At 45.4% G+C, this 70,886-nt stretch overlaps 2 protein-coding genes across 4 annotated transcripts; one reads left to right on the forward strand and one right to left on the reverse strand.

The window, feature by feature from the left end:
* Positions 1-7,179: 7,179 nt before the first annotated feature.
* On the reverse strand, positions 7,180-28,280 carry ADAMTS8 (ADAM metallopeptidase with thrombospondin type 1 motif 8). The gene is made up of 9 exons (XM_079105515.1): positions 27,282-28,280; positions 19,107-19,346; positions 17,348-17,483; positions 16,632-16,799; positions 15,423-15,724; positions 13,340-13,523; positions 10,801-10,973; positions 10,514-10,689; positions 7,180-8,408 (listed from the first exon to the last, which is right to left on the reverse strand). The coding sequence occupies exons 1-9, from the start codon at positions 28,050-28,052 to the stop codon at positions 7,838-7,840; spliced, it is 2,721 nt and encodes a 906-aa protein (XP_078961641.1). The 5' UTR covers positions 28,053-28,280; the 3' UTR covers positions 7,180-7,837.
* A 16,160-nt stretch (positions 28,281-44,440) lies between these two features.
* On the forward strand, positions 44,441-70,712 carry ADAMTS15 (ADAM metallopeptidase with thrombospondin type 1 motif 15). 3 transcript variants are annotated; one of them, XM_079102852.1, is made up of 8 exons: positions 44,441-46,358; positions 57,662-57,794; positions 58,282-58,449; positions 58,697-58,980; positions 64,547-64,724; positions 65,603-65,784; positions 65,887-66,062; positions 67,875-70,712. In XM_079102852.1, the coding sequence occupies exons 1-8, from the start codon at positions 45,402-45,404 to the stop codon at positions 68,647-68,649; spliced, it is 2,853 nt and encodes a 950-aa protein (XP_078958978.1). In that variant the 5' UTR covers positions 44,441-45,401; the 3' UTR covers positions 68,650-70,712. The 3 variants fall into 3 exon arrangements, with proteins under 3 accessions (XP_078958978.1, XP_078958979.1, XP_078958980.1); XM_079102853.1 differs by lacking the exon at positions 44,441-46,358 and adding an exon at positions 46,373-48,447; XM_079102854.1 differs by lacking the exon at positions 44,441-46,358 and adding an exon at positions 48,464-48,911.
* The last annotated feature ends 174 nt before the right edge of the window (positions 70,713-70,886 follow it).

The following is a 70,886-nucleotide window of genomic DNA, read 5'->3' on the forward strand; positions in this document are numbered from 1 at the left end:
AGCTCATATGTTGAAATCCTAACACCCAGTATCATGGTACAGCTGTCTCTTTGTATCTGCCAGAGATTGGATCCAGCACCTTCTCTTCCCCTGTGGATACCAAAATCCCTGAATGCTCAGTCTCCTATGAAATGGTAAAGTATTTGCATATAACCTAAAGATGTCCCCCTATATACTTTCAATCATCTCTGGGGAAGACTTCCTGAGGCTGTGACCATCAACCTGAGACTAAAAGGGTAAGTTGGGTTAAGACAGAAAACCAGGAGGGACTAGAGGATCCCAGGCTTAGGACAGCATGTATGAAGCCCATAGGTAAGAAATGGCTTGGCAAGAAGCTGACAAGAGAAAAATGTCACCAGAGGGAGAGAGAGATGTAAAATAAGACTTGTAGCTGGCAGGCAACAGTTCACATAGGAACTTGTTAAGAGATTGGATTTTTATTCTTAGTGTATTAGGAAGCCATTAAAGGGTTTAAGTAGAGAAGTGAAATGATCCAATTTTCATGTTTAAAAGATCACTCTGAATAATGTGAGGATGGAATCAGTGCAGTGTCAAGTGAAGCAGAAGAGGGCTGTTGAAGCCATGCTGGGAGTAAGAAGATCCAGAACTTCCACAATGGTGGCAGTGGTGGGAACGGAGAGCAGTGTGACATCTGAGGAAGAATGGGGAAAGATCTGGGAGGCAGAGGGTAGTTTGATTGAATCCATTGAATCTGGTGGGAAGTTGGAAAGGAGTTAACACGGCAGGAAAGGCTCTGCTGTTCTCAGAGTCACCTGCCAGCAAATGTTGTCCTTGGCTGCTGTCTGGGAACTTGGTTCTCAGTGTGTTCCCAGTCCATAGTTGATGATAAAATGGAGGGCCCTATGGTGGGGTGTGCAAACAATATGCTGAATGCCTGCTTTTCTTCTGGGAGTCTGAAATTTTGGTAGTACTAAGCAGAAAGGCCAACATGTATAGCCACCAGGTAAGAACTTAGGCACCTAGTCTGTAATAGGTTTACATAATGTGTGAAAGTAAGAAACATCACACACATATTGCTGTGTTTTTGTGGCTGGGGAAGAGTGAGCCTGTGTGGCATTTCATGGGAAGGAGGTAGCACAGGGAAGACTGCACTTGGATTCCTCCCAACTCTGCTTGTTTCTCTGCCTCTTATAATTCAGCTGTATACCGGGACCCTACCACTATAACAGATCTAGAGTACAATTACATGCCAGGTTCCATGAATCTTTCTGGAGACTCTCCAGGTAATGGGATGTTCTTAGGAGCCCCTGAAGCCTCGGGATTTAAATTTGGGAGTGATCAGCATACAGAAAAAAACATAAACCATAGGAGCAAGTGAGATCAGCCAGGAAGGGTATGTAGAACCCCAAGGAACACCACAACTGAGGGATAATGAGAGGGAGACAATGTAAAAGGAGGACCAGAACTTAGGTGATAGGGTTGAAGAATGTCTGCTGAATTTAGCTGACCTTGGCAAGACAGTCCCCCTGGGCAGTTGTGGGGAGGACTTGCTCAATAGGGGTCATGAGGAGGGGAGAGATTCCCTCAAGTGTGATTGTGGAGGGAGCAGAGAGGTAGCAGAGGTATGTGGGGGATGTGTACACATATTTTTTAAGATGGAAGAAAAGGTGACAATTTGTTTTCTCTGCTCTTTGACAGGCTCTAAGTTAGACTCAGTAATGCAAATGAACATGAGATGCAGACCGCTACTCCTGGAGTGTTTGGTCCTGCAACAAAGACAGGAAGGAATTGAATATGCTGTATGTTTGAAAAGTGAAATGCCCAGCACCATTGGGGTGTTTAACCTAAGCTGAGAGTTTGTTTGAAGATGATAGTGACCTTTAATCTGGGACTTGAAGAATAAGCCGGAGTGTGTTGAAGTGGGGAGAGGAGAAAGAGGAAAAGGAACATTTTAGGGGGAGGGAGAATTTATGTGAATGTCTGGGAAGAGAAAAGAGTGTGTAGTTTGGAGGGGCATGAGGGATAGTGGAGAGAGATGTGTGCAAAATGACAGGAGTGAGCAGATGCAGCACCTGCAGATGCTGATGAGAGGAGTCAGTGGAGAGGGAGAGGCTAAGTCCTTAGGGGAGAAAGGGTCATTGGTGGGCTGAGGATCTTGAGAAGGTGGAGGACTGTGGTATCTAGAAGGCAGTAGTTTTGATAGTAAGGAAATACCTCACTATGTAACAGAAAGAGGAGGGAAAAGGATCGATTTTTAAAAGGATGGATATAATTACAGGTAAGACTTTTAGGGTTGGCGGCAAGAAATGGACAAAGTTCTTGTGTGATTTTCATCACCTCATGGGGCAGGTATTTTTCTTTTTCTTCCTTATCCTGATTCCTGAGATCAGCACATTCATAGGCTAGGAAAACAGAAGGGGGTCTTTAGAAATACAACTGAAGATGGAGAAGAGGGAGGTATCCTTTCAGAATTCCAATGTGCCAGAGATAGACTAGCAGGAGGCCAAGGTCAGCACTGCAGAAAGTCTATCCTTCAAGATATGTTGTCCTTGGTCCTGTCCCTGTGAAGTCTTTCTGCATTCCCTCCTTCACCCCTGGGATCTGAATAGCCAGCTCCATCTAGCAATAAATCTACAGAGGACTGAATGTCTGGTAAATGTCAGAGTCCAAGTGTAGACTCAGAGCAAATGATGAAGAACAGAGGGGTCAATGAAGATGATGGTGGAGGAGCTGAACCATGGGGGAGGCCTGGAGGTTGAGACCCCATGAACTGTGCTCATCAGCGTACCTAAGGCATTAATTGAATAGGGTAGAGGAATAATCTTTTGGAACTTCACCCTTTTGTAGACTTGACAGGATTGGAATATGCTTCTTGAATCCAAAATAAGGTAGAATTATGTTCTGGATTAGTATCTACACTGGATCTATTAGCAGTGAAACTGTGTCCCTTCTGTCTTCTATGATTAAAAATATGCTATTGGGTTCTACTGAGTATTTGAGGTGAAGTCATATAGCCTCAGTTTAATGTGGCAGTATCATGAACTTAAGGAGAGTGGAGAAAGCAGAAAACGATCTATGTGAGAGTTAGAGGTAGAGCGCCTTGCTTGGGTTGCTGCATGGAGTTTCCACTGGACACCATAACTTAGTAGTGACACATCTGTGCTCCATGGTGTGATTCTCTCAGTGGTATGCATTCTGCTCATTAGCATAATGAATATGAGGAGAGAGTGGAATGTGCTCAGAGTGGGGCTCTGCCATTGAGTGAGAGAGAAAGTCAATGGGGTGGGTGCCCTGGAATGGGTTTGTCCTAAGAGAGGGGCAAATGCCTTGGAAAATGTTGGGGTTTTAGTGGTATCTGAATAGTTCTTCCTAGCCCCTGAAAATCCAGGGAGGAGGCTGTAAATCTTGTGCTGGGTTGTATGCATATATGCAACAGGTCTCCAAGGAGAATAGTCTGGCATGTTGGAACCCTGTAGGTATGGGAAGTCAACAACCCTGGGAAAAGGATCAGTTCTAAAGACTGGACCCATCAAGTTGGGGCTGAGGTTTGGGGGAGGAAGTCATTGGAGCAAGGTATTAGCAATGTTCAGGTTGCTGGAACGAGGGGACTAAGAAGTCCAGGGAAAGAGGTAGAGACAGAAGAGAAGTAAAGGTGAAAGGTAAAAGTACATACATGGAGGTGGTCAAGGATCTGGGGCCCTGATGATGAGGAAGGATGTTTAGTGGGAGCTAATGAACAATCTGGAAGGATGGGAACTTGTGGTTGGGGAGTAGACTATTTGAATTTATGACATCAGAGGTGGAGAAGTTCTGAGTAATCAGTAAGCCAGGAAGTGGTCTTGGGAGGGGCACTGTTGACCCTTGTCATCACTGAGACCCTCTCTTTGATCCAATATTCACATGGCTTTTCTCCTTCAGCATCTGATGTACCTCCCTTCTGAGCCCCCCTTTTCTCACTTTCTGGTCCAGCAAGAGGAACTCACAGCATCTTTTCTTACTTCCGGAGAAATTTATTCCACATGTATCTGATTCATTTGCGTTTACAGAAACTTGAAATCTCCAGTGTCCAAAAATCCTTTCAACTATTTTTTTCTTCCCTTTCTTAGAAGCAGGAAGGTGTGTTTGGCTGAGGACAAACTCTTTCAGTGCCCTTGGGACTTACAAGATGCTTGGAATGAGGAAGGTGAGGTCTGGGGAAGGCTACTTTGCTTTCTTCTTTCCTGGGGGCAATTGCTCATCTGCCAGGGTAGGTTGGACAGCTCATGGGAATAGAAACCAGCCAGAAATTTCTTGTCTCTCCTTGCTGAGCCCAAGGCCTCAGGGAAAGTATGTTCTGAAACAGACAGGTGGCTCTCTCTCTCCTTGCTTTAGCATTGCAGTTTGGAATGTATTTGTACATTGGGTGTCATCCCTCTTTTCCCAATAGTTGAGCAGTGACAATGAGAAGTTCCTTCATTTTTTTTTCTGAGGGGTGTGGGTTGGCCAACTTTCACTTTTGAGCAAGGTCAGATGCTTCCCAAGTGGAATGCTAGTGAATCTCCCTATCTGAAGAAGAATGAACCAGGGAAACATGGTACAAGTTATAAGGGAGCACACCTATTTTGATAAACCTGGTTAGGCCATTCTGAAGTATTGACCTATAAAGTAGATAGGTGCCTTGGAGGAACCAACATGATACAGATAAAACATGGAGTATCAATTCAACCATTGTGCTCACTCAACATTCCTACTTGTAGTTCCCTTTGTTGATAACTTGTATTGTTTAGAAATTTCCTTTCTTTCTTCCTCTCCCTCTCCCTCCCTGCCTCTTTCCTTCCTCTTCCTCCACTCCTTCTTGAACTCTTCTTCACCCTCCTTCTTGTCCATGCAGTGCTGGGGACTGGACCCATGGCCTTCACTCTACCACTGAGCTACACTCACAGTCTCCTAAAATGTTGTCCTACATAAGGTAAATATGACCATGGTATTTATTCCTTGAATGCTCACCCAAAATGAACCAGCAAAAATGTCAGCTTAAGCTGCGGACTTCTTTCTCTTTCATGTCCTACATGCAGCTTTCCCAAAGCTGCAGGCTCAGCTGGAGGACCGCAGATGGGAAACGTGCTGTGCTAGAGGAGAACTTTCATCATGAAGACATACTGTCCTCCAGCCACAGGCCACCAAAGGAGAGCAAACCCCTGTTTATATTTCTCAAGGGTAGGAGTGATGTCTTGCTTTCTCTGCTTTCTGTCCTAACACCCTGGATCGTGTGTGCCTCAGGGCTTTGGGGTGGCTGACCATCAGACCAATGGTGGAAAAAGGGGTGGGGATTGCTGGGCTGGGATATGCTTCTCATCTCTTGGGGAATTCTCTTCCGAAATTCTCAAAATTCTCTGGTCAGCTATAGGAGGGTAAAAGGCAGAGAACAAATCCCAGACAAGGATTCACTTATCTTAAGTTTGAAAAGTTGGAAATGAACTTTGATGTAATGTTTCACCTTTGAAATATTTATGGCAGCTGCTTGGAGGATCCAGATTAATGACCAAGTTACCTGCTGAGTCAGGGCCTTAGGGGTTTCCATCAGAAGGCATCAGTACCATTTTCCATCAGGAGCAATAGTTGGAGAATGCAACTATTGGAGGAAATACAGTCTTTCCTTCTGTGGGCTAAAGGGATGGTTGTGGTTGGCCAGGGCAAACAATGGTGTGGTCTCCCTCTGCAACTCTATTTTCTGAGTCCCTGAGCTGCAGCTGTTGAATTTCCAGACACAAACAAGTATGTATTCTGTGAGCCTTGCCGAGCCCACACAGCAAGGGAGAGCCAAGCTGGATTCCATTCTGCTTTGCACATCAGCAGCTCTGCTGCCAGCTGAACTTCAGGGCAAAAGCTGTGCCTGGTAATAATGCAGGCAGTAGGGATGGCACAGCTGGCTTGACATGAGCAGTTAATAGGGGACACACTTGCCCTTGATTATTTGGGGGAGAATGAGAAACGGAAGGAGATAAAGACTTGCAGAAACATCCATCATCCTCAACAAAACTGGTGCACAGCAAGGAAAAATCTGCTTTTACTAGTCATCAACAACATGCCTCTCTGTGTGTGCTTGTTTATGTTTAGGTAAACCTGGCCTCCCACTCACTAAACAGACTGGGCAGACAGGGAAAAGCAATCAGCTCTGTCAACTGCCACCATGTAGAGACTAGCTAAGGGGAAGAGTTGGGGCTGAAACTGCATTGGCCTGTTTTGTGCCCCAAGGATCTGAGAACTCATTCATGGTGGGGCTCCATCTAGCATCCTTTTTGCGTATATCCCACGTATTGAGAGAAACCCAAAGGGAAGGACAAAGGGGTCAAAGGAAAATGCAAATTTTGGTTTTCTTTCTTTTCTTAGAATGTAATTTCTCAATGTCCATTTCTTCTCACCCTTTTATGACCAAGGATTAAGTTCCCTATATGGAAGACTGAGCCAGAGCGCTCTTCTGAGCCATGAGAGAGCAGGGGAAATATGGGCAGGATAGGAGATATTGGAGGCTCTTAGTAGATTTGGGGTTCCTGGTGGGGAATGCCATTCTGGGTAAAGGTCTCATGGGAAGAGCTGTGAGTTTCTTGGGTCAGGAATTGTGAGATGTGGATGAAATTTTGCATATCATCTGAATAGTGGGTGCTGAAGTCCTGGGGATGTTACCTAGGTACAGGTTTAGAATTCCTGAGATCCTAGGAGGATCACGTGTTTTGGGCTTAAATAAAACAAGGCAGGATAGCAACGGGGCAGCTTGAAGAGTGAAATGGAATACTCTTTCTCAAGAATAATGAACCCAAGAGGCACCACATAACCATGGTGATCTCTCAAATGGAATTTGCTCTAGCACAGGCGTTCTCAAAGTGTGGTCCTCAAGCTAGTTGCTTCCACATTGCCTGGGAACTTGGATGAAACACAGATCCTCAGGCTACTCCTCTGACCCACTATATTAAAAACCCTGGGGATAAGGCTCAGAAATCTGTATTTGAGCCTTCCAGATGGTCTGATGCCCACTGAAGCTTGAGAACTACTGGTCTAGATCATGTAAATGAATTGTTGCCTAAATGAGCCAGATTCTGCAGGCTCATTAGAATTCAGTTGCCTTCTTACTAAAGGTCAGAAGAGACAGGCCAGATGCCAGATGCCCTGTGTGTGCTTCAGGTGAGCTGACCTAGTTTTACTTTTGTCTTGCAGCTCTGGGTCTCCTGCCCTTTCCCAAGAATGAACCAGACCACATCACTTCATTGGCACAAGATCACACTTTAGTTCAGAGACACATTTGCATAAATACTTGAAATGGGTCCACCCCGGCAGGTGGCAGCCTGAGAACATGTGGCTCTCCACAACCCTGTGACCAACACTGTGGCCCTTCAGATGGTGACTTTTAACACTGAAGACAGTCATTTCCAAAGACAGCTTGGGTCACAGCTACAGAGCTTGCTTTGACATTTGCCACTGACTCCCTGCGCTACACCTCTCTTGTACTAATGTTTTTTCCCCTCTGAGGTAGATTATTTATCGGGGAAACCAAATAGAAAAAAACACTTTTCTTTTTTTAAATTTAACTTTGCTAGTCCTTTTGCAAACAGTCTGGCTCTGAGTCTCCCATTGAAGTCAATAAGTGCACTTTTGCCTTTTAACCTATGCCCTCTATTTGAACCTGAGCAAGGTCCAGTCCACTAGACAGTTGACTTAGGATCTGTCATCCCCATCCCCTCTTCTCCTCCCCCTTATGAATTCAGGCAGTACCCAAGGGGCTGCGGCAAAAGAAGGCCTGGGCAGACCATGCCACCTTGATATGCAGGGTCACCAGAGGGGACCCCTGTCCACACCCCAGGACCCCAAGTCCATGAGCACAAGACCCTTTCCCACCGCATGATCACAGGGGACACGGCTGACTTCCACAGGGCTTGGCATCCTCGGGTTTCAGGGCCTTGCTACAGGTGGTGGAGGCCTGGCCTGAGGGGTCCCTGCATTCCACAGTTCGCCGCTGCCAACCACCTCCACAGGTACTGGAGCACTCAGACCAGTCCCCTAGCACCCACTGCACATGGAGCAGTGGTTGGATGATGTTGGTGGTTGCTCTCTCTTTGTTGTTTTGTATGCTGAAGTCCACATCATTTGGAACAAAGAAGGTGTATTTGACTTTGGGGGGGAAGACCTCACCAGGGACAGTCAGGAGCTGTACTGTAAGGGGCTCAGGTAGGGGCCGGAAGCTCTGTAGCCGCTCCAGGGTGGCAATGGAACCACTGTACTTCAGGATGGTCCCCTTCACCAAGATGTCCTGCTCTATGGCAGAGATGGACAGATTGCCATTGAGCAGGTACCGCCCGTCAGTGGTCTTTAATGCTAGGTAGCTGCCATCATTCTGGACCCCTGGGTGGCTCCGTTGTTTCACATCAATGTTTGTGGCACCAGCTGGGATGGTAACGATGTCATTGTAGCCATAACTAGAATAAGAACAGAGAGACACTGTTAGGACTGGTGGCAGTCTAGGTCCTTAGGTTGTCCTTGAAGTGGACACCCCAGGTGCTGGGAATGGGCAGATAAAAACAATTATGCAATAATAAAGCAGTTGCCCCATAGTTCTAAATAAATTAGCTGTTAAAACAGACAAAAATGTCTTGTACATTAGGATTTTCAAGGGTTTTGCTTCATCTGGCAACTCTATTGTAGGTGTTTGAGTTAAGGAGTTGGGATGGATGGATCTTAACAACATAGAGGGGGAACCCAAAGGGGTTTGAAAATCTGCATTGGTACAGACAAATCTGGTACTTCATGACTCAAATGAGATCTCAAATATTTCTAGTTCCTTGTGTTGGCGTAAAACTAGGCTTGGCCACATACACACCCAGACTTCAAACCCATGTGGAAAAATTGGATCTTGCAACCTGCTCCAGGACTGACCTGGGCGGAAGTCCCACATCACCTCTTTGAGTCAGTCAGCATCTATGGTTACATGGACTCAGGACAGGATCTCAGGATGTGGGGGCAGGTAAAGCTTGCTTCTTTAGAGCCACCTTTTGAGTATACGAAGCCATGAATACCAAGCTTCTGCAGTGAGAGGAAGCTATTTAGGGAAAAGTGTTCATCCATTATAGGCATAGGGTTTTATGTAGAATGAAGAAAACTTAGTTCTTTTTTTCTCCTTTGGGGATCTGGGTTATAGAGGCTGGGGAGAAAGTGAAGAGTATTGAGGAGGATAGTCAGTCTAGTTCTTTGCTATTCTTGTCATGTGCCCAGCCAGGACTAGCTGTTTAGCCTAGGGCTATAACAGTATTCAAGGCCCATAGTCTAGTGCCTAAGAGGAAGTTGCTAAAGGAGCAACAATCTGAAGAGCTCATAGTTTCCCACCCTATATCCTTTGAGCTTAAATTTGAAGACTCCCAAGTTGGCTACTATGAGACACACATGTATACATATATATATATATATATATATATGACATATACATATGTATATATGCATATATGTATATATTATACTATATACACATATATATGTGTGTGTGTGTGTATATATATATATATATATAGAGAGAGAGAGAGAGAGAGAGAGAGAGGGAGAGAAAGAGAGAGAGAAAGGTAAATGAATATAGGCAGGGTAGAGCAAGCATAACTAGGAAAGTGAACACTTACCTAGTAAGTGAACACTTTTCAAAGACTCTGAGGAATTACAGATGGAGTAGGGGGAGGAGGCTTGGATGATTACCTAGCTGCCAGAAAAATATATATGTACTAGTGCCAGAATGGCAGAGTGTAGCCTCTACCATGTGGCCATGCCCTTATTCTCCAGGAAGTGCATGAAATGGCAGGAAAAAATAATCCTCAAGGACTTAAGAAATCCAGGTTTTCCTTCTGGCAGTCATTAACTATCAGTGTGATCTTAGAAGAGTCACTTAATCATTTTTTGTGTTAGTTTCTTTGTCTGAAACATGGAGAACAGTAGTATTGGTCTTGCCCACCTCATAAACTTATTTTAGGAATCAGATGAGGCCATAGAAGTAAAGGACTTTGAAAAATTCTAGGAGCTATATGAATGTGGGGCATATGGATGTTAGAAAAGTATTCTGAGTTCTCAGATTTGTGAGAATGCCAAGCCACTGTTTTGTACCCTCTTCTCTGAAGATTCATCTAGGAGAGGACAGGGCTCACCAGGCTTAGGGTGAGATGTCTTTCCCAAAACAGAGGCCTGAAGGAACTGTTTTTTGGCAAAGAGCCAGATTACTCAGCCGAGCCCTCCTGCAGATTGACTCAGAGCTGATACATCATATCCAGGTGGCCTCCCTCTAATAAAATAACAGCTGCCCTGAGCTCCATTCTTTCTACACACTTGACCCTGTGCCAAGTGCTCCACACATTCCATTGCATGAAATCCTTACAATGACTCTCAGATGAAGGTTGATGTTCTACAGAGAAGCTGTAGCTCAGAGCATTTAAATAACTTGCCCAGTCTACAGAGCTATTAAGTAGCAGCTGCAGTTCAAACTTGGGCTGATTGTAGTACAATGTCTGATATGCTCTTCTGCCAAGGTACAATTTCTGGGGAGGCTCACCTGGAAGGGGTGAAGGAACTGGAGACCTTCCTGCATGAGTTGCCTTTGCCTCCACACACCCCACATTTATCCAGCTTCCTAGGGGAGTCCACCACATGGTCACAGCCAGCCTTGACACACTGGCCTCGGACACAGATGGCCAGAGTCTCTGGACCACATAGAGTACCATCGATTACCTGGGAAAGGAAAGGATGATAGGGTATATGGAGCAAAGCAGCAGCCTGCAGGAGGGGTGTGCATAGGTGCCTTCTTCCCCCTCTCTGATCTGAGTCCAGTAGGATTCTCACCTTGGCTTCAAACACTTTGAACTCACTCCTCCCCCGGGCTCTGCAGAACAACTTACAGCGGTCCCGGGGGGACACCCCCGAATATTTGGGGACCCACTGCAGGAGATTCCCATCGATGTCAGTGTAATTGTAGGCATTATATTTCTCACACTGCTGCTCTCTGAAGCTTTTCCCTAAAAAGAGTAAGAAATGGTGTGAACAAAACACCGCTGTTGAAGTCAGGAGGAGCTAGGTGGAGAAATACCATGATTCCATTTCCCTTTCTTGCTCTAGATTTTGGACTTAACCCAAGGAGACAGGCCCAGTGTCATGAGGGCCCAATGTTCCTAGACACAGACTGATCTAGATGCACATGTGATCCTTACTCAAAGGGATAAGAAAGGGAATCCAGCTTCCTGCTGGCCTTTCTGGGACAAATATCCTTTCCATTTGGAAAGATATTGATTCTATTTTACAGATGAATAAACTTAAGTGGGAATAGGGAGCATTCCCTATTCTGGAAGGTACAGAATGATGCATGGGACTTTATTTTTGGGACTCTGCTAATTGTACTCTATTTTGATTTCCTCAGTGACACTGGGCATGGGGCCAATGGCTCTTTAACCTGTATGTCTAGCTCAGATCTTGCTGCTATACCCCACTTTCTGTAATTCTGGGTGTTTATGGGGGAGCTCCATTTGCATGTACTACTGTTTCCTCCAGCTCAGCACTGCCAAGCACCATCTGGTCCTTCCACTAACTGGTTTGGTTTTCACTTGATGATACTACCATATTTCAGTCTTGAGACTAGCGAGCATTCTCAACTCTCCTGAACATTTGAGCATCTCTATCCACTATTTCCAATCCATCATGAAGTCCTTCCGTATATTTAGGAAAATTTGTGATCTAAAATGCTTGCATGTTACTCTCACCATCCCCATCAGATCTCATGGCTTCCCATGGCATCCAGTATCTAGCCTCCTACATGCACCTGTCTCCCTCCTCTCTGCTCCTCATCACTTGCAGATTAATCCATATGAAATAAGATATGGGTGTTTCCCCTGACACATCCTGAAATTAGACCTGGTCTTCCTACCATGATTTTCCACCCTAGCTGTGAATTTGAATGGCCTGTGGAAACTTCTAGACACAGATGTGGTGCTCCACCCCTGAGGTTCTAAGTCACTACAGTGGAGGGGGTCTGGACTGTGTCTGGGGAAGCTTCCAAGTTACCTAAGGGGACAGCCATCACAATCTGATTCAGACTTCAAGGGCCTTTGCAGTTTGGCCCTGATATGCTAGCAAATTCTACAAATGATGGTGCTTCTCATACCTTTTCCTTATCTTGAAATGTTCCCTCACAACTTGCCACCATCTCAGTTCTCTGGGCCTGCCTTGGTCCAAACTCCCCTCGAAGCATCTGCCTTGCCCAGTCTTTTCCTTTCTCTGACTTCCTTCCGTACCTAGGGTCTGTGCCTCATAGATTAAGCCTTAATTGCTAGATGAATTGGTTTGGTTCTCTAATCAGAATGCATTTTTATATCATTTATAACATCTATTATAGTTCTAGACACACAAGAGTACTAAAAAATACTTGATTGAAATGACAGACCTTGGTATATCTGAAATCATGTTACCTATTGCCTGTGTCTACCATGTACCTTATATTTATTCCTTTCCTTTCCCAGGAACATCTTAGCCTGTATGTCAGGCAAACTCTCACAATTCCAGAGCAAAGTTTCTACAGTCTCATGCCATTGCTGATTCTTGCAAAATTGCAGAGCCTATTAGACATCAAATCAATGCCAGGGTGTCTTGGCATTTGGACGAGCCGGTCCTAAACCTCTGCTTGTCTTTATGTCTGCCAACACTTCCTGGAGCTGTCCAAAGAGAAGCTGGATGGGCTGATTGGGTGAAAAACTTCTAATGATTCCCTTTCATAAGTTTCCTGAGGCCCCTTACTGCCTCTAAGTTAGTGGGTGTGCTTCTAGCACATCCCAGAGGAGAGGAATATGCCAGGGAGAGGTGGAGGTAGTATTGCTTCCTGGGACAGTTCTATCAGGTAGTTGCCATGCCCCCAAGGGAAGACGGGCAACTCTTCTCAGCAGGAATGTACACAGGAATCAGATTCAGAAATCCTCTCTTTTCCCCAGGCTGAGTGCTGGCTGGAGAGACCTTGGAGGTTTGGCTCTGACACTTGCTTTGGAAAACACTTCCATTCTGTGCATAGATGAGGGTTCAGATGCCTCCAGGAGGATTATTGTCCTAGACATTAGCCCCTGAGCAAAAGCCCTTCCTCAGTAAGTTTGGTCGGGAGTGATACACTCTGTCTCCACATCTTGGAAGATCAGGGCAGTTTCTCTTTTTGACTTTGCCAGCATTTCTCAACATAGTAAGAATTGTCCTGGGTTCCCAAGAGCAACCCCCAAGTTTGCAGAACCCATTTAAGTCTGGATCACAGGTTCAACTCTGTATCCTGGGACCCTTCTCCTCCCCTGGGGATCTGGTTGCAGCAAAAACAACAGCTGCTGTAGCAGGTGTGGCCCTAAGTGGCTATTACCATCAGGTGGGCATTCCTCCGTGTGGCATGACTGGTACTTGGATCTCCGACCCAGGCAGTATCTTCCTCCATTCTGAGGCTCTGGATCTTTACACTCACGATGTGAAAACTGTACTCCTCCTCCACAGGTCCGGGAACATTCTCCCCAGGGTCCCCATGAGGACCAGCCTCCATCCACAACGACCTGCAATATACAGTGCCACTGGATCAGAAGCAAAGGTTGGGGCGCTGGGTCTGACTTTGTCATCTAGCTATTCTCATCTTGGTGCATGAAGTTCTGTAAACTGCTTAAGTTATTTGTTTAATGGCTGTGTGGCCTGCCTAGCTGCAGCTTTGTGGACACCAAGGCTATGCTGGTCCCATTCACAGTTGACTGCCTGGTGTATAAGACAGTACCTTACCTTCAGTCAGGTGCAACAGAATAACTGCTGAATAAATGGAAGAAAGCCTTTTATAGAGAAACAACTGGATTTGACACCATGGTTCTTTACGACGGCACATTTTGTTCTCCATGGGATACTTGGCAGTGTGCACAGACACTGTGGTTGTCCCAGTTGAGGAGGGTGTCTACTGGCTTCTAGAAGGCTGAGCCCAAGGATGCTGCTAAATTATCAAGAGTGCACAGGCCCCACAGTAAGGATTTATCCCAAATGTCACTAGCACCAAGGTTGAGAAATCCAGGTCTCAAGGAAGAGTCACTTAATGGTGCTGCCACTAGTCTACCAGCTACTGATTCCAATGCTAGGATAATGCCTGGGACATACACAATTACACCCAAGTGTATAACCGCTTTATGGGGAGAAAGCTTTGCCTCTTGGTTCAAAGCATTATAAAACACATGTACATATAAAAAACAAAAAATACAGAAGAGTGTGAGAAAGGAAAGGCATACTCTTTAAAAACACCACTTCTCACCTAAAACCATTGACATGATCTTCATCAATTCCTTTCATATTTTTGCTCCAGATATATAATCATGAATATGTGGTGTTTTCATTTTACAGAGACAATTCTGTATATATAAATTATTTTTGATCTGCCTTTTCTCCATAAAAATAGAGGATAAATATCATCACTTCACTCTCTCCCTGCATTTAGCTTGGTTCTGCTTCTGGAGGTGGGTGGACTGACCTCTCTCCTCTCCCTTCAATAATGTGGAAAGAGAATGAATGGGGGATTGGGAGGTTGCTGAGTTGAATCTGTGAATCCTGCACTGGTGCAGGTTTAGGATGAGGGTATGTGGCTTATTATGAGGCCCAAAAGGCTGCTGAAACTCAGTACAGAAGACAGGCCATGGAGGGCAGCCCCATGGAGTGAGTTCGGGCCACCCTGGCGATTATGCGCTGGGTGGGGACCAAGCTGTGAAACAAAGCGGATGCTGTTTCATAGTGATGGCTCCGTGACTCGCAGTAAGGGAAATGTGATCGGCCTTGCAGTTTGGATGTATTAAGAGCAGTGCAAAGAAGTGAATCATTTAAAAACCCTCACTGGCATTGCCTTGGTTTTTCATGCAAGTTTCCTCTGTACTGGGCCAAGTTTTCTCTGCCTGGTCAGAGCAGCTCCAATTCCTTCTCTCTTCCTCCTCTTGAAGTATGGAATTCCACAATGACTCTCATTTCCCTGATCTCTAATTAGGAATTCAGCTCAAATATGGGTAGGCTATGAACACTTGTCACTCAATCCTTAATGAAATGTTCCTGTCTATGTCACTCTTTTCATTTACAATGGAATTTCGAAAGGCTCTCTTTTATTCAGTGCCCATCTGGCCTTCATACCACTCACCAATCTGCACAAGCTCTCGATTCAGCCCCAAAGCAGTTCTAAGGGTGAGTTGTTGGAACCCCGGAGCAACGGCAGCATCCCGTAGACCACGAGTACAGTCTCTAAGGGCTCCTTGCTTGGAGGGATAAATATGCTTGGGTTTGTTATAAGATGAGTGATTTTACTTAGAAGTCAGAAGTTGCAGCCTAGCCTGAGGTCTCATAGTTCCAACTTTCATGTAAAGTTCCACCCTTGAAAATAGCCCTCACCCTCCTCCTCCTCCTCCTTTGTCCCCCTTATATTCTCCCTCCTCCTTCCTCACCTTGGGCCTATCCACTTCTTCCTCTGGCAGGCAGCTGCCATCCAAGCAGATGTGCCCAGGTCCACAGGAAGTGCCATCAGCCCAGGGCAGGCTGCCATTCTTTGTGTGACAAAGGGGCTCAGAGTCATCTGTGTGGCACCAGAGCTGGGTGCAGATATCCTGCACAGAGGTGTTGGGGCAGTGGCGAAAGCCAGCCCCAAAGATCTGCTTGCACTGTTGGTCCAGCTGATAGAGGGCTCTGCGGCCCGGGAGGTCTGTGGGGAGGGGCAGGGCTGAGGTGGGGGCATCGAGGAGACAGTCCCCTGAGAAAAGAAGAAGCAGAGGAGTAAGAACAAGGGGCAGGGCCTCTTTCTCAGTTTCTGTGACCCCACATTACATTCAAGTTCCATATGATGCAGTTTAAGGTCTCATCGTGGTTTCCTTGACCTCGATCTAAACATTGTCAACACCCAGTCATCTAAGAGTGTGTCTTATTTTGACTAATGGTAGCAGGAAGTTTTGTAGGACTGACTTTCTTTCATTACCAGAACATCTAGGATGCATTCCACGTAACTCCCAGTGTGGACATAGTCATCTAACCATACCCTTAAGCCACATCACGATAACTGGGGGTATAATTATCCTCTTAAAAGTCACAACATGCAAATAAAGCCCAAGTATTGCTGTTGATAATCTATATTTATACCACTTACCTCCCTGCCTCCCTCAAAGAGAAGACTATATTGTGTCACTGCTTTATTCAACAATTCAAGCTGTTTTAACCAGGCATCCCTGGCCTCCCACCTTTTGCTCTCACACAACCTGATAACTGCCTCTGCCATTTCTGAGCTATCGTAGGAGCAACCACTCCAGCCTGGAACATTCTTTCTCCTCTTCACTATAGACATTTTTCCATTCCTTTAAGCTCTGCTCAAACTCAACTCTTTCAGACAAACTTCTTAGGCTGACTCCACCTGCTTTGATGAATAAATCTAAATTAGCTCAAAGCTCAGGCTACGGGAAGATGGTGCAAGGAGGAGCACTCTTGGGGGATTCTTAGAATGCCTTTCTAGAATGACACACTCCTGATGTCTCTCCCCACCCTAAGAGCATTCTGAGAAAGCACAGGTCTTGGGATTCCCCAAGTTGGTGCAGGTGCCAAGAGCTGTCCCGGAGGCCCTCTGGGCAGGTGGGCAGGGAGAAGCAGAGAGGAAGCCAAGTGGGGCCTACCGTGGCCATCATCCAGGAGCTCTGTGAGGTACATGGCACTGCAGGGAGACCAGGGCAGAGTCTTGTTCAGGTGGACGAAGAGTGGTGCCATCATGTGGTGCTTTCCCATGGGCCCAAAAAGCCGTGCGCAGGTCTTAGAGTCGTCGTGGGGCATGCTGAGAACGTGCCCTGGGGGAGCAGAGAGACCACTGTTAACTCTACCCTTTCCCATGCTCCCCACATGACCAGCTGGTGATGGTTTTGGCAGTGCTACCAATGAACAGCTCCTTGTGGGAAGAGCCACACATCGACTACCTGGAGATTTTTGTTTCGAGTCTTATCTATTCCAGGAAGCATTCTCAGATGACTAAGGAACATTAGTACCCTTTATTTTTTGTCTGTGCCTGTCTGAAATTCACTTTCATCTCTACTAGTTGCTGTCCAACATTATACCCCAAACCCTTACTGCTCAGTTATAAAGAGCATCATGGCTCTACCTGGACTCTTCAGGTGACCTTTGATGATGCCCCAGGACACTTCTAGTGTTTTGTTCTTTGGTAGGAGTGGAGTTTATAAGAGTATGCACCATGTCTATGGTATATAGCCCACTCTGTCAGAATCATGAGATATGATGGGCAAGGGCGAGGGCTATTTCTTAGAATCTGGGCAACTTTGAACCCAGAAGAGGTGGTTTCCTCCTATATGTGGTCATGTGGCTTTGACATGGCAAATCTTACCTAGCTCATGGGCCAGGGTGTAGGCTGCCTGGAGACCTTCATCCTCGATCACAGAGCAGCTCTTGTTAGGGTCGCATATTGTGCCGATGTCCGCCACGCCCAGGGTGTCACACGACCCTTCCTTTCCACAGAAGTTCTGCTTGGTGAAGAGAGCCATTGGAGATTGCAGCATGTGGGCAGCAGGTATGGGACCACAGGAAGGCCCCAGGTACACAGTAATCTCCCCACTGGGCATTACATGGGATACCCAACTACTGGCCTAAGCACCCCCCCCCCCTTTTTTTTTTTTTTAGGGTGCTGGGGATTGAACCCAGGGCCTTGTGCTTACAAGGCAAGCACTCTACCAACTGAGCTATCTCCCCAGCCCCGCATCCCCTGTTTTAACTGAGCTTTTTAAAGGTGTAGGTAGCAGTAGTAGAGCTCTATTTTTTCCGGATATCTCACTTCATGGGCCTGCATGATTGGGTTTTTCTACCTCAGTTATGGTCAAGCTAGTTCACCCATCCTTGTCTTTCTAACTTGGAGAGTGATCCATGAAAAATTTCTTTCATTAAAAAACAAAGCAGGGCATAGTGGTACATGCCTATTAATGTCAGCTACTCAGAAGCCTGAGGCAGGAGGATCCCAAGTTTGAGGCTGGCCTGGGCAACTTAGCAAGACCCTGTCTCAGAAATAAATTAAATAAATGAATAAATAAATAAATAAATAAACAAACAAACAAAAAGGGAATGTAGCTCAGTGGTGCTTGCTTAGCATGTGTGAGGCACTGGGTTCCATCCTCAGGATACTGCAAAGAACAACATCAATAACACACACAAAGCTGTCAAAAGAGCCCTGTGTTCTCTCATGGGCCACTCATATAAGAAAGCCTGTTCCCTGTTTCATCATGACAGCATCTTAGGGCTGACTAGGACTTCATAGGCTTATTTTGAGAGGCAGAACAGCACAGTCGTTCTGAGAAAGACTCTACAGAAGTTCTGCTTGATGAAGAGAGCCATCAGAGATTACAGCATGTAGGCAGCAGGTTTGGGACCACAGAAAGGCACCAGGTACACAGGAATCTCCCCACTGGGCATTACATGGGATACCCAACTACTGGCCTAAGCATCCCCTGTTTTAACTCAGTTTTTTAAAGGTGTAGGTAGCAGCAGTTGAACTGAGTGGGTTCAACTATGGGCATTGCCACTGTGTGGCAAGAGAGCCTTGTAGCCTCCCTGTGCCCGTTTCCTCCGTTGTAAAATGGGATAGCACCATACTTGGCCCTGGGACTGTTGTGAGTCCTGAAGGAGTTGACAGGGCCTGGCACGCATTATCACATTCCCTTGTCTTCAGGAAGTTGTATGTTTAAATCATGCCTAATGGGTAAGCAGCTCTCCTGCCACGGGAAATCTTGAGGGACCCCCCTGGTTACCTGCCCCTATGTTTAACAACCACTGAAGACAGAACCCTTGCTCCACTTCCAACCCCAGATCACTCACTGAGCGGCTTGAGCTCGTTTCCTCTTGTTATGACCTCAGCAGACAGCTGGTCATGAACTTTTGGAAAAGAGCCCTTACAAGATTCTTCTCCTTCCCTTGCAAATACCTCACACTTGTCCTCATGACCTCCTCCTCTTCCATTCCAAGCATGAGGCTTCTGGCATCCAGCTGAGGCCAGCAGGGAGACAGTTCCCATGTTTGGGCAGGCCTAGTGGCCCTCCCTTTGATCCACCCAGCCTGTCTCCCTTCAGGCCCAGGACTTTTGGAGCCAGCCCACACACCTGTCTGGTGAGCAGGATGGCCGTGTCGTAGTGCTCAGGGTGGCGGTCACTGAGATGGTTGAAACGCCGCTGCCAGTTGCAGAAGTTGCGCAGGGTAAGCCCACCATTGTCTGACACCTCTGGGCCCCATTTCTCATCTTCCACTATCAGCACTTTGACCACCATGAGGTTGATGGAGTTCCTGATGCTGGGGTGCTTGTAGATGCGGGCTGCCACTGACATCAGGGTCAGCATGTGGTTCTGTCAGGAAGGAGGAACAAAGGGAAGAGGGAGATATTCAATCTCAAGGCCTTTGGCCTGCCCTCTGCCATCATGGCTTGTAACAGGGCACTGACCTTGTTCCTGCCAGGCTCTGGGTTGAGAATTTGGTATATTATGTCTTGCTGTGATTCACAAAACTCTTGTGGGCTTGGTATTATTTCCCTTCATTTTCCATGGTAGAAAACTGAGGCTCAGCGATCATAAAGTGAATGAGTGGACAGCCAGCATTTGAACCCAGATGCTGGCTCCAAAGCTTGTGCATTTAACATCCAGACAAGCCACATGTGGAATTAAAATTTAATAAAATTAGAAGACAATTCTTCTATCACACTGGCAATATTTTAAGTACATAAATAGCCATATATAGCTCCTGGCTATTGTTTTGGAGCTGCAGATAGAATGTTCTTTTGGGCTGCATGGTTTATTCTGCCTTAATCTGGACACCAACTGTCTTCCTGCCAACCTCCTCCCCTTCCCTGGCCTCAGCCTGGAAGCAATGATCTGAGGGCTGAAGGTTAGAGTTTCTCTTTTGGAATTCAGCCAGGCATTTTCCTAATGTCTGTTGGGGTAATTTCTACTCCTCAGAATGGGAATTGTTAACCTCAAACTTTGCTCATTATAATAACTACTCCTAGCAATAGCTACTCTGCATCAGCCACTGGCTCATTAAATTCTCACAATAACTCTATGAAGCAGACAGAGAAAGTGGAGAGTCACACAAGTTCAGTAACTTGTTGAAGGTCATACCACTCTTAAAGCCAGGATGCCAGCCCAGGTATGTCTGTCTCTGACATTCATACTTTTCTCATTAAGTTTCTCAGAGCTTGGCTTGTTGGTGTTTGCTTGGATATCCCCGAAGGATTTATTCCTTTCTGCCTGGGACTTGAGAGAATCCAGAGGGCCTAATGAGACCCATGTGCTTAGGATCCCACCTGCTCTCAGTTCCACCCAGGCAGCTGAAGGAACCTACATCATTGCTTGGCCTCTATTCTGTCCTTGGGCTGCCAACTGCTCCCTTGATGAATTCCAAGGCTTTGAGTGGAAGCCATATGGGAGCTGATTCTCCTGCCACAGGGACTTCTTGAAGTCACCCTCTTGGATTATTTTGCAGAGGTAGAGACAAAGGGACAGAGGCAGGCATGCCTTCAGTTTGTAGTTTGGTCAGCTGGGCTGCTGTTCATGTGCTCTGCTTCTCTGTTCTCTGGAGCACCACCTCCTATCAGCCTCTCTTTCTGTTCTTCTGTGGTCTGGAAAATGGGAATGGAAGGAGGGGAAAGGCTAGAGAGGGAAATTCCAACAGGGCAGGCTGCGTGTGGGAGTTCCAGATGAGTCTCATTTTTTTGTGAATGGGACCTGTCTGTTCACCTCAAAGGCAACAAGCCAGGTATTTTGTTAGTCCTACCAAAAGGAGTTGGCAGGTTACTAAGTGCAGGTTATTTAGCATGTCAAGCACTCTAGTTAGGTTTAGGCTGAGGTAAATATCTTATCAGTGAAGCTGAAACTTGGCATTTGCTCCTGGAGTTAGATTCCTAAAAGAAAAAAAGCGATCACATATTATGCAACTGGGGGTGAGCACTGAGGAATGATAGCTTGCTGAGGCTGATTCCTGGCCACGTCTTCACTGCTTCTGGGGTTCAGAAAGATTCTCCTAGTCTCTCTAGGAAGGAGCAGGGCCTGACAGGCAGGGACCACAATGTTGGAATTTCTTCCAAGGCAACCTACCATTGTCCTCACAAGATTTCTTCTTATCGAGTCTCCTCCATTGCACATTCAGAAAATTGGGGAAGATGAGATCTTTCAAATATGGTGTGAAGCCAAGAGATGCCAGTTGTTTAGCATTGGGCCATAGCAGGTCAGCACAAGGAACCAAGACTTGAGATCTGAGAAGAGTCTGTCTGCTCCAAGCTGACCAGATCAGACTGAGTGAAAGATGATGCATTGGTCATGTCCTCAGTGAAGATAAAGGAAAACAGTATAAATTGTTGCATGAAAGTAGGGGTAAGACAAAGGAAGTTTCCCAGAATTAAGATTTGCAGGGAGCCTCTTCTCTGTAGTTTAGGGAGCTCATATGATTATCTTCTCCAGACACTGCACAGCTGTCAGGCCAGGGAGCTGGCTGAGGAGCCATTTTGCCTCAAGGTGATGGGTTGGACTTGAAGACATATGAGATTCCTCCTGATCACTCACCATCTCAGAAGATAATTTGTATTGCCAGGATTCCACGGTCCAATGTTCCTCTCAGAATCCCAAGCCCTGTCCTGTTGACCTCTTCTTATCTATTGTGTTACTGAGCAGCTCTGTCATCCCTACCATTGCCTACTCCCAGTTGGCATCTCAGAAACACTGAAAGGAGATTTGCATTTTCAGGGTATCTGGGAAAGACCACTGAGCCTGGGCCAGGTGTGTCTTGGGTCTGTGAACCTCTGATTCCCAACTAACCCACTGGGTTCGCAGGGCAAGCCTAACTTCCAGTTGTACAGGGAGCAGGCCTAGTAACTGATCAAGAGAAAGGTCAGATGGCTTGTTCTACCACCTGGAGTCTATTTATACCTCTCACACCTCCTTACTCACCACAGAAGTGCAGGCAGCGTGCCCAAGAATGTGAATAAGATCCTTCCCCACCTCATACCCAGGATTACAGGGTCCATGGTTTGCAGGCAACCTCCAAAAATCCCAATAAGTGAATTGGGATCATGATCAACCTGGCCAAGAATGGTCAAACAAACCTGCTCTTGAGTGACCTGGAAATCTTACGCCCTCAACTCTTGTTAGTGAAAGAAAGCATTTTGTGGGGAGCGTTCTTCACTGGTATCTACAGGAATAGAAAAAAAAAAAAAATGGCCCATTCAGATGGCAAAGATATAGACCTCTGAATCTTTGAGATACAACAAGGTGATTTCTCCCCTAGAGATCCTGTGGCAGCCAAAGTTGGGTGGGAGTCTAGGGAAGGATGAGCCTGGGTCAAACAAACTTTCAGCTGTTCTTTTTCTAATCAGAATGTCACCTTTTATTCTTTGTCCATTTGCTTATCCCATGGCAGGCCCTAAAGATTTCCCTCATGGCACAATGGCAGAGATAGAGTAGCAAGATGGGAATGTCAGTTTTCATGCTAGGGGCCATTATTCTTCCTGGCATTTCTTTAGGGCCCAAGACAATACTGGGGAAGAGATGGGGGAGAAGCAAAGGAAGAGGAAAGAAGTTAGAGGAGGAAAGAGAGGTACCTGCATGGATATCCTTTATCTTGTTTTGTTCTCCAAATAGCAAAGAGCAACGTCACCTCTTTAAAGCTTACAATGAGGTAGGACTACAAGTTGTCAGCCTTAAACACTTGGGAGTTTGGGCAAGCTGAAAAAGAAGGCCTCTCTGCTCTGTGGGAGAGCAAAGATGAAAGCAGTGGCTGGCACTCCAACAGAATGTGGCTACACCATTGTCCCATTGTGACAAATGGTTTCCTTCACTGAAGGCAACTCTAGTAAATAGCTATGCTTTGCTGAGCACCTACTTTGTACCAGGCACTGGGTGAAGTGCTTTCCATCTTTAGTTCTATCTTCAATTCAATGCTTCTGTTTTTCTGGTGAAGAAATCAAGGTACAGAGAAATAGGTAACTTGCTCAAGGACACACAGTTATTTCTCCCTAAACTCTAGGATCCTGGTTGCCGCACTACCACCCATTATTGCTGCTGCAAGAAAAACTGTAGTCTGGCCAAAACAAACCCAAAGCATGCCAGCAAGCAAGGCTGTCCCTGTCATTGTCTATGCACACCTAGTTTTTGGATATTAAGATGTTTTCTTTGGGAAATACTTCATATCTTTAGTCATTCTGACTGTAGCAAACAAAAGGGATGGAGAAGACTAATACTTTTGCCTGTGGAAAGAACATAATTCATGTATATACAACACTTGTCTTTCACCCATGAAAACTGGGATAGCTACAGAACAGGTGGGGCCCTCTGTTTCTGTTATCTTCTAAAGCAGGACACTCTTGACATTGAAAGATGATGCTATTAATAATTATGCCACAACAGGCATAAACTGGGACTGTGCTGGATGAGCTAGGCTATGTGATTACTTCAGTATGAGGACCTGTGGGAGACATTTGCCCTAGAGGACATAGGTAAGGAGATGAGATAGCTGTGACAGGAGACTGACATCCAGGGATGCTCTGGTTGGCTTTGGGGAAAGTTCACACCACTTCCAGACCATTTCTGTTAAAAAGAAAATTCAGAAGCTCAGCTTTCTGCATGAACATTGGCAGAAACTTCCCAGACAGAGCCTGGGGCACTGCTCAGCCCACCACTCACTCTGTTCTGGCCCAGGTTCATCCAGGGGGCAATAAAGCAAAGGCTGAATGCAGACAGAGCTAATGGTCTCTTTCAAGGTGGTCCTTCCTTTCAGCAAGCCTTCTTTGTCCAAGCTCTCTAACTCTGAAACCAGATAAGAAGGTGGGAGGCAGGGGCCGCTTTTGTCAAGGGATTAAGTGAACTCAGTGGTACAGAGTTCTGGAAAACTTCATTGTCGCTTAGCAGTGGGACCAGACTGGAGCATGGCTAACTCTCACAGCTTTGAAGGTGAAGGTGGTTTCTTCTCAGGATAGAGTTTCACACTTTAGCTGGATATCTTTGGATGGCTGGATTTAAGGATCTACCCCATAACATAGACAAGAGCCAGAGGGTGAACAGAGTTACACATCTCCTTATGCTAAAGAGGCAGCATGGTACAATCACAAAGAGGGCTGGACTCAGGTCTGGGAGACTTGGTTTGCAGATCTGGGCAATACTCACTAGTTGTGTGACCTTGAGAAAGTTCATGTCCTCTGTGAGCTCTCTGATACCTCACAGGTATTTCCATGAGATCATACATGTAAAACCACTCTGTAAATTGAACATACTCAGAAAATGGTGGAACCTTCCAGAAGATGGGCTCATCATGGAGCAGCCTCATAGGCACTTAGACTAGAATTGATTACATCCAGGTGTCTTCTACTCCCTAAAGGGCAGAGATGCTCTTTTCAACCCCCCCAATTACTCTAAGACACCCCAAAGTGCCTTCCATCTATGTGAATGGAGTCTATAGTGGACTTCTTGGAGAGTTATGTGTAAAGAACTCGTTTCCAGCTAGAAAGGAAAAAGGAAAAGGTTGTGGGGGTGGGGATCTCATGAAAGTCAAAGGGGGATCTGTAGAGGAAAGAGACCAGGTGGTAAGAGAGGGGGAAGGAGGGGGAAGGTGTTAGGGAGTGATATTGGCCAAATTATATTGCTGAATTGAAAGCATGTATGAATAGTAACAATAAATCCCTTCATTATGTACAACTATAATGTACCAATAAAAATATGAAAATTAAAAAAAAAAAACAAAAAACCTAACTTCCAGCTGGGGGTAAAGGGTTTGAACAGGTCAGGTGTTGGAGTGCCAAGCCTTGATTTTCATTCGTCTCTCAGTTGAGCTTATGAACCTGTTTTATAAAGCCCAAGGCATTAAGCTGAAAATCTCAGTGGCTGCAGAGAAGCCAGTGGTTGTCATAGAGACAGATGTGCCCCAGTCCCTCTCTCACCCTAACAGACGGAAACAAGGGTGCAGGTGGGCTGCCACATGATAAGACCAAGGTGCAGGGGGCAGGGCTGGTCCAGCTCAGTAAAAGACTTCTTTTCTGTATGAGACTCAGAAGCAGACTCCCCAGGGAGAAGACTGTAGCCTTCATAGGTGGTGACACTATTTTGATGCTCTATACGTGGTGCTAGGAGGGTGCAGAGGTACCTGTGTGTAGCTGTAAAAGGTCCAGAAACCTGTGTATGTGGAGAGGGAGGGTATGGGGCAGCCATCAACCAGGTCAATCCAGCTAGGATCCCAAGAGAATAGACATTCTCTGATAGCTCTGTGACAGAGAAAGCAACATGTCTCGGGTAGCAGACCTGGATTTCAAGCAGTATGAACAAAACCTGATGTAGAACTCAGTAGAGCCTTCTGCTACAGTGGCCAGGGAATCCTGAATCCCAGTGCCAAAGCATGGCTGCCTCTGGGCAGCTGTGATGTCTGCAGATGCCAAATACGTCCTTGAGGGAAATACTTGGCATCTCCAGTGTCTAGGAGAGAAGCTGAGAGAGCGAGACCCAGGAAGGTGTTTGGGAGGACATTTTGGCACAGAAGACTGAAAAAAAACAGACCTTTTTTGCTATTTCCCCATGTTCTTGTTTGGCTTTCCTATATGGTGGTTTTCAGGCAGATGTCAGAAACTGGTCTGCTCAAGAGTACGGGCACAGACTCTTCTTTCTAGATTTGTGACAAACATATCTCAGTTTCTTTCTAGTGGAGTCCTCTGGAGCTGAGCATGGTGGTGCTAATGAGATAGGAGAGACCCTCTCGTTTTCTTCTTCTGACACCTTCTTTATTACTTGCTTGGAGAAAGGAGTTGGAGGAGGCTAGTGCCTCTCTCCTGCTCTCAGTGTCAGCAGAGAAGCAAATATTTAATCGGCATCAACCAAGAGCTCATAGGTTAGAATACCCTGAGGGCTCAGAGCTGCCTTACGGTGCTCGGGACAAGCTAATGCCACAAGTGTGCAGTAGCCAGAAGAGCAGCCACATGGACCTCTCATCAGCAGTTCTTCCTGTCCCATCAATTTTTCACTGAATCTTTCTCACTCTGCACTTCCTGGTGATAGCAGAGTGGGTAAGAGCATGTGAGAAACAGAGGGCTAACTGCCTCCTTTTCTGGACTATTCTGCAAAGGTGATGCCAATACCCGTAGTGCCCCCAACAGTCGGGCACAGGTTGAACTAGAATTGGGTTTCCAGCCAAGAATGCCATCACTACAAAAGTGTTAACTGAGCTGCTATGGTGTCAGGATCCCTATTTCAGGGAACTGTGACCTCTGGGCAGATCATTTCTTTTCCAACTGGCATATCTCTGGTCCTATGCTCCCCAGGTGAAGAGAAAGATAGCTCTCTGCTTTTTTTCACTGAAAAGACCTCTTTTTCCTACTGGAAAGACCTCTTCTTTGGAGGCAGATATCAAGGCGTAGGGTGACACAAACATCTCTTGCTAAATCAGCTCTATCTTTATATCTACTTAGAAATGCCCTGGCTACAGCAGCCATTCCCTGGCCTCAGTGTTTTTTTTTGTCCCAGCTCATTTGAAAGTTAGTTGCATCTGGGCAGAGGACAGCTGGATGGGCCAAGCACAGCTCTGGCTCCTCCAAAGACATTAACTGCAAGAGTTCATTCCCACTCCCCACTCCCTCTTTTTTTCACTGAAATGTCAGTTGCCGCAGCTAAACCCCCAGGCAGAAATTTTGTTCCCCTCCCTCCTTGTGCTGGATGCTGGCACTGCCAAGTTCTGCTGGGGTTGAGCGCCAGGTTGGCAAGATAGTTCATGCCCCTTGATTAGAACCAGCTGGGCACACAGAAGTTGGGAGCCCCTTTCCAGGTTCAACTCCCTCCAGACAATGTCTTTTACTTATGGCAACCCCAGTTCTGTACCCAAAGGGCGTCAAATAGCTACCTCTTTCCAGTTCAGCTGCCTTCATTGGGAACCTCTCAAGAGACAGTAGAGAGCTGAGGACATACGGGTGGGGTGGGTGTTCTTTCAAAATGTTCAATTTTCATCTCTCTTGGGAGAAGCAGGTGCCTGGGGGATGCGTTCAAACCCACTTTCTGTTCATATCACCATGTGCTGCTGGAGACGAAGGATGAGAGGGCTGGGAGTGGGAAGACTACACTAGTACCTCCTCTCTAAATTGGGAGATGGAGTGGAGAAGCCAGGATGGCAGAAGTTAAAAATTTTGAGTTACTGCTCTTCCTGGTTTGGGGTCGGGTTTGGGAGGGTGAAGGGGGATTGGGAAGGGAAAAATTGACAGACGCTGGGAGATGTACTGGGGGCATCCAGGCAGAGCAACTTGGGAAGGCTCTCAAGAGTCCTACCTGCAGATCGGCCCCATAGAAGGCAGCCATGGACGCATCGGCCACCAGCAGTGTTTCCACGAAGCGAGCCTCAGACACAAACCGCTTGGTCCTGGCCCTCAAGGGTAGTGGCAGTTCACTGGCGTCTTCTGCCTCTTCTTTGTGCTCCTCCTCCTGGTCGTCCTCCTCGTCCTCCTCCTCGTCATCCTCTCCTCTTTCCTGCTCCTGACCCTCTTCGGTCTCCACCTCCCACTCGGGTCCGCGAGGGAGGGGGCGGGCTTCGGCTGCGGCTAACCCCGGATCCCCGCGGCGCGCCCCAAGTTTCCAGCGCTGCAGGAGGTGCGGCTGGTTCAGAGAGTCCCCAGTGCCCTGCGGTTGGATGGTGAACTCCTCGTTGGCCAGCAGGAAGGAGCCGCTCAGCCCGCGACACAGGCTGACGGCCGCCAGCGACTCCGGCTCCCCATTCACCGTGCCGGAGAAGAAGCAGCCGCGCAGTTCCCGCTCTCCCCCGGCGGCCCGACCCGAGCCCCCAAGACGCTCGATCCTGAACTCAGGCGCCAGAAAGCTGGCGTCGGGCTCCAAGCGCAGCACGAAGCCTTTGCCGAAGGCGGACAGGTGGAACGCGAGTTCGCCGGCGCTGCCCGGCAACAGTTTGGGCACCACCAGCTCCGAGGTCGGCTCCGGGGTTCCCCTCCCAGCCGGGGCGCCGCGGGCAAGCGGCGGCAACGGCAGCAGCAGCAGTAGCAGCAGCAGGAGCGGCTGCCACCGGGAGGCGGCAGGATCGGGGAGCATGGGGGCTTTGGCTGCGGCGCACGGTAGTTTGCAAGAAGTCCGCCCGATGCGGGCAGGTGTTGGTAGCCGGAGAGTGGCCCAGCCGCTCTCTCCAGGAAAAAGATCAATCAGATGCAAGGCCCACTCGGCCAGTGGCAGCTGGCGGCCACAGCGCGCGGCGGCGGCGGTCCCCTGGCGGCCCCTCTGGCTTGCGCAGCCCGCTCCTCCCGCGCTGAGCTGAGCGCTAGCAGCTGGCGCCCCGGCCCGCGTGCGCCGGTCTTCCGCCCCTGCCCCGCGTCGGCCCCGCGCAGCCGCCTCCTGCCTCCTCCACTCTCCGGGAAGCACCGAGTGGGCTGCTGAGCCCTTCGTATTTATACTTCCTTCCCGGCTTTGACATAAGAGGTTTATTTTTGATCTCTCACTATTCCCGTTTCCCCTCCCCTGGGGTCAGAGAGGGAAGCTGAAAAGAGGGAGAGAGAGCGAGAGAGAGAGGAGGAGAAAAAAAAAAAAAAAAATTGGATGAAATGTAAAACCAATCAGGAGTCAGCGAGACCCGCCCCCTCTCGCCCCCGAGAAGTGTCAATTCCAACTTCTTCCCCTTCCATTTACGTGCGGACCCACGTTAACTCCTACAATGCTGGACAGGCCCTTCAGGCAAAGCCCTTGGAGAGATCCTAGCCTCTCTATCCAGTGAGGTCAGGTGTCCAGGACAGAACCTCGGAAGATCTGTCGGAAGACCGTATTCAGATCCCTATAATCACTCCGGAGATCCCATTTTGACAGAAGAGAGGTCATAGGAGAGGTTCCAGAGCTTTTAATTGTAACGCACAAGTCGAAGGTGGAAAGGTCATACTTAAACCGTGCTCTCCACTAAAACCACTGCAAAGCCTAAAAGGACCCTATCTGTTTAAGTAACCCACTACTCTTACTACTGTGTTCCTGGGGTTCTGGGGCAGATTCCAGCACAGTGGAAGTTAACAGGGGTAAAGTCAGTAGCAAAGAGGAATCACCCCAGAGGGAAAGTTAGCACTTCCCTAAGAAGGGAAGCAGGTCTCCAACCACTATTCCAACTTTTCTTCTGCCATACAACCCTGCTGGTTATCTGAGGGACTTCAGGAAAAGTGGCAGGTCCCCTTTTACTGCTTTGCCCACAGCATCAGGTATGAGTATAAGGTTAATTCATTCTGCCTCACACCACCACTTCTTCCTGGAGAAGAGAGTGGAACCCAGTAAGAGGGATGATATGGTCTCAGGACCACAAAATTCAGCATTGGTGTCCCTCTCCAATCCTAATGGTAGAGGTCTAGATTTGGATTATGAAACCTGTTCTCTAAATACTGACTCTAGCAGCCCCTCTGTGTCCTTTCTCTCAGTTGACAGCATGGAGGATCATTTGGGATCTCCAGACCAATTGGTCCTTTAAGTCTGTGGCCAGGTCACCTACCCCAGCTACCCAACTCTCTGCTTATGCTGGGGATACTGACAGTTGAGGTCATCCCTGCTTCTTTTAGCCTGCCTCATCCCTTTCTGTGGTTGTAAAAGCCCAGCATGCATGTGAGACTCTCAGGCTTGTTACCTCCAAAGGAGAGCCCCTTATAGCAACAAAAATACTTTTGCAACTATGATATATGGGGAGAAGCCCTTCAAAATATGCCTCCCCCAAGTGTCCCTTCTCTGCTTTCTCATCAACATGAAGAAATGGCTGTGAATTAGACAAAAGGGTGAATCTACTATGCCTCCCAATGCAGTATAGTCCAGAATCTCCTTCCCTGCATAGCTTACAGGATAGGATTAAGCTGAATCTAGAATGCTTTGGGGAAACACTTCTAGAGACAGGGGGATAGAAAGAGTCACCTCTTCAATCATTTTTAAAAAATGAGCAAAACACTTCATTTCAACACAACAGTGTGATAACCCTGGGACAATCTGACCTGCCTAGACAATGAGTAATCCATTTTGCCTCAGGGCTGTTGTGACATTTCAATCACAGGTCTTTTTCATCTTGAAACCCCTTATTCATCATTTCTCAGAGTAAAATTTATTTCCAATAGTAATTAGTTCCTTGAAAATTATTTTCTTTCCTCTTTGTGAGCATCAAGAGAAGAGTGGGAAGGAGACTTGTGGCCAGTTTCCCCATCTGTCCGCTTGGATGTATAGTAATGGCTGAAAATGGGAGACTTAACCATATCAGGGAAAATCTTGAAGATCTCTGGAGCCTCCAGTTGGGAAGGGGGCTTTGGACGTTGTTGATTCTTTTCTTAGATAGAAAGAAATGCCCCCATTTGGAAATTCTTTTTGGAAGGAGAAGTTAGAACTTTGGACTTGAATTTGCTTCTTTTAATCAACAGGTACCCACAATCAACCAACACCATCACCACCACCACATCACCACCATCACTACCATGAGAGTGAGCCACTGTACCATGAACCTGCAGGATCTCTCTCCCTGAATTTATCCTTCCCCAAAACTTGTCTTGCTGGCAACTTCCAAAGTAGTGCCTGCCATTTGCAATCTAACCACAAGGTGTCAGGCTTACCTTAGTTATGTTAACCCCAGGCCTTGCTGCTGCGTTAGGGACAAGTTTGTAGTGGAAGGCCTTAGAAGAATGGCAGATGAAACTTGTACAGCAAAACAAACACCAACACATTGACCAATGGAAACTCCAGTTGGGCATTCTGCCAATTATGTTTCCTGCATTACCACTTTCTTTCCTAAAATATATAATTATAGAAAGGATTGGCAAACTGGCCCATGTGCTAAATTCTGCACATACTGCCTGTTTTTGTACAACCCACAAATGAAAAATGGTTATTACATTTTAAAGTGGTAAATTTAAAAAATTAGAAAGAATATTAATATTTCATGACACTTTAAAATGGTATGAAGAAAAGTTATTGGAATGTGGAGCCATTCATTGATGCTTTGGTTGCTTTTAGCCGCAAGGGTAGTGACCCTAAAATATTTGCTGTTTGGCTCTTTCAAAAAAGTTTGTTGAGTCCTCAGCGTAAAACAGTATTAACTTGTATTCTTCAAATTTAGAATATGGGATTATTTAGACTCACCGTACTATGAGATTCTTATGGAATAAGAAACTCAAAATAATTCCTTGTTCTGAATACGAAACAGAAACCATATAAAAATAAAATGTCCTTGTTTTATCTTAAGTTATCTAGTAGTTGTTTGTTCTTTAATACTTAAATAGTTGAAGAACTTTTATGTTTGTGATGCTTATACTGTAGATCTATTGTGAATTTTAAGCTTTTAATAAATGTATACCATTACTGATTATTTCTTAGTTTATAACTAGAGTTGTATATAGTGCATATTACAAATTTTTAGTATGTACTAAATTCTTGTATTCTCTAGAATTCAAAACTCTTAAGATTGGAGGCAACATAAGTGGTTATCTAATTCATATCTACTTATGTTTTATAGATAAGGAGAAAAGCAGGGTTTCAGTGACTTACCTGAAGTCATGTAACAAATGGAGTTTCATTTATTTTTTTCTAAAATGCTATGGCACTCCTACACAAGGATAAAGAAACTGTTTTGTTTTAAAGTTTCCTTTGCAACTCGTACCTTGACATTAACACTGAATGCTAACTGTGGACCAAACATTTTAATTTGATTTAATTTTCATTTATTCTTCAGTAATAATTTCCATTTTTGGGTGCTTGCTGTGAACTGGGCACCGTACTATGTAGCTCACAAATGTTTTCTCATTTAATTATGATGAAATCTTTGAAAAAAGCATCTTGCAGATAAAGAATTAGGTTTAGAGAGGTTAGGTAAGTTATTTAGGGCCACCTAGCTAGTGAGTGATAGATGGGTTGCTTAACTACTGCTAACTAAACAAGATGTTTTTTCCTAGAGAGAATGTTCTACACAGAATTAGGGTCCCTTTGAGTAAAACCAAGTATTAAATCACAGTATTACATATCCCAATCCTAGAAGTTCACTGGGGCAATCTCTTTCTCTGGCCTTTTTTAAAGGTCCCAAAGAAGAAAATAGATAACTTCTCTCAGAAATCTGTTATGGCACTTAAATGTAAAAAGAACTCTTTCAAAACAAAATAATACCCTTTTGTGTCATGATTTATGCCCATTTTCTATAATGTTTGCTGTTTTGCCATGACCAAAGCTCTGCATTGCCTACAATAGAAAAAGGATTTCTTGGTCTTTATTAACATATGACACATCCTGAACAGGCAAAGTCTGATTTTGGGTATCACTTTTGTGCTGACATTCATCTTGTATTCTGTTTGGCATGCATGTTTTTGTTATAGCCCACCCGTGTGTATGCAAACACACGGGTATGTGTGCATCTTGAGTTACTAGACTCTTTCTTAGTCCTAAACATTCTATCTTCTGGAACCTTTGGAACTCCATAAGTATTTGAAAAAACAATAATTCATATTCTTTTTTCTACCATTTTTGAAATATAATTGAACATAATGGTGGAACTTACTGCTACATATTTGTACATGCATACAATATAACAATATAATTTTGCCAATATTAATTCATATTCTTAGGCTATTTTCAGTTCAAACCCCTGCAAGATGCCAGCTACGGATTCATATTTTTACCTTCATTTGGCTGCTGTTTGCAAAAGCAGTCTCAATGGGCACACTCCCAATCCTGTTATCGGTATCACTGAGAAGCAGATCTAGTACAGACTTTATTGAAATATTGACATTGACTTGCTTGCTAACAAGAGTTTTTGATTTTAATATACCGAAAAACAGTATATTAAAACAAACAAAACTTTTGTTCTTGTCACTTATATTTTTGGTGACTGTCAAGTATTGTGTGCCCAAATTTGCATGAGATGGTCCCTGCTCAAGTTACAGTTTAAATTCTGCCTAGGATTCCATGTGGAACACAGCCATGATTATAATCTGTGATTATTACTGTAAATGGCCAGTAAGAGTTACATGCACATTTGGGTGTTACATGCTGTAACAGTTGACCACAGTTGAGAGCAGTTGAAGGTCATGTATGCCTCACCACTTGTGGCCAGAAGGTGGCACTGTTGGAATTTGTTATTTCTCCCCTCTCCTTTTCCCTTCCCTCCTTATCTCAGCAACTTTCTCAAAAAGCAACCATCTCTTTCAGTCAGTGAAGACTAAGAATGCAGTCCTCCAAAATTGTACAAATAAGCCAGGCATGGGGACCATGCCTGTAATCCCAGTCACTCAGTTCAAAGTCAGCCTCAGCAAGGCCCTAAGCAACTTAGCGAGATCCTGTTTCAAAATAAAGAAATAAAGAAGGCTAGAGATGTAGCTCAGGGGATAAGCACCCCTGGGTTCAACCCCTGGTACAAGAAAAATTATACAAATAAAAACTGAGTTATTTTAAGTAACTTGCACTCTTTCCTACTGTCCTTTCTTTACCTTGATTTCTGGTCTTCATCAGATCAGTGTCTCTCAATTGAAATTATCAGGCAGTCTAGGAGAGCTGACCAAATTGAGACATCTCCAGCAACAGGTGGGACCACTTCCATCTGAGAGGGCTTGGTTTTCATACACCTGGTCAATCATTAGTAGGAGCAGTGTATTTCTTCCAAACTGTCACTATTAATTTTAACCACCAGATGGGAGTCTCATCACATTTTCTTTTTAGAGCTGCTATGAGAAGTTGAAAAATCTCCTTGAACAATGGGTTTCATTAACCGCTGAATCATTTCTGGTTTTATGTAAAAGTGGATATATATATATATATATGGATAAATGGGTATATATATATATCCATTTAACCATATATATATATATCCATATATATGTTTTTGTTATAGCCACCCATGTGTATGCAAACACACATGGGTTTATATATGGTTAAATGGATATATATATATATATACACACATATATATATTTATATCTATATAGTGGATACATATATATATCTCCACTTAACCACAAACACACAAAACACACACACATGTGTATAGTCATTGCAACTAACTTACAAAATTGCACTTATTTATCCTCTTTTAGAAGGAAAGAAAAGAGAGATGAAGGAAAGGAGCTGGGATCCTAAGGATGGAGAGTGTTTATTCAAGGTCAAGGAAATTGCTGTAAAAACTACCTAGTTTTTATAAAAGTACTTACAATGAGTTAGAATGTAAAGTGCTAAGCAGAATTCTTGGCAACGTAAGCATATATAGATGATATTTTTCTATCATCAGCATCACCACTACCATCATTATCACCACCACCACCATAATCACCACCACTACCACGTTACTGCTACCATGATCACTGCCACCATCACCATCATCACCACCACTACCACCATCACCACCATCATCTTGATTATCGTTGTCATCACATATACCTGGAGTTAATCTTGTTGCCTTTCCTCTCATCCTCAAAATCTCTCTTCTTTTAGAGCTACCCAAGTCTCTTTAAATCTAGCTTTCTGCTCTCATGAACAGAATAGTTTGATAGCAACAACTACCTACTAGGAATGTTTGAATTTTAAGAGATCCAAAGAAGGAGAACCAATAGAAATAGACAACTAAGAGTAGGATTTCAAATTCTGTGAGTCTAAGACTTTAAAGTTCCCATCTATTCTATTTTTCAGGTATTCTGGAGTAGTGGAAGATTATTTTGATTTCTGGCTAAGAAACCCAATTTTTTCATTTTGCATTTAGGCATCTATACTTAGTGCAAATTGTTCAACTCTCCATTGATTTTACTTCCTTAGATTATAGTGGTTGTTCTTTTTTTTCAGAACAGTCTTCCTGGCAGTTCACTCTTCCTGGAGTCTCATCCTGCTTGTTGGCATCAGAGACTTTAAAAAAGGAACACAGACATTAGAAGGGAAAGAGAGTTAAGAGATGCCTTTTTGAGACCCCTCAATTTACAGATGGGGAATTGAGACCTATGAAGATGTAATTTAACCAGAATCACACAGTTGGTTGGCATGAGATTCAGGGCTAGATCTGGGGTTCTCAGTCCAGGGTTTTCTTGACATTGCATTTAATTCCACTGTCTCCTGAAGAGTGGGATCTAAGAATGACATGTCCAAGGACCAGAACTATCTGGAGTCAGGGCTAGTAGTAGAATCTGGGTCTACGGAGTGCAGTGGGATATGCTGATATATTTCAGCTTCCTCATTAGCCTATATATCATGTCATCTCCATTCTGACCTCTTTCTTTTAGTGTTTGTTTTTCTTCAGCAAAAGAATCTTCCATGATGGAAGAATTCGAAATATTTAGAATTTAGTTCTGTTTAGTGGCTTGCATAGTAGTGTTTCACCTTGTGTGAACTTATGTAAACATGTGAAGGTGTCTTCTAATAGCCTCACAAGGTGATAGAGAAGGACGACACTACACCAAGGATTTAGAAAGAGAGTGACCATGTGGCAGGAGAGGAAGGAGGAGGAAGGATGAGTGTGGCCTGGTGTGCCTGCCTGGGAAAGCATTTTCATTAGTTTTGAAGCTTCTGATGGTGAAGGCAGATTCTAATTCTTTGCCTTATGTGTGTGTGGGGACACCCAAACCTACTTATGCACACACACACACACACACACACACACACACACACACACACACACATATTTTGGTGGTGATAGAAGTGGTCATGTACACCTTTCTACTTTCCTCTTTCTCATTTTTCTTCTCCTTCTCCTTCTCCCATCTCTTTGACTTCCACCTGTCCATTGTTTTCTTGAACTTGATTCAATTTTCTTGCACTAGGGGTAAATAAATGCAAAAGATAATTCCTGTATTCTAATCAATCCTTTTATCAAGGTAGCTCCTAGTCTGGCAAAAGAGAAAGTGAAATAGCCAAATAGCTATCATCTGAGGTCACAAGTGTAAGAACAAGGATGTATGGGAAAAGCCTGGCATGTGGAGTAGGAGTTCAGTAAACGATTGTTGTTGGAATTAATTAATAAGTTATGAGTGCCCAGGGAAAGTAGTGATAGCTGTGATTTGATGGGCAGGTAGCAGGTTGGGAAAGATTTCATTCAAGTGGTATTTTTGTTGGACTTTAATGAATGAGTAGGAGTTTGCTAGGCACTGGAGGGAGAAAATTCCGGAAGGTGGACACACACACACACACACACACACACACACACACACACCCACACACACACATGAAGGAGGGCCTGGCATGTCTGAGAAGAAGACAGAATTCAATGAGTCTTGCAGGTCTGCCATGTAAGGGACAGCAGAGGAGTGGCAAGTGACCAAGCTGGAAAAGCCAGCTGGGGCCAGTGTGCAAAAGGATGTATTCTTTGTGTTGGGGACTGTGAACTTTCCAGATGTCAATGCAGATAGAGTTAAGATTTTTAAGCAGGGAAGGGAATGACTGTGTTTGTCTTTTAGAAAAACAACTCTAGCAACTATGTGGAATACAGATGGCAGGAGGCAGAGGTTGAATGATGGAGTCCTGTTAGGATAGGTTGCAGGAGGGTTTGGAGGCGGCAATGAAGAAGGAGAGGATTTGGGAGTCCCTCTGAATTAGCACTATCAGGACCTGGTGATGGGTTCAGGGGGTCAGAGAAGAGAGATGAGGGATGAGGTGAAGAGAGTCGCCTTTGGCCTCATGAAGAGGGGAGATGAGGTATTATACCTGTGTGGTGTTAGGCTGTTAAGGACCATCTGGAATGTCTAGGTAGAGATAGGTACATGGAATGAAACTCAGGCAGTGATGGGGGCTAGAGGTACAGATCTGGGAGTCAAATGTAGACGTGAGGAGAGTCGAAGTGCAATTAGGGCTTGTTTTTAAAACTCTACCCATGTTTTCAACTTTCTCTATTTGCTCTACCTCCTTTTCATATTTTCAAGAACAGAGGTGACATTTGCTCATCCAATCACCATTATTGCTGTCTCCCCTTGCTCACACTTGGGCTCCTTCCAGAAGCAGCAGGTACCCTTAGCCTTTCCTTATGGATACACTGACTTTCACCCAGATGGGTTCTGTGATCTACATGGGTCCTCCTGTTTGTCTCCTGGCAGATTCAAAAACCAGGGCGGGATGTCCTGATATGGAGGAAGAGATTCTTGGTTAGTTCAGGGAGAAAATGGGAGGAAGGGAGGACTCTTAGAGTGACTTGACTTTTGGATCCTCACCGACCACAGTTTGGAAGCATTGGACAAACTTGGGATAATCCTGCCAGGTTGGCTAAGAAGTGACATTACTGGATCCTGTCACCATTTGGCTTTCTACAGGGACAAAAATGGCTGCATGGAGGGACAGGAAAGAGGAAGTGAGGGAAGGAAGAATGTCGGAACATTCGTAAAAGGAGATAGCATCTGACTTCAGCAGAGCATGGGAGAACCTATAGTGGGAAAGCAGGGGTGTAGGGGCTACCTAGGTCTCTGCTCTGGGACCTCATGCAGAGAGAGGATGAGCTAGAGACAGCACTGTCAGAAGCAGCTCTTCTTCCCTGATTGGCCTGGTGCAAATGCTCGTTTAAATATCCTTCTTTTTAAGAAATTGATGCATTATAATCATACATAATAGTGGAATTCAATATTCCACATTTGTACATGTACATAACATAACTCGATCAATCTCATTCTCTGGTACCTTCCCCTGCCCTCCCCTCTCCCCTCCCTTGTTCTGCTTGCTCTGCTCTACTCCCTTCCATCATCATTATTATTAATTTAATTAGTGCATTGTAATCATACATAAAAACAGGATTCATTTGCATCGTGGTATATTCGTACTTGGACATAGCGTAATTTAGTGCACTTCATTCTACAATACTTCTCCATGCCTTCCCTCCTTCCTTCCTGTCAATCACATTTCTCTACTCCATTGGTCTCTCTTCTATTTTTGTGAGATCCTTTTTCCCCATACATTTTTTAATTGGTGTATTATATTTGTACATAATGATGGGATTTGTTGTTACATGTCTGTATAGGCACACGATATAGCAATATAATTTGGCCAATATCACTCCCCAGCACTTCCCCCTCCCCACTTCCCACCCTCTTGGTTCTTTTCCTCTACTGATCTCTTTTTTATTTTTATTCCCTCTCCCTCTCTTTCTCTCTTTCTTCCATATAGGCAAGAAAACAGTTGACTCCTGACTTTTTTGAGTATGGCTTATTTCACTTAGTATGATGTTCTCCATCAAGTTCCATCCATTTACCAGCAAATGACATAATTTCATTCTTATTTATGACTGAGTAGAAATCCCTTGTGTATATATGCCACATTTTATATTCTCCTTTATTATAGAGTTGTTGCCCCTTTAACTTCCAATGTCTTTGAGGATGAGAGAGAACTCACATCTATAAGACTAATGCATATTGGGTTGTCAGTGCTCAGTTGTAAATTTTATCTGCTACTTTGGATTCATGATCTCACCTCGGCCATCTATGAAGCTCATTCTCATGCCTGTTTGCTTCCTCACTTCCAGAGAGGAACAAAGCTTTAAGTGAAGCAATGAGCATTAACTTGGTTAGTAAAAGAGAAGGTCAGAGAGGTAGTGTTCGACCCAACATTTCTGAATGAGATTCCAGGCAAAAAAAGATTGAGGGCAGAAGCTCACTAAGCGAAAGTCCTTCCATTATGGTCTTGTTGGGTTCAAAAAAGCCTGATGAATGAGAGCAGGGTTAGTAGCTGTTGCATGTGCTTTATTTCTGGGGGTCCTTGTACGTGAGGACTGTGCCCCTAAGAGCTGTGCTATGCACAACCTGTGTAACTATTAATGGCCATCTTGCCTGGAAGGGTCTTTTTAGCATTCCCTTTCTGGAAGCTTTTAACGTGTGAATATATATGAGTGGAAAACATTTTAGAGCTGTTATCAGTTATTTTCACCTTAGTGTAAATGAGATGCTGGCAGAAATTTTTGAGAAAAGGGAGTGAGGATGTTTGAGAAGATTTAGAACAACATAAAGCATGGTGGTGATGGGGCCAAGCATGGAGTGTGGAGTGGCATGCTGCTAGATAAGAATGGAGCAGCCAGGTACAGACAAGGCTTGCTCCCTCTGGGTTTGCACAGGCAACATGCCTACCTGCTAATTTTACTGAAATGAAGAGAGCAAGAACCTGCAACTCACCTAATTTTTTTTTCTTGGCAGAACAAATCAAATAAATTTCAAACTCCAGAAGTGAAAACTGTATTATACTTTCTAATTATAAGAGTCCCAAACAACACTATTTACTCTGTGAGCTCAATATGTTGTTACTCATGATATTAAGAACTTTCTTCCTCTTTCATGAATAAGGAATTCAAAATCCCAGGAGGCTGGGTCATTTAACGAGCACCCCCAAATGAAACAACTTCAGATTAGCGTTGGAGCTGGGTCCTAGCTTGCTGACCTGCAGCTTGGGCATTGAACTAGACTATTTGCTGCTCCTGATCTTTCCATCATTTAAGAACTGGAGCACTGGACTGGGGTCTGGAAAACCCTTTTTGATTTACAAGTACTAGCAACTTGCACTCTGTGGGAGAGGAGACTTCTCTTTGGGCACAGGCAGTTCTGGCTAAAATTCTGGAAGTTGAAGAATGGGTTTTTGAGAAGCTACAAATCTCCAAGAGTTATGGCAAAAATTTGTGTGTGTGTGTGTGTCTGGGTGTTTCTTCAGGCATAAGGTTCCACAGTGTTTATGACATTCTCCACAGTCCCCAAATGACTAAGACTCATTGCATTGGAGCCCAGGAGATCCAGGCTGATCTTCAGTGAGTTGGTGTCTCCCCTTAGATGTCACAGTACACAGGACAGAAGTGAAAATGAATACAATAGAAAAATACGTTCTTACAATACACATTAAATACTACCCTTTATTTTGAGTTTTCTCTGTGGATGCTCAATAGACCAAGTCACTTTAGGACCATCATGTTAATTGTTGATCCAAAGAAAGTCCAGCTGAAAGGCAATTCACTGGATTCTTATAAATTACATTAAAATGAGCTCTTGAGTATGTGTTCAAGGAGGGTAAGAAGGGAATGTGTTGAAATTGGGAAGAGCACTGTATAACTAGGAGGATGTAATAGGATGGATGGGGTGTACCCATGGTGTGAGCAAGGATGGGCAAATGAAGATGGAAATGGGGTGGTCTGTGCCAGAAGAAAGGCAGCTGAGGTCTGAGAAGTCTCCAGGGATGGAACTTAAAACAAGATGAGATTTTCAGTTGGAATCTTGCTCCTTACTGTCAATCTCTTTCCAGTCATTCAAACTCTTTGGGCCTTAGGTTTTCTTTCTTTCTTTCTCTTTTTTTATTTGTAGATGAACAGGATGCCTTTGTTTTAGTCTTTGTTTTTATTTTTATGTGGTGCTGAGGATTGAACCCAGTGCCTTACATGTGCTAGGCAAGCTCCCTACCACTGAGCTACAAACCCCAGCCCAGGTCTTAGGTTTTCTTAGCCAAGTGGAGATGTTAGTTTCTGTCCCACCATTCCTGCCCCCAAAAGTATTTGTGAGGATAAAATGAGAGGATAAATGAACTCATTAACAAATCATATGATATTTCATATGTGTCAAGTGCTTATTAGGAAGAAGAATGGGTCGATGGATACTTATGGGGAATGGATGAGTTTTGTCTTGGAGCCTCTTCTAATGTGAAGGAATCTAGAGGTGATCCATAATCACTGACTAGGGTGGAGCCTGAGGCTCAAGGTCAAGCTCGATCTTGAAAGTACTATTAGGATGCTGATGGGATGGGGAAAGGGACATTTGGGATGAGTAGAGGATATAGAAGTTTGTTTGGCAGAAAAAACTAGTTGTTTTCTAAATCCTTAGATAAGAGTGGAGGATTTAGCATTAATAATGTCTCAGTTCTAGGCATTCACCCTCAACTAGCCCTAAGGTCAAAGGCGCAGTTGTATCCTGAATGGCCAAAAGCCCCAAAGTAATTTACATCAGGGTGTGTTTGTGAAAAGCTATAAAATAAATGACTGAATTGAGAAGTCTGAAATGTGAGAGTGGGGACTTTTGTTTAAAACTGTGTAAGGGGGATTCAGGATGGAAGAAGGAGATAGCTTGGACTTATTTGTTGAGTTGGCCTAAGTTAAATGAGGACCCTTTGTTTTGACCCTCCAGTATTCAAGAGAACAAGCACAGGAGTTAAATGTCAGAGGGACTTCTACCTGCCTACTTAGCCCCAGAGGGCAGGAAAAACAGAGTGGGAGACTGAGAGGGAAAAGACAGAGTTAAATGTTTCCTCTAAGAAATGAATGGACTCAAGCCCAGGACTATAATTCATGGGGCCTTCAATGAATCTCCAGATGCTTCAGCCATCTCCACATCTAGAAAAAGATTGGCCAAAGGTTCCAGCAGTTGTGGTTGCCAGTGAATGATGGCAGCTATGTAGGTTAACATTTGCTAAGAATCCTAAGAGGCTCCCCAAGGCCCGTGCCTGCTAGGTGCTTTCTGCTTTACCCATCTCTGTACGATAAGTTCCATAAAGAGTAAATGAAACATATCTGGGACTTTTAGGGATCTTTAACATATAATGATAAAGACAGAAAGCAAAAAAAAAATTTGATAATGAATAAATTCATAAATCTGTCTTCATGTTGCTGTGTAAAATCTGATTTAAATCCCAACATGGTAAGCCAATGATTTACAATATCTGATGTGAGGAATTGGGAGACTTCTTATCACTTTCCTTTCCATTACAATCTTGCCTAGATTATAATGCTTGCCCCTGTAGTCTCTACTTCTTTTCTCCTTGATTCTTTTCTTTCATTTTGGGAGATCCTCCCAGATGCTCGATGTTACAGATTGGCAGAGGGCATCTTGGCTTCAATAATGACCTGAAAAAAGTGAAATCGGCCTCCTTCTGACCTTACCCTTTTGGAGTTGATCTTCTGACTGGAACCTCTTGAACCTACCTGGTCAGCTGAGCAGTCAATACCTGTTCGGGGACAGTCATGAAAACTGACCTACAAGGAGATGGAGATCTATTTTTGATGAGTTTCAGACCAGCCAGTGTTAAGGAAAAGGGTTCAACACTAAATTATTAACAAAGGGCAAGTAAATTTAAACTGAACATGCCCGTATTGGAAACAGAATACATACAGGCCAAAAGGAATTAAGAAAAAAAGGAGCAACCAGAGCTCCTTTGATGAGTTCAATCAAGTGGTTTCTGTCATCTATAGACAGACATAGACAAGGTTGAGGGCCTCCTATGTAAGAGAAATGTCTTATATAGAGATATCCATGTGGAAATAGTAACATGAAGCCACCAAGCCAGTTAATTTAGCTATGGCCAGGTATTCAGGCAAAGAGTAAAGAGAAATGAATTCATGAAATGAGTAAAGAGTTGGCTGGATTGCCTCAGCAAGTCACTTTTATCTCTCTGGACCTAAGGTTTCTGTCAGAGAGGTATAGGGAATGAATAGTTATGGGAATGGTGTGCTAGGTACTCAACTCCATGAGATAGCCTTATTCATTTTAGAGATGAAATAGCTTGCCCAAGGTTTTACAAACTGTCAGTTTCCAAGCTGAACAGAATTGGTTGATTCATTCATTCAGTATTCATGGGGGTCCCTTGTGTGCCTAGCACTATGTCAGGTCCTGTGGGGTAGAAGAATAAATGAGACAGAATTACCCTCTCATTCTAGCAGGGGCTGGGGAGGGTGCCAATAAAAAAGTAAAATCTGAGCAAAAAATAGTTTTAGATAAAGATAAATGCTAGGGGCTAAATAAAACATGCCATCTTCATGATCTGGAATGGGCTTAGATGTTATTAGGTAAGAGAATTCAGATATTGTTCTCTGACTAAAGACCTCTGACCTACGATGATCCCTTCTCTTTTGATAAGAATATTCAGAGTTCAAGAATCAAATCAGTAATGGAAATGGAGTGTGGATTGTGAATTACTCTGCTCGAGGACTTTCTGTACTCTATTTCAGCATATCTCTCCATCCCCAATTCCTGGCTAGGACTCCCTGGTAAAAGTGATTGGATGAACTTTGGGTTCCCAAGGGGAAAAATGTGCAAAAGAAGACAATGCATATAAAACTCTTGGTGCAATGTTTAGTACGCAGCAAGTGTGCAAAACATGCTACAGCCTTTGAGTAAGTCCATGGCCAGTTTCTGTGTTCAGGAATGAGATCAGCTGGACTGTGATAGGGGAAATGGGACCAAAGTGCTTGGATGAAGATGAGACTTCCTTTCCCTGGACCTACCATCTTGATTGACACCCTACAAGCCTTGCTCAAATCTTTGATCAGAGTGAAAGTAAAATGTGTTTGGAATCTTTGTAACCCACCATTAAAACTGCTGGGTGTAGGAAAACAATTGCTTGCCCTAAATAAGTGACTTATGAATGCTCTTGGTTGTTTGAGTTGTTCTTTAATTACAGTCCTTCTTTGAATACGCAAACACACAGGGCCTTTATAAACTAGAACTCCGTCTCTCATGCATACAATTCTCCCATATGTGTACTCTCCCTTTCATTTACAAAGTATAAACATCCAACTCTTACTCATTTACATAATGAATTTAATTCCTTGTGCCTCAATTTAAGGAGGGGGTCCTAGTAGAGTTCAGTGCATCTGTACCATCTTCCTGTTCCAAGGCCGGAGGGGTTCTTCCAAGAGAAGATAATGGACGGAAAGCACTCTTCATTAATGGACCAGACCCAGCTTTATCTTTCTTTCAGCAATAGAGTGGTCTACCTGAGCAGCCACTTCTCCAAGAAAACCCCCAGATTCTTCCAATCTGCCCCCATTTTGCTTAAAATCATTGCACATTCCCCTCTCCTGTTTCCCCCCATTAGGTTCTTGAAAGATTTTCTAGGTATCAGGAGAGGCTAGGAAAGCCTCCTTCCTCTTCTTTCTCTTCTTGTCAGAGAATGAAGTGGATTCTATAAGAGAGGTAAGGAGAACCTCGGGGTTTGGAGTCATAAATAGGCTTCTACAAACTAGATGGGAATTTTTGGCACCATTGTGTGTTCTCTACCTGTTAAATACTTGCATTTCCACTCTAGTGCCTAACACTTTGTCAAGGATCAAATGAACAGTCTTATGGAGGATGCACTGCCTGGTTTTTCTACTGCTCATCAAACCCTCAGCCCTTCCCTGGCAGGAAGACACACTCTCTCTTGTCCCTGCAGCCCTGACACCTGCGGTCTACATGCTCTCCAGGAACCAGGGTGCTGATAAATGTTTATCAAGATCTCAATCTCCTCTCCTCTACTTGGATAGGAAGCATTTGCCACTATGTATTTCAAGAACGATGTTCCTGAATGGGGAGAATAGCTTGCCATTTAGTGTTTCCATCTATTTCCACCTCCCTCAGCTGTCTTTTCTGGGAGCCGGGAAATGTTAGCGGAAGGTTGGTGGTTCTGGTGGCTCAAGACCATAGATGATAATCAGATAACTAGGAAGTAATGGGTTTTGAGCCATTACAATGGATTACATTACAATGGATTTTATAAATCATTTAATTGCAAATTTATATACTTTATTAATAATGGCTGTGTTTAACAGCTGACTAGAAAAATATCTGAAAATTTAACGGTCTGCACTAGCCTATCCAGCACACCCTGGACCATGGGCCTGGGTAGCTCTGGGTTCTAGATGGGCTCTCCATGTTTCTTGGAAGTTGCTTTTCTGACAATAGGACATTTATAGGTTTGTGTGTGTGTGTGTGTGTGTATTCTGGGTCTTTCAGGGTATTCTGTGATTAAGAAACAGCAGGGACTTTGCAACAGAAGGGATAAGGTGGGTCTGGGAGAGAGGTCAGTGGTGTCTTCATTCTTAACTCTTAAACCCAGCTGCCTTGAGGTTTATAAAGGCTAAAACTGGGGAAGTGAACAGATGTCCACCAGCGACACAAGTAACTGGTGTTACGGGCACTGGGGCATATCCTAGGGCAAAATGCGAATAGAGACACCAGCATTGGTTTCTCTGGCCAGCCCACGCCTCCGCCTCAGCTCAACGCCACTCCCTCCCCGCCAAATGGCTCTCCGCTCTGGAGGCGGGACCGACTTCTTCGGTGGCCCCTGGAGGCCCAGGGCTGCGAGCTCTGGGAGGCTGGGAGGGTTGAGAGGGGAGGGGCGCTGACTGGGCAGTCCAAAGAGGAGGGGGCCTTTAATAGGCTCGCCCAGCGCCTGGTTCGCTGCGCTGCGAGTGGCTGCGGTTGTGAGAAGCAGCCCGGCACCTCCCGCCAGTTCTCCGCTGCAAATTTTCGTCCTTGCACTTGACAGCGATTGTACTTAAACTCCCAGAGCGCTCTTTGCTGGAAGGCACAGGTAGGAGGCGCAGGCTGCCGGGTGCACCCTCGCTGTTCTGGGAGGAGTCTCCCTTCCTTGGTCGGCTCTCCTTTCAGGGAGCTGCTGGCTGTCCCGAAGCGTTGGTGGTTTTGGTGTGGGCTGCAAAGAGACTGTGCAGGCGGCGGGGAAGTCGGGCCGAGCCCCTTTCTAGAGTGCGGCTGTGCGCTGCCCGGCGCCATGCTTCTGCTGGGCATCTTAACCTTGGCTCTCGCGGGGCGACCTGCCGCCAGCTCCGAGCCAGAGCGGGAGGTGGTCGTTCCCATTCGACTGGACCCGGACATCAACGGCCGCCACTACTACCGGCCGGGCCCTGAGGACTCCGGGGAACAGGGACTAATTTTTCAGATCACAGCATTTCAGGAGGATTTTTATCTACACCTGACGCCGGATGCTCAGTTTCTGGCTCCCGCGTTCGCCACTGAGTATCTGGGCGTCCCCCTCCAGGGGCTCACCGGTAGCTCTCTAGATCTGCGACGCTGCTTCTACTCAGGGAACGTGAACGCCGAACCAGACTCGTTTGCAGCTGTTAGCCTGTGTGGGGGGCTACGTGGAGCCTTCGGCTACCGAGGCGCGGAGTATGTCATTAGCCCGCTGCCCAATGCCAGCGCGCAGGCGGCGCAGCGCAACAGCCAGGGCGCACACCTTCTCCAGCGTCGGAGTGCCCCCGGCGGGCTTTCCGGAGACCCCACCTCTCGCTGTGGGGTGGCATCGGGCTGGAACCCCGCCATCCTTCGGGCCTTGGACCCCTACAAGCCGCGGTGGACAGGCTTGGGGGAGAGTCACAGCCCGCGCAGGTCCGGGCGTGCCAAACGTTTCGTGTCTATCCCACGCTACGTGGAGACGCTGGTGGTGGCGGACGAGTCAATGGTCAAGTTCCACGGCGCGGACTTGGAGCATTATCTGCTGACGCTGCTGGCCACCGCGGCGCGACTCTACCGCCATCCTAGCATTCTCAACCCCATCAACATCGTTGTAGTCAAGGTGCTGCTTCTTGGAGACCGTGACACCGGGCCCAAGGTCACCGGCAATGCGGCCCTGACTCTGCGCAACTTCTGCGCCTGGCAGAAGAAGCTGAACAAAGTAAGCGACAAGCACCCCGAATACTGGGATACCGCCATCCTCTTCACCAGGCAGGTGAGTTAATCTGTCACCTCTTTGGAACCAGTTAGCCCCATTCTCTTAGGGTTACCGCCTTTAGCTCGCCAAATCCCCTTTGTGCTGCGCAATAAACCGCCCCCCCTCCCATTCGAATTCCGTTTATCTCTTCCGACTCCAACTTTGAAACTTCCTAGGTTCAGGAAACTCTCCCAGGCTCAGCAGAGGTCCTGCTCAAGTGCATCTGGGCGGTTGGAGGAAAGCCTGCTCCTTCCGAAGGTGTTGGCCTGACGCGACCAATCAGCACCTCTTGTATCAACAGCGGAGGGGCCGGAATCCAGGAAGTTGCCGCCCCCGAGCAGCAGTTTGTTTTCAAAGCCGATAGGAGGCGCTTTGAGGATGGCCTTGGAGAAGGCGGGGAAGCCCGCCAGTTTTGTGTAGGGCGTCCAAGTTCTCTCTGATACCACCTCAGAGGGTTCTTTCCCGGCTGTAGAACTGGAAGGTGATCCAAGGTCAGCGCCGGCCACATTTCTCGCGGGTAACATGTTATCCTCTGTGTGTCCTGGGCAAGAGAAATCTGAATTGGGATGGAGGGGATCATTGGCATATTTTATGGGTTGTAGAGAAAGACCTGACTCAAGTAAGTAGTGCTAGGAGCATCCTTCCTTCGTTGCTGCTTCTTCCACATCCTCTGCTGAACCTTGTCCAGGGCTTGCAGACCATTCTGTGCAGGCAGTTTAGTTAGGTCACTTGTTTGGAGCTGGGAGTGCTTCTTTGGAGTTTCAAGTGGAGTTTCACTTGGAGCTGAGTTGGAAAGATCTCTTACAATTTTCTTGGATCCTTATTAGCAGAGGGTGACCCATTTGCCCAGCTATATGCTATAGAGCAGAGCAGACAGGATTGCTCATGTTCAGGACTCACTAAAATTCCTATGACTCCACTTGAGTACAGGGCAGTAACTGCGTCTATGGCTTACTGCAGTGGAAGTGATATGAGCTTAGTCAAGAGTATTTAGAGACTCCAGCAGCAGGGTTAGAAAGATACTAAGTATTGGGATTAGAAAAATGGACGCAGACCAGGAAAGCAGCTCTGCCTTTTCCAGGTCTTTACCTGATATTCTATCTCAAAGAAGCTATGAATCTGTGAACATTTAGATTCATAGGCGTTGACATGTTTGGGCACTGTGAAGTTTTTGGATTCTTGAAATTTCTCAAATACAGGAGACTGGGAGGAAAAGGGCCAACCAAATGACCTGCATCTTCTGATTTTGGGGGCTGCAAATTGAATCTGTGCCTCACTCTTGTTTTGTCATTATCATAACCACAGCATTCTGGCCATGGCACAGAATCCTTGGTTACCTCTTGCTCTTTACTGTTTCCAAATAGCCACTCAGAGCTGGTCTGGCGCCCACGGTCTGGAGCTGGAGTCTTCCACAGTAACCCATTTGGCAGAGCTAGGCCCTTCCTGGAGATGAACTTCCTACTTTCCCAGCCTTCTTCTCCTCCCACCACCTGGTTTCTCTAGGGAGGTCTTTGGCCTGAGTCTTGTTTCCTTGTGCTCATTCTTCCAACTGAGGTCTGTTGAGCTGCCACTGCCCAGCCCCTACAAGTACTGCCTGAGTCATGGGGAAACTGCAAAGGAGGTGGCTTCGACTTCTGCACACAGACCAGCTCTGCAGTCAGATTGCTGGGGGAAAATAAAGCAAATGCCAAGAACAGGTTATCTTAATAGGCAAAACATCTGTTGCCCCATCCGCTATCCAGGATACCACTGTGGAGGTCACTCACTGGCTCTAAATTAGTAGACCTCAATTTTCTCTTAGTGGTTAAGGCTGACTTTTGGAACCAGCCCCAGGAAGAGGAGTCCTACTGGGAATCTGGGTCATGCCATTAGAGGAATTGCACCTTTTGAAGAAGTGATCAAACAGCGTGACAGCTTCTGTTTTTCAGTGGTGTGCTAAACCCCCAGGGGGCTATGTTGTCCATGCATAATGGGTACAAGATGTATGACCGCTTGGGTCAGAAGCAGTGATGTGCAACATGTGACTTTTGGAAGCTGTTTTCCCTTTAGGGATCTAGAGGGCAAAGCCAGAGAGCTGGGAGGCTGTGTTGGCAGGTCCATCATCAAGGTATGTGTGTTATGCTTTGAGTAAACATCTCTCCTCCACCTCCTCACCAGCACAGGCTTCAGGGCCGGCTACATTCTCAGAGTCTTAGCAACTTCTCATTCCTTAACTCCCCAGGGGTAGGTACAGTATTGGAGGAGAACATGAGCACACAGCTGCGCTTTCTAGACTAAGGCAGATGTGGTTTCTTCCAGGATTCTTAACTATCCAGAAGGGAGAGTACATTGATCATTCGACAAGCATTTTGACAATTGTAAAGGAGGAGTAAAGATTCAGAGAAAGTTCATGGAGAAAGGATGCACATCTGATTTCGCAAAGCACTCAGTTTCCAGGCTCATAACAACGGGGTGAGGTCAGCCCAGGACTGGAACAAGGATCTGCCGAGAATTAGAGCCAGAGTCTTTCTCATTAGTTTCTATGAGGAGAAGTATCTTTGGCTTCTTGTTACACCCTGCAGCAGGTGCCAGGTATTTACTGTTGAGACTTCTCTGTCTTTAGATTCAATTTCTCTGCTGTTTTGGTAACCCTTTGTGGTAGAATGATTTCCATCCATTTATTTGTACATTCTCTTTAGTACTTTTTGAGCCTCTGTTATTTCTAGCTACTATCCTGGGTTGTGGAGCTAAACATAGTAATAAGATGTGGCCTGGGAACCCCAGGAATTAACTGTGTGGCAAGAGGCAGCTAATTACAATAGGGTGTACTAAGTGCCAGGACAGAGGAATGGAGACTTCTCTGTGGGAAGCCTCATGGGGGGACATTTTCCTAACCATGAGCTAAGGATACTCTCCTGCAGGAGAGGCAACGGAACTGGGAGGTTGTGGGGATGGGGAAGGAAGCTTGTTTTCTGTGTTGTAGGATACTGTCTACTCTCTCCTACACCTATTTCACTATAATTTGTGACATTTCCTGTTTTGATTTCATTTCCATTTAAAAATTTAAAACATTTCTTTTAAAAATTTTATTGGTATATTATAATTAAACATAATGGTGGGATTTGTTGTTGCATATTTGTACATATATAATATAACAATATAATTTGGCCAATCCTCTATTCTACTGATCTCCCATTTGATTTTCATGAGAGCTACCCACTCCCTTCCTTTCCTTTTCCTCTTTCCTCTCTAACTTGCACATATGAAAGAAAACATAGGATCTTTGATCTTCTGATTTTGGCTTATTTCGCTTAACAGAATGCTCCCAGGTTCCATCCATTTTCTTGCAAATGACATAATTTCATTCTTCTTTCTGGCTGTCATTTTCATTTTTTTGAAAATGACTTGCAGTTTATGGTTTTTCTGCCTGCTTACAGTCATTTCTTTTCTTTTTCTGTCATGCTTCGTGTGACTTCATGCCATACCCTTTCCCTTCTATTACCCTTTCTTTCTTCCTCTTTAGAGATTATCTAGGAGGGCTTTTCCTCTTAGCTTCTTCATTCATACTCTGACCAGTCCCCTCACAATCCCAAGCTTGGCGTGGATCTTGTGTTGGCCTTGAGAAATCCCAATGTGTTATGGTAGGATGTTCTTTACTGTGAGGAGCAGAATAGCATTCTGAAAACTCATGTAAATTTCTAAAATAAAGCACTTGCAATAGGACAGGGCATTTAGAATTCAGATTAAAAAAATACAAGTACTAAAATGATGATTTGCATTTGCATGTATTTCCCAGTGTAATAAAAAGAATCCATTTACCGGCAAATGACACGATTTGATTTTTCTTTATGGTTGAGTAGAACACCATTGTGTATATGTACCACATTTTCTTTATCCATCAATTGATGTTGGGTACCTAGGCTGGTTTCAAAACTTGGCTATTGTGAATTGTGTTGCTGGTGAATATATAGAACTGGAGAACATCTTGCTAAGTGAATTAAGCCAGACTCAGAAAGTCAAGGGTCAAATTTCTCTCATAGGTAAAAGCTAGGGAGAAAAAAAGGAATAAAAAGGAGTTAAAAAAGGGGGGTCTTGTGAAAATAAAAGGGAGATCTCTAGAGTAGAATTGGGGGACCAAGGGAGAGGAAGGTGTAAAGGACAGGGAATGAAGTTGACCAAATTATGCTCTGTGCATGTTTGGATATATCACAATGAATTCTGCTTTTATGTGTAACTATAATGCACTAATTAAAAATACGTAAATAAGTAGAAGGAAGACTAGTAGAGGAAGGGAATTAGTAGAGGAAGGAGGGGAGGGAAAGGAGAAGTACTGGGATTGAAATGGAGGAAACTGTTATGTACATTCATAAACATGTTAAAATGAGCCTGGCTATTATGTATAACTATAGTGCACTAAAAAAAAATCATGATTTTATCAGGATTTTTAAAAAGCCAGGCCTTGTAAGATATTAAAGGAGAGGGGCCATCTGAAGATTTGGTATTTAATAGTTTGTCATTCTTGGTCATTCAGGAATGGGAGCCAGAGAGAAAGGCCTAGAAAAGGAGAGGAAGTGAGTAGAATATGGTTATGCCCTGTCTTGTAGCGTGAGTACTCTCTTCATCCTTTCCCTACACCAAATCATTAAGCCTGATATTAATGGCAGAAGGTGGGGGAGAAGAGTTGGAGGAAATCTGTTTTTTGGGGGGTGGTGGTGGTGGGATCTTTCTCTGTTGCTCAGATCAGACTCCAGTTCCTAGGCTCAAGTGTCAACCTTTCACAGCCACCTGACTAGCTAGGACTACAAGAACATGCTATGGCGCCTGGCTTCTTTTCTTTCTTTTTAAACGGCTGGTTTAATTAAGAAGGCAAGTGAGATTTTCTTCTTGTGTCCTGTTCTCCACCTTCCTTTGAACTTCTCTATGGTTGTTTGTCTCTCCCTCTCTTCCTTGGCATTCCCCACATCTTATCTTGACACCTTGATTTGGTCACTGGTGCAGTGGAAAGAACTAGGGTTTGGAGTCAGAGAGCTTTTTGAATCTCTGCATTTGAACTTCCTAGCAATGGACATTGAATTAGTCAGCTATTTGAACTTCACTTTCCTCATCCTTAGAATGAGGCAAAGGATGATGACATGTCACTTAACTCATGGGGCTCTTTCGAGGATGAGTTCCTGAGTAGTCCAGAATAGACACCCAATGATGGCAGCTATTATTATCACTGCTAGTTGCTCAGGGTGTGTTTCTTGTTGTTGAGTCATTACCTTCAGGTCTCTTGCCAGAATGTAAATTTGGGATAGCTCTGATTTAAAGCATTCTGTCTCGTTGCCCTTGCAAGTATACACCACACTTGTCTGATTACACATTCCCCTGTGTCGAAAAAATGGCTGCCAGCATTTGCCAATCTGCTGATTTAAGGCAGGACCTCTTTATGTTTCTGTAGTCCTTACCCAGGTCCCTTCATCTCCTGGAGCAGCAAGTGTACATACAGGGATGGTGCTGGCGAAAGCGCCAGGGCATGCCTATGGTTGTGGGTGCCTCAGTGGTTTGCGTCCCTGACTGGGGATCATTAATCCAGCTTTCAGGCTGTCAGGCTGCAGGGTTGGGAGAGGGAGTCTTTGGTTCTTCTGGCATTTCTTCTTGGCTCCTTGCCAGTGGGTTTTGCTCTGGAGAAAGGCGGGGCCACATAGAGGAGCATGTTGAATCCACCCTGGAGTCAGCAGACACGGTACGCACAGCAGGGACCGGGTCAGTGTGTCAGTGCAGGTGTGGGGCAGGGAGCCAGGAGCTTGCTCAACCCGCACCACAGTGGCAGTGGTGGACTGCTCTTGCCCTTAATCCTGCTGCTTCCTTCTCCCCAGGACTCTCCTCACTCTGTCCTCCAGTACAAGCTTGAGCTCTGGGAAGGGGCAGTATGGGATGGGCAGTCTTTCTCTCTTGAGATTTCTTAGCCTCTTCATTCTTGGGATCAGTTCACACCAGAAATAATAGGAGTCCTGGCTAAAACTCAGCCCCTAGGTTACATTGCCTAGATTTCAACCCTCATTGTGCCTCTGCCCTCTCTTTCTAACCTGAGACTCATTGTATCCTGGGTTAATTACTTGCCTTATCTGTGTCTTTTCTATAAAATGGGACCTAATAATGGCACCTCCCCCTAAAGCTATTGTGCAGATTAAATGAGCTAATCCAGGTAAAATGCTTGAAGCATTGCCTAGCACATAGTAGCAACTCAATAAATGTTAGCCAACATCCTTTTATTTGGTAGGTACTCTTTCTTAAAGTGATGCTTTCCAGAGCAAGTTTACTCTTCCTGCAAGCTTTGGCTTCCTCTTCTTCCTCATTGAAGTAATTCTTGTTATTTTGGTTACTTCAGTCTCTTGCAATAATACCATTTTGTACATCTGGAGGGATTTATGTGCCAGTGAAACCTAATCTGCTAATAGAAGCAACTTACCTTCCACACTGTACTATCTCCTTCTTCTTCACCAGGCAGTCTGAGTCACATTGTCTAGGAACTGAATTCCTAGATTTAAATTTTCTAGAAAAGTGAAGCCTTCCCATCCTTGGGGATTACAAATGAATGGATCTTGGGCTAAGCAAGAAAATACAGTGCAACACAGCAGAAATTCAGATTTGAAACAAGTTGAAGGGTCACTGTTAATACTAGCAAGGGTGCTTTTCACCAGTAATTATGATATCCCAACAAGTGAGGTATGATTTAGAGCAAAGAATACTTGCTGGTTTGGCTTAGGTGTGGATTCAGGATCCCATTCTTCACTTAATAGCATGACCTTGGGCCCGTGATCTCAATTTTCTGAAACTCAGTTTCCTCATCTGCAAAATGAGAAGGTAGTTCTGAAGTTCTTAGAGTATAATACTTGGATACTGTGATGTGGCCCTGATTCTTGTATCCAGTAGGAAGTTGGTTCCATGTAACACATATATTTTCTGCCACATTAAAAAAATTAATGTGCTTGATTTTATAATGGGTCTCTCCACATTTCTGAAAACTTTGAACATCTCAGTACACACATAGGGAACCATGGAGGTGGGAAGGAGGCCTGAAGGGAGTTGGGGGGAGTTTTAGAGGGGGTGTGTAGAGAGCAGCACTGGTAAACAGGAATTGGCCCTGCTGCAAATTGTTATCCTTATTTATTTAAGTTGTGGCTCCAATCCTAAATTATTTTATAAGGAGGGACAGTTAGGAAAGAATAGTCCAGGAGTTTTAGGTTCTTGGCCAAGATGATTCTTGGGTCTTTTGGAGAAGCAGCTGTAACTATAAGAAAAATTATAGGGGCTGGACTGGGAAATGCCTCTACCCTCCAGGCAGGAGGAACCAAAAGAGTTTCTATTTTTTGGAGACCAGTGCTCCAGATGAAGAGGCTGAGGCAATTCGAGTGCCTCTGAGTTCATTCCAGAAGGGTGGAGGCATTCATTGCCATAAATGAGGCACAACTGGGCCCCTGTACAAGCGCCTGTGGGCGTTCAAAGAACTAGGGCTGAGCAGTTCTTCATGTGCATCCCTAACGGGGGGAAGAGGGACACCCAGATCTTCTGACCCCAACAGCGCATCTTCCCACCATGAAAACACCCATTACTACCTGACAGCTGCTCTCTGCTGTGCTCTTACCCACAGGAACTCCACCCCCCCCCCCCCACACGCTTTCCTTTTTACTCTTGTTTGATCCAGCATAGCCCAGATTTCTTGATGGAAAGAACAGGTTGCTCCTGGCTGGGAAGGGCCCGCAGCTGCATGTTTTTGCCTCAGAGAGAATCCGCCCTCCATAAGAGGGAGGACCCTTTGCCTTTAAGGACTTCCTACCAGGGCTTGTGGACTCTCTCCCTGGCCTGCCATTTCTGGGGAATAGGATGAGGGGCTAGCACTCTGCTTGCTAGCTGGGGCAGGGGCAACTGTCACTTTTCTATGAGTTAGTGCTATCCACTATGACGTGGGTCAGAAGACAAGAGGCTCCTTACTGTTCTTTTCATTGTAAAAGCACATCATTCTGTGTGTTCTTTTAATAATCTACATGGTCAGAAGGAACTGAGTACCCCAGGTTGGGGGAAGGAGCAGAGGCCTAAGGCACTGGACACTCCAAGTTCTAGTGGAAGATTGGCCCTTCCTCAGAGCTGGAAACTGAGGCCCTGAGGAAGCTTGGCCAAAGTCATACATCTACTTAGTGATGGGGCTAGGACTGGAATCCAGGCTTCTTGATTCTTATTCCTGTACCCTCTCTCTTGCATGAAGCCAGGGGTGAGTGTGCAGTATGGCTCAGGAGCCACAGATGCACCTGTCTCATACATTCTGCTATAGGCTGCAATGACTGGGGTAGAATATCTAGAGATGACCACCTTGCCCATTGGGATCCCGTGCTCTAGTGCATGGGAACACACGGCCCTGTATCTACTCTCTTCCTTCTTTGCTGTGCCCTGGCATGAGTCCTTCCTCGTTTTCCCTGTTCCCTTCCTTCACAGATGGTCTGTGATCCTGAGCACATTCCCTAAACTGATGCTATGCTAAACTTTTCCTCTGAAGTTTGACAGTGATTGTCTTCTAGGGTTTAGAGCTCTGGGGAAAAAGACCTTTCTAGAAGAGTAGGTCTTTGCAGAGGGAAGAGGATTAGGAAAGGAAGGGAATTTGAGGTGTACTGTGCAAACACAGGCAGTTGAACAAAGGGAGGGCACGTATAGTGCCCATCGCTGACTCTGGCACATCCTGGGTTCAGGCTGATCATCCTCGTGGTGCTTTGGCCAGAAGAACTGTTAACTCATTAGGAGGTGTGACTATCACCTGACGGTGGAAGCCAAGTTTGACTGCTCAGGTGATAAACTTCTGAATGCTTTGGATTAAATTTTGCTGATTTTCTGTACTATGACCACTTTTCCTCCCATGCCCTGGTAACTCTGAAGCTGTCCCACCTCCCCCAGGTCAGCATATGCATGGATGCAAGCTGGCATGTGCGTGCGCGTGAGCGCGCACACACACATACACACACATGCACACTCATACAGACATATAGCCCTCAAGGGGCACAAAATTGAGAACCACACTGTGTGTGTGTTCATGTAACCCCCTGGGCTTCCAAATGAGAATGACATAGCTCTTTCTCCTGAGCTAATGCTAATGCTAGGAGTGCTGAGCAGTTAACTGTGATGTGGAAATACTAATGAGTTCCCAGTCATATGGACCCTCAGGACCTTTAAGAAAATGGATTAAATGTGACATTTTAATTTTATTTCTTCTTTCTTTTTTTTATTAGTGCATTATAATCATATATAATACTGGGATTTGTTGTTACATATTCCTACTTGCACAAAACATAATTTGGTCAACTTTATTCCTCAATAACCCCCTCCTTTCTCTCCCTTCCTCTCTCCCCCTGGCCCTCTGCCTCTACCCTATTGGTTTCTCTTGTATTTTCCTTTTTTTTCTCTTTAGCTTGTACATATAAGAGAAAGCCCCTTGACCTCCTGAGTTTTGCTTATTTCACTTAATATAATGCTCTCAAATTCCATCCATTTCCTGTAAATGCCATAAATTTGTTCTTATTTATGACTGAACGAACTCCATTGTATATAAAATACCACATTTTCCTTATCTATTCATCTGTTGCTGGACACCTAGGCAGATTCCATAATTTGGCTCTTGTGAATTGTGCTGCTATAAACGTGGGTATGCTTTCATCACTGTAGTATGCTGACTTTAATTCTTTAGGATAAATACTGAGGGGTGGAATAGCTGGGTCATATGGTGCTTCCATTCCCAGTCTTTTGAGGAAATTCCATACTCTGTGCATGTTTCTGCTCTGTGACATGAGCCCCTCTGAGCTTCAGTTTCTTGGTCTGTGGAAGGTGATAATCAGTCATTATTTCGGTGGAATGTTGTGAGGATTAGACCAGGTCATGCATATAAATTGCATGTGTGGTGTCCTAAGTTAGTAAATCATGGGCATGATTAGCTATGATCATGAGCCTCAGTTCCTACTTTGACAAAGAGGCATAATAACCTCTACGCCTCTATGATCATGAGCCTCAGTTCCTACTTTGACAAAGAGGCATAATAACCTCTACGCCTCCTGACACTGTTGTGAGGAGTGAATGCATGCTATTGTTTCTCGCACATGATAGAATGCCTTACACATTCCAGGCAGCCATGTAATAAAGAGTATGGCCATACCACTGATTCAATACATGTCTTTTCAACAGGAACAGAATGCGCATGAGGGGTCTTATCCTATTTCCAAATCTTGGGTTCTTAAGGCCTCTAGATTATATCGCTTACCTATAGTGTCAGTATGTTTTTTGAGTTATCTACCCCAGGAGCCCCATTTTGCTCTTTAGCATCCCCCTGGAAATACTTCCTACCAGAATGTGCTGCTGGAAGCACTCCCCCCATTTTTTAAAATAAATTATATTTTTGTTAGTGCATTATAGATATATATTCTAGTGGGATTCATTGTGACATTTTCATACATGCACATAACATAATTTGCTCCATTTCATTCCCTGTACTTCCTTTTTCCCTCCACTCCTCCCTCCTTCTGATCTTCTTCCTCTGTTGGTCTTCCTTCTATTTATTTATTTTTAAAGTTGGAACATTATAATTATACATAAAAGTTGAGGGAAGCCCTAGTTTCTGAAGCAAGTTAAGCTTCAGTACAAAAAGAGGGACCTTCCTGCTTAGTTTGTGATCTGCGTGTCTTTTCTTCCTATCAGCCCCTAAACCCACGGTTCCCTCTAGCTTCCATAGCCAACTGAACTGTGTGTAGATGGTAGCTCTTTTCTACCTTACTCTGCTTCCTCCCAGTCCAAGGAAACCAAATCTCTGGCATGAGCAGCTCCTTGGCTGGTACTGTTTGAGAATCTGAATTCATAGTTGTCCGAAGAAGCAAGGACCAAAGCTGGCTCTGGATGGGGCATGTGGTTGCCTTCCACCCGACCTGCTTCAGGGAGCCATGACCAGAACTTCACTTGACTGTGGCCATTTTTTTTTTTTTTTTTTTTTTCTGGTCTGGAAGGCTGTCTCTATATAAAGCAGTGGCCCCTGTAGTTTAATTTTGTACCTCCTAATTTCCTCATGTAGGACCTCCCTGTGGGTGTGGTTGAGCACAGTCTTCTCAGTGAGCCATAGAGCTTTCTTCCTGAGGCCTCCTCCCTCAGCCTGGGTTAGTTCCATGAATAGCTTACCACTCCTTAGCAAGGAAGGTCTGGCTGTAAGGTCTGGGCCTGACTAGCATTGGGGTGGGTTGGGTTGGAATGTCTCATAGGATATGCCCTTTTCCCTCTTCAGATCCCTTCTGGCACTATTAACTTTGGGTTGGTTTTGCTTCTCTTCCACCTGCCAGGACCTGTGTGGGGCCACCACCTGTGACACCCTGGGCATGGCTGATGTGGGCACCATGTGTGATCCCAAGAGAAGTTGCTCTGTCATTGAGGATGATGGGCTTCCGTCAGCCTTCACCACTGCCCACGAACTGGGTAAGACTGGAGGGGAGGAGAGCCACACCATGGGCCTGTTCTGGGTTTGTGTTGGGGACTTTGCAGGTGGAGTGGGCAGACACTCAGAATTTGGTCTCATATTCTGAAGTCTTAGGGATCCTTTCTTAGGGTGAGAGTCTCCTTAGCAGTGACTTTGTTTCACTTTTTGCTTATTGTCCCAGCCCAGTTGGCCAGTGAGATGGTCTAAGTACCTCTGCAGAATATCTGACACTTAGGCACTATGAGGAGATTATATTAAAGGCCAGAAGAACCACTTCTGTCCTCAGCAAGCTCATAGCCTGGTGGAGGGGACAGAAAATACGAGCCCATGATCTTGAGGACGTTTGTAAAACAATTCATTGATAGGTGCAGATGGCCAGCCTGGAAACCATTTCACAGGCTTTGTCACTGTCCCCCATTCCTCCCTCAACCTCTCATGCCTATCCTGTGTAGCTCTGTCCTCCTGAGTCCTCATTTCACTCCTCAGGTCACGTGTTCAATATGCCTCATGACAATGTGAAAGTGTGTGAGGAGGTGTTTGGGAAGCTCCGAGCCAACCACATGATGTCCCCAACCCTCATCCAGATTGACCGTGCCAACCCCTGGTCAGCCTGCAGTGCGGCTATCATCACTGACTTCCTGGACAGTGGCTATGGTAAGCTAGGGTGGCAGAGAAATGAGGGGTTGGCTTGGCAAGGGTGTCTTTGCTGTCATGTGGTGGTTCTTATCACCTTTCTGGACTGACCTCTGTACTAAGTCATGTAGCCCTAAGGAGTTGGGTCCTGGCATGAGTCCATCCCAGTTGCCCCTTGGTTCATTTTCTTCCCTACTGTTTGCTTCTTAGACCAGCCAAGACCCACCTTCCCCAGCTTGTTCTGATGAATTTCCTTGACTCTCTGCAGGTGACTGCCTGCTGGACCAGCCCAGCAAGCCCATCTCCCTACCTGAGGACCTGCCAGGCACCAGCTATACCCTGAGCCAGCAGTGTGAGCTGGCCTTTGGTGTGGGCTCAAAGCCCTGTCCATATATGCAGTACTGCAGCAAGCTGTGGTGCACTGGCAAGGCTAAGGGGCAGATGGTGTGCCAGACCCGCCACTTCCCCTGGGCAGATGGTACCAGCTGTGGTGAGGGCAAGTTCTGCCTCAAGGGGGCCTGTGTGGAGAGACACAACCTCAACAAGTACAAGGTGAGTACTGAAGCTGGTGAATTAGGAACTCCTGAAAGGAGGGGAGGAGGCCTGTGGCCTCTGCTACCTTGGTTTCTACTGGGAAGTTGCCCTTACACAGATTGGCTGTGTGACCACATCTGACTCACAGTGCTGCACTGTGTCTCCATTTCTGTCTGTGGTCCTAGCCTCTTTGTGACTTTGAGAGTAGAGAGAAAAGCTATGGTAGGTCAGAGGACTTGGTGAAGCCTTACAGATACATGGGAAATAGGTTTTGATAGGATTGAGGTCAGCCCTGAGTTCTGTGACTTGTTCTATGTGGACCCAGAGCTGACCAGTTCACATTAGGAGTGGTTCACCTTGCTGGCTCCGTACTTTCTTCTCTCATCAACTATATCGAGGGATTCAGGGACCACGCAGATGAACACAGCTTAGAGATGAAGTGAAGCAGAGCCCTGGGCAAGCTGCAGTAACTTGACACATCCTGGACTCTGCTTTGGTCTGTTGTGATTTTTTTGTTTTTTTTTGGTAGCTGAAACACAATTGAACAAAAATCCCCTACCTCCAGATAAATAATAAATAGGACTAGCAATCAAACTAGAATGACAGAACCCCAAATATTTTCTGAATATAATGCAAACTATGTATTCTTTAGGTCTTTTGTTAGTTTAGTAAAAAAATTTGTACTTTTCCAGGAAGGAATAAGAAGTCCATCCTTCTCCCTAATCCTGGACATGACTATCCCTTACCTACCCTTTCCCTAGCTGGAGAAGGACTTGGCATAGGGTTTTATGTGCACAGAGGAAATATTTTTAAAAAAACTTCACTAAGCACCTGAGATGGATGTAGTAGAGAATTACTTAAAATCTCGTTCTGTGACCTGCGAATATATATTTAACTAAACTTTCAATAATTTATTAGGCAGCAATGCACTGTGTTCAGGGAACTGTGTAAGATACTGTGATGGTCAGAAAAATAAATAAAATGTAGGCCATGCTCCAGAAAGCTCAAGAGTCTTGTGAGGAACCTAGAAATGTCATTAGAATACAGACATGGAGAGGCAAGTATTCTGTTACAACAGAGGTATAAAAATGTGTCATGGGAGAAGCAGGGGTGAGAGATTAAGCAGAGGGGACTGAAAAAACTTTGAGGGGAGGAGGCATTTGAAGAGAGACTAGTGGGGTGAGTAGGAGCCCAATAGGTGGAGGTGGAGCAAGACAGGGAGTTGGGACTGAGTGAGCTGTTGGGTACGTGGCTGAGGGTTCCATGGCTAGGCTGATGGGTTCAGATTAGGAGATTCTGAGAACAGGCGAGTCATAGCTAGCTCCTACTCTTGGGAAGAGGAATCTAAAGGAGGAATAGACTAGTCAAGATATCAGATACAGGGAATGTGGTTTGGTAAGCACAATCTTTCCATATGCTTTCTGGAATTCTCTATCATTAACAAAATCCACTATAGCCTCAACATCTTCTATGAACAGTTCTCTCACTACCTGGTTTGACTGAAGCCTGGATTTCATGGAGAACTCAGCCCTAATCAGTCAAGGTCAATACACAAGGATTGTTTTACTTCAGACCCCCAGTGATCTCAGATCCAGAATCCCACTCTGACTGTGATAGTCCAATCTTCCCAGCTAACTTGTTCTGTTTTTTGGACTCTAATGATTCTTCAATTCCATGTGGACCTGCTGTCCATGGATACAACCATATTTCCATCTTTCCTTCACATGCCCTCATCTCCTCTTTACTGAACTGAGATTCTGTGATCCATTGTTAAAGTCACTGCTTTAGATGCACTCTTGGTTCCCTTATCCCATCCCTCTTTGTCATACTTACTTGGATTAGCCACCACCTTGGTTGAACCCAACTCATTCACCTACTCAGATGTGCCTGCATAGGTGCATATGACTGGAGAAAAATGTGCAATTATGCTCATGGGTCTCAGCTTAAATTAGCAACCTGGAAACTCAGGTGGGCCCATAATTCTGACCAGGAGTCATATATTTCATTTCTATAGTTCATGCATTCTTTTGCCCTTTTACACTTTCACCCCTCTCCTTCCATCACCAACTTCTTCCTCATTTTTACTTACACTGATGTAGTAGTCCATTTCCCATTACTATAATGAAATACCCGAGGCTGGATAATTTATAAAGAGAAGAAGTTCATTAAGTTTGCAGTTTTGGAGATTGAAAGTCCGATAGCAATGATGTAGGTTTTGGTGAGGGCCCTTCCTGTTTGCATCACCTCATGGCAGATGGCATTATGGGGTGGGAGTGCAGGTAAGAGGGAGGGATCACATGGTGAGATAGGAAGCCAGAGTGCAGGAGGGGCAGGCTTACTCTTTCATAACACCTCACTCTCATGGAGCTAAGCAGGATCCAAAAGAACTACTTAATTCCTTCTGATGGCAGTGTCCTCAATGACCTTATTAATTCTCAGTAGTCCCACCCCTCCTTAATACTGCCACATTGGGGCAGTATTACAAAAAGTATTGGGGCAGATATACAAACCACATCTAAACCATAGCAACCAGTGACTTTCCCTCCCCTATTTTACTAAGGAAAAAGAAGCAACAAGCATTCAGAAGAGAATTTCCATGGCACTACATCCTTTGTCGGACCTGCTTCTATATGCATTCCTGTCTTTTCGCTTTTCAGTGGGCAGACTGTCCATGTTAAACACAAGGCCATGCTCTGTGCTTTGCACAGTCCCTCTTACCTATTCAAGGGCATCATGTGTCAATTCTCCTTTCTCTTCTCAGTATCAGTTCTTCTCTCTCTTGGGTTGAATCATTCCTATCACAATAGAGACCTGTCATAATTTTTCCCATCTTAAACCAAACTTCTCATGATCATTCATCCTCTCCAAATATCACAGTCTGACTCCCTTTGCACCAACATTCCTTAAAAGATTTGTATAAATATGCTTCCTCAGTTCCTGGATTTCTCTGGAATTCACTCCAATCAGGCTTCTCCTCCTACCATTCCTCCAAAATAATGCTTGCTAAGGCCAGCAAATAGCCATCTGCATTGGTAACCGTCCCTCACTTTGTCCTGACTTGCTGCAGTGACTGGCATTACCCATCACTTTATCCCCTGGGAACATAGGGTCTACTTACCATGAGGCAGGCTCTGCTTCTTGTGGGTTCTCCTCCTCCCTTATTGGCTTTCTCCCCGCTCTCCTTCACTGGCTCTTCCTCACTCTCATTTTCTAAATGTCAGAGTGCTCCAGGGCTCTGTCCTTACTTTCTTCACTGTCCACACTCAGTTTCTTAAGTGATTGATCTAGGCTGTGGTTTTAAATACCATTCACAGTTTGAAGACTCCTGTCTTTTTACCTTCTTTGTCAGTTCCACTTAAACCCTTTTTCTCCTGCATGCCTCACATCCTGTATCTTAGGAATTTCTATTGACCCTGTCTTTGGAATAGATTCAGAACCCTATTTCTTACTGCTTTTCCTTCTACCACCCTGGTTCAAGTCACCAGCTCTTCTTCCCTGGATTATAGCAGTCATTCCCCAGCTGGTCTCTATTTTTTTTTTTTTTTTTTTTTTTGGGGTGCTGGGGATTGAACCCAGGGCCTTGTGCTTACAAGGCAAGCACTCTACCGACTGAGCTATCCCCCCAGCCCTGGTCTCTATTTCTGATCTTACTCCTTAGATACCACCCTCAACACAGTACCCAGCAGGATCCTTTAAAAATGTGGGTTATGTTATGCCATTTCTCTTCTTGGAAGCCTCAGGGGTTCTACGCCTGGCTCAGAATGGCCATGCACTTCCCTTATCTCCTGCTTCTCTACTCTTGCTTGCTCTGCTCCAGGTGCATCCTTCCTCAAGGCCTTTGCATTGCTCCCTTTGCTTGAGATGTCTGTGTGGCTCATACCAGTATTTCCTTTAAACCTCTATACGAGGTGGGGCTTCCCTGACTCCTCGTAATACAGAGCATCCCACCTTGCCAGGGTCCTTCCCATCATCTCACCCCAACCCCCACCTGCTTATAACCCCATCCAACACTCAACATTACTGGCTTATTTTTATTATTTGTGTCACCCAACTAGGATGTAATGACTTTGAGGGTGGGGACTTGCTGCACATGGTGTCAGGCATATAGGAGGAACACAGCAAATATCTGGCCAATGAATGAATGGATGGTGCATGGCAGGAGTACAAGAAATGTTTTTGTACAAATGGGTGGGAAGAAATACACTAGATAAAAAACAAAGAGCATTGTCTCAGAAGTTGTAGGAATGGTGTTAAATATTGAAGAAAAAGTGGAGAGAATAAGGCCTAGCTCAGACTCAATTCTTCAGAAGGTCATCGCTCATTTTTGAGAGAGAAACTTCTATGGTGTGATGGAGATAAAAACAAAGCAAAGCTTGGAGGAGTGAAGTTGGGAAAGGAGCAGAGGTGGATGACTTTCTCAGGAAGTGAGAGGACGGAATTGGAGTGGGGCGCTAGTTTGAGAGACAGCAGGGGTTCGAGAAAGTGTTTTATCTTTTTCTGAAAAAGTAAAACAGACATATTTAAACAATGAACCAATAACTATCTGACAGGAGGATGGTCCAATAAGTATGCTGAATATATACATAAGTTAAAGTACTTAAGTTTCATTTAAGCAATTCTGATGGTCTATGTGGGTTAGTCACCTTATGGATGAAGATTTAATACCAGGGTGGCGTTTTAATGCTGGGATGTACAACTGGGCTGCTTCCTTTATTGCCCAACCAAGGAGTGTTCAGGGGTGAAAATTCATTTTGCTATCATCCTAAGAAAAACAGAATGAAGATTATCCATTTTCTATGCCCGCTTTACTCTGCTAAACAACAAACAAACAAATAAAAACCCATTACATAATTCACCCCAAAGCCAAATAGAGTTTTAGAATTGCTTAATGGTATCTTATCTACATGTCCTCTTAACATAAAAATTAGCACTGCTTATACTGAGGCTTTCTCAAATGCAGCTCTGGTTGAGGTTGAGTTTAATTTGGTTTGGCGAAGAGTCTAAACTATAGAACATTTATGAATAAAAATATTTAAGTATCTATGACAACATTGTTTACTGGCAAGGCTGTTACCTGGAACTGTTGAGACTCTTGTAAATACACTAGCAACAGGCAAGGGGAAACTTTGAACTCCTGCATAGAGGCAGGCCCAGTGTTAGGAATTTGCATACCTGTCACCTCCTTTAGATCTCCTGTCAGATCTCAGACCCAAGTATTCCAGGCTCTTTTTTTTTGCCAGTAAAGCATGTGCAACCTAAGGAGATTTGGCCAGTGGCTCAAACCCACTCTTGTGGTGAGGGCAGAGGTGATGATAAAACTTGTCTGCCTCACTCCATGGCCCAAGAAGTGCTCATAATTGGGAGCAGCTGATGTTTGATATTAATCAGTTGAAGTGTTGTGTGGGTGCTATGCATACAGATCATGTGCATGAGTTTTTTTTTTTTTTCTCATGGTATAAAGTGAATTTCATTCCAGTAGGGTAGAATGGGAACTTGAGGGTTGCACTGGTCGCTTTTCTATAGGCTAAAGGACTGTGTGTGGCACCTAGATCCCTGCAAGAGTATAACTGGCTCTTCCTTGCAGGTGGATGGCTCCTGGGCCAAATGGGAACCATATGGACCCTGCTCACGCACCTGTGGTGGGGGTGTGCAGCTGGCTCGGAGGCAGTGCAGCAACCCCACCCCTGCCAACGGGGGCAAGTACTGCGAGGGAGTGAGGGTGAAATACCGATCCTGCAACCTGCAGCCCTGCCCCAGCTCAGGTGAGGGGGAAGCAGTAGTGTCCTACTTCGACCGGGAGGCTAAATGGCTCAAGGGAATGAGACTAGAGGTTTTCTTAATTAAGTACTGACAAGCTTCTCTTTCAAGTGGGAATCCAGGGCCCATGGACTTGGTGGGAAAAAATTGCATCTCTTTTTACTGAAGTTTCTATCTAAAACTTAGTGTTCAATTCAATTATAAATTTAGTGTTTTTTAAAAAACTAACTTTTTCATCTAAATTTTAAATTTCCTTCGCTTAGGCAATGAACTGAAACAGAAATAGAAATACCTATGACTGTCACCAATAGAAATCATGGCTATTATATGACATTTCACTTGTTGAAGAATTCTCAAAATGCCATTTATGCTTATTCCTACTTTAAAATCACAGCAGTTATTAGATTCATTACTGAATCTTGTTATTTAATGCATTATCAAAGAAGCATACATATCACAAGTATGTTTCAAAATATGTTGATAGTTGTATATTACTATAATTGGTATTCTTTGTAAATTCATATAATTTTTGCACTTAATAACACTATTGTGAAGATAGTTTCAATAGACTGTTGAAGGCTTCCATAATACAAAAATTATTTAAGATACCTGATATAGAGGGAGTTCAAGGCAAGATTGCTAGAGAGGGTGGCACATTCCTTTGGGGATGCATTATTATCTGTGCCCTGTATCTTTTGGTCCCTCCTTGTGTTTGTCCTTTGAGCTGGGGAGGCTGTGGCTCTAGTGATGAGCATCATGCTTTTGAGGGTAGGGAAGGGCTGTTTAGAGTCTTGAAGCTAGACATCCCTGGGTGGGACATTCTCTTTTACTCCTCCCTTGGTGCTTACCTGCAACTTCCTGCATGTGATTCCTCCCTCTCCAGCCTCTGGCAAGAGCTTCCGGGAAGAGCAGTGTGAGGCTTTCAATGGCTACAACCACAGCACCAATCGGCTCACCCTGGCAGTTGCATGGGTACCCAAGTATTCAGGTGTGTCTCCCCGGGACAAGTGCAAGCTCATTTGCCGAGCCAATGGCACTGGCTACTTCTATGTGCTGGCACCCAAGGTGAGCAAGATGGGGCAGAGGACAGAGCAGGAATTAGACTTTGGGGGAACATCAGGCTGAGCTGTTCCTCTTCCTCTTCTCTCTCTCCTGGGGATGTTGCAGGTGGTAGATGGCACTCTGTGTTCTCCTGACTCCACCTCAGTCTGTGTCCAAGGCAAGTGCATCAAGGCTGGCTGTGATGGGAACCTGGGCTCCAAGAAGAAGTTTGACAAATGTGGAGTGTGTGGGGGAGACAATAAGAGCTGCAAGAGGGTGACAGGAATCTTCACCAAGCCCATGTGAGTTCTGGATCCTGGAGGGTATAGCCAGGGAGCAAGTTGGGAGGAGGGTGAGTGGAATTCCCCCAGTCATTGGGTTAGGTTGGGTGAATATCAGATTCTTGCCATACTCATGCTATGGAGGCCACTTACTTATCCTCTTCTAGGGCTGATAATCATCTGTCCACTCATCCATTTATTTAGCAAAGGAAGATGAATCCTCAAGGACACATCTCAGCAGAAGATGATATTAAAGGAGAGATCAGCATTGTTAGGATATGTCTAGTATTCTATGGCAGGACTGATCTGCATTCACAAATCTCAGTTATCCATTTTCTGCCTGATCTTGGGCAAGTGACTCCGTCTCCAGAGTTCTAGATGTCCTTGTTTGTAAAGTGGATATAATATTAATGTACTTCACATGAACACTTGTGAAGAGTAAGGGAATTAGTCCAAATAAAATGGTTAGTGAAGTAGCTGATGCAGAATAAATGTTCAATACCTGTTCATAACAATGATAAGGAGACAGCTGCCACCCTCTTTCTGGACTTGAGGCCCAGGCCTTGGGGATTGGATGAAGGAGAGAATGGCAATAAACTGCCAAGGGACAGTGAATAAGAGACTGGGACTGAAGGAACCTCTGTTTCTTCGGTGCACTAGGATCTACTGAAGAATCATCTCTGGGCCTCTTCTAGTCCCAAATCCAGTGTCTGCAGCTCCCCAGCCTTCGGAGGTCAAGCACGTTCTCTTCTCCTTCCATTCACATTTCTCCAAGGTCCTGACCCATGTTCTGAAAGAACAGGACACTTGAGTTCTCAGTTGGGAGTAGGGAGTATGAATGACCCTGAAAATCTGGGAGGCCAAGTACTGATGATGGAGAGATGAGACGTCTGTCCTGGAGTTTAATTATCTCCTCTGGACATGATGCATTTTGCTGAGTTCCTAGGTGGGAAATGACAGGGAGGATACCCAGCCCCTTCTCTAGGAGCTTTGGTATTGCAGGTGGAGGTGATTGAGCCTGTCCTTCATAGGGACCTGCTATGGGGTGACCTCAAAGTACCTTAGAGGTACTTTGGTTGAATGACAAGTGTTCTTTTCCCAGATGATTGGAGCTGGAAGGAGCTGTAAAAATCATATACCTTAACCCACTTATTATATAGATGTGAATATAAGAACATGGAGAAACTGGCTTGTTTAAAGTTACCAGGGAATTGGTGTCTGAGCCAGCTGGATTTTCATCTCCAACTCCAAGGCCAGTGTAGTCTCACTGTATTGAGCTCCCATCCTTGGACTTGGGCACCATAGATTTGTTTCCTTTTTTCATCATCACAGCTGATACCTATTGAGTTCTCACCATGCCATGCACTGTGTGGCATGCTTCATGTGCTGTGGCTTCTTTAATCTTTATAGTTGAATGAAGTATGTGAGATTATGAACTCCATTTTACTGGTGAGGAAACAGAGATCCAGAGAAGCTGAGACTTATCTAAGACCAATAGCAAAGAAAAGGGTGAGGATCTCTGCCTCTAAAGCTTGTGTTTTACTCCCAATCTAGAATGCACCACAAGATAAGTTTACTGAAGAAAAATGATCATCAGGCTCTATTGGCAACTGTTCAGTTTCAGATAATCAAAAAGTTTGTGTACCACCTTTTAATTTGATGTGTTTCCATCAAGTCCTGTATGGTGCTTGAGCATCTTAGCCTTTGCAATTTGCTGCCATCTTTGTGATCTGCTCTGGGGTTTGTGAATGGTGATCAATTATGACTTTAAAGGGGAGTGAGCTCCTTAGGTCCAGGCATCTGTCTAATGCACAATCCCCTTTTCTACCCTAGGCATGGCTACAATTTCGTAGTGGCCATCCCCGCAGGTGCTTCAAGCATTGACATCCGCCAGCGTGGTTACAAGGGGTTGATTGGGGATGACAACTACCTAGCCCTGAAGAACAGTCAAGGCAAGTACCTGCTCAATGGGCACTTTGTGGTGTCAGCTGTGGAGCGGGACCTGGTGGTGAAGGGCAGCCTGTTGCGGTACAGTGGCACGGGCACTGCAGTGGAGAGCCTGCAGGCTTCCCGGCCCATCCTGGAGCCCCTGACTGTGGAGGTCCTCTCTGTGGGGAAGATGACACCACCCCGAGTTCGCTACTCCTTCTATCTGCCCAAAGAGCCTCGGGAGGACAAGTCTTCCCACTCCAAGGATCCCCGGAGCCCTTCGGTGCTGCACAATAGTGTCCTTAGCCTTTCCAATCAAGTGGAACAGTCAGATGACAGGTCCCTGGCACGCTGGGTGGCAAGCAGTTGGGGGCCTTGCTCTGTGAGCTGTGGCAGTGGTCTGCAGAAGCGGGCAGTGGACTGCCGGGGCTCCCCAGGGCAGCGTGGGGTATCTGCCTGTGACGCAGCCCATCGGCCAGTGGAGACACGAGCCTGCGGGGAGCCCTGCCCAATCTGGGAGCTTGGGACTTGGTCACCCTGTTCCAAGAGCTGTGGCAGTGGATTTAAGAGACGTCCACTCAAGTGTGTGGGCCTTGGAGGCCAGTTGCTGGCCCGGGACCAGTGCAATCTGCGGCGTAAGCCCCAGGAACTGGATTTCTGCATCTTGAGGCCCTGCTGAGAGAGATTGTTCTTCTCCCCTTCATTCTCTGCCCCACTGTGGTGCTGGTGTTCTGGCCAGCTGGAGCAGAGGACGGCGGCCAGGGACCTGTGCCAAGATGCCACTCGCATCCAGGACAAAGACCATGGGTTGGGATGAGCAGTTCCCTCCTCCCTGGACTGGGCAGGAGGAAGCCAACTAATGCACAGTCTACCTCATGTTCTGCTCCTGGGGAACCTGGTTGCTGGGAGAGGCTATGGGGTGCAGGTACTGGGCAGAAGGTGCTGAGACCCAGTTTCCATGGGACCTGGAGGATTGGCGCCTCCCAGGCAGAACTTCAGGGACCTTGGCTCCCGTAAGGGAGGCTACAGGCTGCTGGAAGAGCCATGGCCCAGCAGCTTGGCACCCTCAGGTGGCCCCAGGGACTCTGAGCCATCTCTGAACAAGGCAGGGTTTTCATGGTGCTCATGGCCCTCTTTCCTTTTCTAACTGACAAGGACAGAACAATAAAAGCTGCCTGGGTTGGTTGGTAGTTGAGAGGAGAGGGAGATTGGGTATAACTGGAGCCTGGGCCCCTGCATTTGAGAAGAGACAGAGGATTATAGGGAGTCTGGAGGTTTCTTAAATCTTTGTCTTGGCCCTCCCTGAGAGTCAGCCTCCTCTTTCCTGGATGTCCTGGGCATTAGACTAACAGGAGGGCTGCCACCAAGGTGCCCTCTGAGATGCTGCAGGCAAAGGGAGGAAGTCCACAGAAAGCCTGACATTTTTGTCAAGAGGAAATTGGCCATTGCAAAAAGAGGCTGACACTTTAAAGGGGTGATGGATTTTGTGACTGAAGTAGGGAATGTGAGGAGAGATCTAGAGGGTTTTGTTGTCATTGGAGCTGAGGTGGGGGAGTGCTGAGCTCTGGGCCTGACTTTGGGGGCTGTTACCCTGGGATGGGGAGGAGGAGGATCCAGGACTCATGGGCTTTTCCTACTGAGATGGACATATAATATGGTCGATGCTGTAGGTCTACATTGCTTCGAACCTCCAAAGTGGCCACAGTTATCTACCCACTGAGCAAGTAGTGGGACATGACCAGGAGGGCCAGGTCCTGAACATTCACATGCCTGCAAGTTACTCTTCTTCTGGACAGCTCCCACTGTCTGTCATGGGCACATTATGTTGCATCTCCAGTCCTTTGCCTCTCCAGTTGGGAAATGGGATTCATTGTTTGCTACCTCAGATTATGCTCTCTGGGAACCCACCCTGTCCCTTCCCAGGGACAGAGGTGACTGGTGCTCCCACCACATCCAGCTGTCATCTTTGCAGACTGATCTGCCCACAAAGGTGAGTGTGTGATGAGTGGCCACCTGCTGGGCTTCCAGATATGAAGACCAGGGTGGTGGTGGTGTCTCTCTCTTCAAATTCCTTGGGAACTGGTTTTAGGAGACACTAAGAATCCATGGGACCCAGGGCCTCTTGGCAGTCACTGGTGGGAACTGATAGAGATCTGTCTTGTAGATGTGTCAGAGGAGTAGAAACCAAGGCATTTCCTATAACTCCAAGTGGGAAGATGTTTTGGGGTTAGAGATCCTTTGGCTAAGCAGAGTATTTCTTCAAGATCCAAATGCCCCAGTGAGAAAAGTGGATATTCTGCTTTGGAATATATTAGTCTAGGATCTCAGTGGAGAACTTCACTGAGATAAGATCAAAACTTGCATCTTTCCTGGGGAGAGAGGTTCAGTTCTTTTATGTGGTGTTCCCTAGTAATAAAAAATCCATAAACCAACCAGCTGGCCAGTCTAACTTCTGTGATGGTCTAATCCCATCCCAGGCTGGAGATATTGTACAGAACTCCTACAGGGAGTGGAGGGCGTGCAGCTCTCTGAGGCAGAGCTGCAGTCAACCCTGAAGGACCAAGTGAGGGGGAGTCCCCCTCCTTGTACCAGTGAGCACTGTGAAGTTGCAGAGACAAAAGGGCCCCAAGGCCTCAGGGCCCAGGGGAAGGGAACCTTGCCAGCTGACGATAGTGCTGCACCCTGTGCTTAGGGCATTCTCTCTGTTGTGAGGAGAGGGTGGTGCAGGGGCTGTGCAGAATGGGCAGGGGAAGAGGGTGGGTGGGAAGGGAGGTGCCATCACTGGGGAGACTGCCCCTTAGCAGAGCAGTGTTTGCTGTCAGTTGTTTTACAAATCATTTCAAGGAGGGATAACCACTTTTGTTCCTGACAAAAGCCAGGTCTCCATGCTCTTTTCTGTCATGGTGTTTGTTTGTT

The sequence above is a fragment of the Sciurus vulgaris genome (genome assembly GCF_902686455.1).
Source record: "Sciurus vulgaris genome assembly, chromosome: 11".
Lineage (NCBI taxonomy): Eukaryota > Metazoa > Chordata > Mammalia > Rodentia > Sciuridae > Sciurus > Sciurus vulgaris.

What these genes read in the sequence shown, in the direction of transcription:
- ADAMTS15 (XM_079102852.1), top strand. Translation starts at nt 45,402, where the DNA reads ATGCTTCTGCTGGGCATCTTAACCTTGGCTCTCGCGGGGCGACCTGCC. An exon ending in CTTCCTGGACAGTGGCTATG is followed by an intron (nt 58,450 to 58,696) that starts GTAAGCTAGGGT and finishes GACTCTCTGCAG; the next exon opens with GTGACTGCCTGCTGGACCAG. An exon ending in GCAGCCCTGCCCCAGCTCAG is followed by an intron (nt 64,725 to 65,602) that starts GTGAGGGGGAAG and finishes CTCCCTCTCCAG; the next exon opens with CCTCTGGCAAGAGCTTCCGG.
- ADAMTS8 (XM_079105515.1), bottom strand. Translation starts at nt 28,052, where the DNA reads ATGCTCCCCGATCCTGCCGCCTCCCGGTGGCAGCCGCTCCTGCTGCTG. An exon ending in CACCCTGGCCCATGAGCTAG is followed by an intron (nt 16,800 to 17,347) that starts GTAAGATTTGCC and finishes CTGCTCCCCCAG; the next exon opens with GGCACGTTCTCAGCATGCCC. An exon ending in GCTCCTGGATGATGGCCACG is followed by an intron (nt 15,725 to 16,631) that starts GTAGGCCCCACT and finishes TTCTTTTCTCAG; the next exon opens with GGGACTGTCTCCTCGATGCC.